The sequence below is a fragment of the Pinus tabuliformis genome, chromosome 3_2 (assembly GCF_031772625.1).
Source record: "Pinus tabuliformis cultivar Carrire ecotype Pingquan chromosome 3_2, CPIR1, whole genome shotgun sequence".
In the NCBI taxonomy this organism is placed as follows: Eukaryota; Viridiplantae; Streptophyta; class Pinopsida; order Pinales; family Pinaceae; genus Pinus; species Pinus tabuliformis.
In genome coordinates this window covers 347,639,845-347,711,933 of record NC_142302.1, presented here as the reverse complement: position 1 = coordinate 347,711,933, position 72,089 = coordinate 347,639,845, and the positions used below count along the sequence as shown (strand labels likewise).

The 72,089-nt window shown below is 37.2% G+C and overlaps 1 pseudogene; it reads right to left on the bottom strand.

Annotated features, from left to right (window-relative positions):
• Nucleotides 1-58,159: 58,159 nt before the first annotated feature.
• Nucleotides 58,160-63,559, bottom strand: LOC149180904 (derlin-1 pseudogene; annotated as a pseudogene).
• Between the last annotated feature and the right edge of the window lie 8,530 nt (nucleotides 63,560-72,089).

Genomic DNA, 72,089 nt, shown 5'->3' with positions numbered 1-72,089 from the left:
TGAGAAGGTCCACCTATCTCACGAAAACTCTCTGGAGGTACTTGAGGAGCCGTGAAGAATTCATGAGAAATGAAATCTTCCCATGTGATGCCCTGCAAACCAAGCTGATGCATGACCACAATTTTGATGAGAGCAAAATGATATATACTGTTAAACTGCTGCTGAGGAGTCTTCTGTTGTACTAAGGTGATCATCTTCTCAATATTTCGACACATGAAGTAGGGGAGATTCATCATTCTCACCCTGGTAAAGTGCATCAACAATCTGATATGATAAGCATATAGGCGAGAAAATTGACCTTCACAGCTGAAATACTTCATTATGAGTTTCATCAAGGGAGCATATGAGTCTTTCAAGTACCGAAAGGGAAAAACTCTGCTGAGTTGTCTCAAATAACCGGGCTTGATGTATGGTTCATAATGTTCCTTGTCAATTTGCTGCATTTTATTCCATTGCTCTCCAACATTAGGAATGCCAGTTGCTAGAGAAATAGACTCCGGTGTCAGGGTGAATGTCACACCAACTAGAGTGGTTTGGCCATTATGTAGATGAAGCACAAACAACCGGGCCAACTCATGATGATACTGGATTCTAGCAACCATCTCACAGAACTCATAACAGGATTGGTGTTGGAAGCATGTGATAGCAAGAGGGCAGGCCTGCAGCTCAGCAAGTGAAGTAGGCTCCTCTTGTATATGCTTGCCACACTTGTGAGGTCTCCTTGGTGCATGTATTTCTGTAGGAGAGTCACTATGTGTCTCTTCATCTCGGTCATATGGAGGATAAGATTCCATGTTTGATAGTAGGTGAGTTTTCTTGATGAGTATGAAGAGATTTATGGTGATTTTAGTTTTTTGCCACCAAGGGTAAGAATGTCTAAGGGACTGTGGAGGGAGAGGGTATGAGGGGTTTTGGGACTATTATGACAAGTTTTTTTTTTGGGAAATAGGAGATTAGCTAGTAATATGTAATCTTTAGGGACACCAATTAGGGTTTGGGGATTTTGTAGTTAGGATTTGGGAAAATGGGAATTGGGGATAGGGGTGAATGATTTTTTGTTTTAGGAATATGGAAGTTAGGGAATGAGTGGATGAAATTGGGAAACAAATGGAGGGATCAAAAGCGAGGGAGTGGTGGAGTGAACTTGGCAGCAAAATGACAAATGCAAACCTTGGGCAATGGTTTTTTGAGAAATTGCAAGGAAGTAGGGTTTGAGTTTTTTCACACAATCACCATAAATTTTTAAGAAAACCTCTTTGACTAGCAAGGAAAAGGGCTTGACTTACTTTCACACTAGAAGACTTGAGAAATTTTGGCAATTTGAGGGAGTTAATGATGAAATTGGGCTTGGTAGCTCTATGCGCCACGCCACAAACCCAACGCACCGCGCCACTTGTATGCGCCGCGCTAGTAGAAATTTAACACTGTGGAGGGCGGCCCAATGCGTCGCACCACTTGTATGCACCGCGCCTCTCACCCAATGCGCCGCGCCTCCAAAACCTGAACTCCTTGCTGTGTTTTCGCTTCCTTTCTCCAACACGACCATCACTTTGCTGAATCTTTCTTCCTTGAGTGCCAATGAGCTTTTTGAATTGTGAAGATGATTTATATACAAGAGATTTTTATTTTTATTTCATAAAACCCACTTTTATAATGTTTGCCATGTGACTTACTTTTTCAACTCTGTTTTTGGGCAGTTTACTTTATTTGTGCCTTTGATGAATTGAATGACTTGATTTTTTGTTTGCCTTATAGGGGATGGAGCTGCTGAAGCTTGGAAAGGTGACCAGGGTTGCCACTAAAGTGATTTACATATAAGAGAACTGAAAATACATGAATTTATAAAACAAAACCTAAAATACTCTGTTTTGAGGAAAAATACATTTCTGATCATGAGATTATGAATTTTATTGGTACTAGAGCTTTATTCAACCTCCTCATGTGCTTGCTGGCTATTACTGGACATTTTGAAGATCATTTTGATGAAACCCTAGACCTAATGAAAGTGAAACCCTAGAAATGACTCTTGCAAATTTAAAGACAAAAGTTGACTGCAAATGATCTTGATAAATGGAGATGGGCCAGCAGGTAAAGGACATGAGGGCAAATGTACAACAGGCCACTGCCGTCAGATGATCCATGCTCCTAATGGGATGCAGCTGACTGAGTGAGACACCTAATATGCAATGCAACAAGAGGATTTGAGCTCTAATGGAGGGATGAAGATACCGACACTAACATTGGCTCCAATTGGGATGGTAGCTCCTTGGAGGTGCCAAGAACTACAGATCTCTGGGAAAGCAGGCAGTGCCTTCGTCCATTGGGCTATGGAGTCAATAACTTCGACAAACCAAAATGAGACTCTTGACTTAATTTCAGGACTGAAATGTGACTCAAAACTGACCCAATTTCAAGACTGAAATCGACTGAAAGACCTGACTCAAAAAAACCAAACCAAAACTGAAATCAAACCTCAGTTTTATAGCCTTCACCTCAAGCCCCAAACTAAAAGAATGATACAGTACAAACATGCAATGGAATTTAAACAAACTGGTATGTACAATGATACATATGATAGCAAAAAATACTTCAAAAATAGTACCGTTTGAGTAGCCGACCGTTGGCCAGCCCACCAGGATAGTCTTCGCCATTCATTTCTTGCAAGAGGAAAGCATTTTGGCCTCGATATGTAGCAATCCTGTAAGGTCCTTTCCAAATATTTTCAAACTTTCCATGCTTACCTTTCTCTTCGTTCCTTGCATCCCATTTCAGCACTATGTCTTCTATTTGAAACTTGTCTTCATTTGCCTTTCGGTCATATATCTTCTTGATTCTCTCTTGCAGCTTGAAAGTGTTTTGAAAAACCTCCTCTCTAGTCTGCTGTAAATGGATCATTTGATTGATTCTCTGCTGCAAATAATCGTCTTCGTTGCCAGTTTCCTGTAGAAGTTTAACCACCGGAACTACAAGAGAGGTCGGGAATACTGTGTCCACACCATACACGAGCTCGAAAAGAGACATGCCTATAGATTTCTTTTGACTTACTCTATCTGCACAAAGTGCCAACTTTTCTTGTTCGTTTCCAGCAGCTTTTTGATAATGTTGACCAAAGATTTATTTGAGGATTCCGCCAATCCATTGCCTTGTGGGTAATAGGCAGTTGAGTGCCCCAAAGAGATTTGATATTTATGACAAAAGTAAATCATTATTTTAGATTTAAAGGCTACTGCATTGTCAGTGATCAGCTTATTTGGACAGCCAAAATAAGACAAAATGTTGTTTTCAAGAAATGAAATGATTACCGAATCAGTGGCCTGCCTTGTGGGAATCGCCTCAATCCATTTGGTGAAATAATCCGTCACTGTGAGGATCCATTTGTGTTGCGTTGAAGAAGAAGGATGGATCTCACCAATGAAATTCAAACCCCACTGCTAAAATGGAGCACTTAATTCAATGGGCTTGAGTGGTAAAGGCTGCGAATTCCTCCTACCTTGAAAAATCTGACATTCGTGGTAGCTTGCTACTATTTTGTACACATCAGCAAAAATAGTTGGCCAATAATATCCCGCTCTCAAAATTTTATTGGCTGTTGTCTTCCAGAAAAGATGGCCTCCGCAATCTCCCTTGTGAAAGTCTTCCATAACCTATTTTGCCTCTTCTTCAACCAAACAATTGAGCAAGACACCACCGGGATCTTTCCAATAGAGTGCATTATTCATGATACAAAACTTGGCAACCTTCAATTTCAATGTCCTACTTTTGTTCTTAGCCATTCCAGGTGGTGATGACAGATTTTGGAGTACATAAACAATGTCTGAATACCAAGGAGAAAGAAGAAAAATTTCTGATACCTGAGCGGGCGAACTCTCTTCATCTTCCTCGGACATAGCAGCAATGAGATTAATGTCCAAGGCATGCAAATTTGACTCAGCCATTAGTTTAGCCAACCCCTATCCTTTGATGAGCTTTGTCGGTTTGATCTCCACGTCATATTCCAACAAGGCAGCAATCCATTTGCCTCTTCTCCCCTCTGGATCTGTTTGCACTAAGACATCTTTAACAGCAGCGTTAGGGACATAAGCAAGGATGTGAGAATGCAGAATATAAACCCGAAAATCTTTCAATGCCTTTACCAAAGAAAGGCCCTATTTTTCAATAATATTGTACTTTATGCCGCATCCCTTATGGTCCTGCTGAAAAATGAAATTCGTTTCTCAAGTTGGTCTCTTTTCTACATCAAGACCACTGCCATAGTATGATCCGAGGCAAATGAAAACAAAATGAAATCCTGAGTATAGTCTGAGCTGATCAAAACCGGAGCTGAAGAAAGGACCAATTTCACCAAATTGAAAGACTTAATTGCTTCCTTGGTCCACTTCACTACACTATCTTTTTTGAGCATGTTTGTGATTTCCCTTAAATGTTCTGCAAGATTGGGCACAAAGCGACGCAAGAAATTCATCTTACCATTGAATGATTGGATTTCCTTCTTACTTCGTGGAAAATCAATTTTTTGAATGGCTTCCACCCAAGCTAGATCGATGCGGATGCCCTCGTTTGATATAATGTGACCGAGAAGCTTGCCTTCATCCATGGCAAACAGACTTTTCTTTGGATTTGGAGCTATACCATACTTCCTACAACGCTGAAATACAATCTTCAAATGATGAAGGTGCTCTTCATCTGAATTAGAGAAAACTGTCAAGTCATCGAGATAAACAACTAGAAAAACATCTTTTTCATTAGCAAATGCGATATCCATCGCCCGCTGATAGGTTGCACCAGTATTTTTCAATCCGAAACGCATATTTTCATAGTGAAAAGTTTCCCACAGAGTGGTGAACTTTGTTTTGTCTCTATCATCCTCATGGACCAGAATTTGGTTATACCCAGAATACCCATCAAGTAGCGACATGCAAGATGCTCCAACTACTCTTTGAAATATGTGATCCATCTTAAGCAATGGATAGTTATCCTTCAAAGATACTTTATTCAGATTTCTAAAATCAATACATAACCGAATCTCACCTGTTTTCTTGCGCACGGGCACCAAATTTGAAATCCAATCTGAAAATCTTATGGGGATGATGATATCGGCTTTGTATAACCGATTCACTTCCTTCTCAGTTGAGGGCACTAGCTTTGGATTTATTCTTCTTAGCTTCTGACGAAAAGGCTTTTGATTTGGCTTGATCGGGATGATATGCTGAATTATGCTTGTGTCATATGCCTTCAAATCTGAATAATACCAAGCAAATACATTAGTAAAAGAAGATAATAAACTGATATACTTTTCTTTTACCTATGGAGGCAACGCTTTTGATAACTTCACCATTTTAGGATTTTTAGCTGATCCAATGTTCACATCCTCAACTCCTTTCTCGGTTGGCAGCAAGCTCGGTTTTCGGGCCACATCATCCTAATCGAACAACTCCTCTAAAGGTATTAGACCTTTAGGAATGACGTTGTCCTTCAGCTGCAAAACTTCCATCTGATTAACTTCTATATCCGCCTCACCATCATCATACTGCACATCAATAGAAGTGTCTTTGAATTTACCTTCATTTTGCAAAAAATCATCAATCTCTTCATCATCTTGGAACACTTGCTAATACCTTTGATTGTCGGGGACAGCTGAGCGATGTTTCACATGAATCTCAAACTTGTTGTTTGAACTCATCAAAATTTTCAAATTACTTGCTGCTATTGCAAGTGAATCTGCAATGACATTCTAAACACGGGGGACACATGTCAAAGTGTAATATGAAAATACTCTCAATATATCTAATACTGCATTGCGGTAGGCCCGCATTCAAGGATGCTTAGCTTGGTATTCCCCTTTCACCTGTTTGATAACTAACTCGGAGTCGCCATACACTTAAATCCTTTTAGCATTCAACTTTCTAAGAATTTTCAAACCATCGATTAAAGCCTCATATTCAGCCTCATTATTTGAACAGTCAAAAGCTAGTTTATAAGAACAGACCCTTACATTGCTTGGCACTTTGTTTGGGGCAAAAATAGGGTTGCGTATCCAAATACCAATTCCAGCACCTTCCCTTCCTATGACACCATCAAAATCCATGCTCCACAAGCCTGCTTCGTCCTCTTCCAAATGCTGAAATTCTGTTTGCTCTGTTACTCTTCCTTGTTGTCCATCAATATGTTGCTGTTGTCGGAACGCTGATTGCTCAGCGGTACTGTCAAGTTTTTGTCTTTCTTGCTTTAAGACCTATCTGAAATTTTCAGTGATCTCAGGAATGTCTTCTACTTCAACTACTTGGCTATTTACATCATTAAAGCTATCTGAATACAAAACAAATGATTCTAAATCAGTCTGTACATAGTTGATTGGATGATTTACCAGTTTCTCCTTGTTGGTGATCATCTACTTCATCTTTTGCTCCCGGTATAATTTTCTCATTTGACCGAACACGGGAATGGTAGCATAGGAGAAATCAAGCTGCATTGTCCCTTTAATCTTTTCTCCGCAAGATCTGGAAAGAAGCATGCCAAATCTAGGAGGTATATCCGCCACAACCACATCCATCAAAACATTTTTAGCCAGAATTTGATCCACACTGACCACCAAATCTTTGATAAGACCAATGCACCTTACTCTACCAAAATCAAAAGAGTAAAGGTCATGATACTTTCTAGTGATATCCAATCCTAATTTTTCCATGATGGCCTTAGGCATGAGATTATGAGAGGCTCCAGAATCAAACATAGCATTGTGTAACACACAGTCATGCACCCTGAGACTGATGTAAAAACGAGCTACATCACTATCTTGAGACTGTCCTTCCAATGCTGGACCAAAAATCAACTTAGGTCTATCATCTTCCACGTTCACCATATCAGATGATGGATCTAAATTCAAATTATTAGACACCTGACCTTTGTAGTTGTTGTTCTTCATTAACTCAGTCAAAGGAATAGATACTTTTAACTTAGCAATTTCATTTTCTAAATTAAAAACTGAAATCCTTTCTACCTCTTTCAATGAAACATCTTTATTTTCAGTTTTCTCCTTTGATAAACTTGGTTGATTGGATTTTTCATTTGCTAATGGCGTTTTGTTGGTGGTAGGATCAATTGTCTCTTTTCCCTTTTTCTACACAATGGGAGGATAATTCTTTGGTGCTGCCATCTTCTTCCTTTTCTGAATTGGATTTATGGGCACATCTCTACTTCTGAGTGAATATTGTTGCTGCTGGGTTGAAAAAGCATTCATGTATCCTCTTTGATATTCATCGGGCTCCTCCTCAAGAACTGTTTCATTTGCCAAGATGAAATTTTCATCCCTTTGTACAGTTGAATTCTCGGAATACTCCTCATCTTCAGTGATAAAAATTGGCATATCAACGGGTGTAAAGAAATGATTCTTTTCTCCAATTACGTTCTCCTCATCATTTGATTCTGGACCATGTACAAAATTCTGTTGTAAGGGTGTCTTCACCTACTGTTGCGCTGCTTGGTCTTATGCTCGCTGCTCTCTTTGTTTGATTCTAAATTGTGGTTGCTGCTGACCACGGAAGTTGGGATTTCTGACTTGTGGTTCCAGTTTTTCAATTGTCAATCTGTCAAACATATTCTCCATCTTCTGAAGCACTTGATCTGAAGTGGAAACCTCTTCCTTTATTGTTACCTTCTTTTCAGCCTTTGTTCTAGCTCTCTTGGCAAGCATATTTGCTTCAACGCTGACTGCAATTTTCTGCATGTCTTCCAAAGTGGCCGGATCCCTTTCTCTCAATTGATAGGCCATATTAGGATTGAAACCATCCAGAAACTTAATCAAAGCCAGCTGATCAGGGATTGCATTGTAAACAGAATTGAATCTAATACAATAATCTTGAATAGACTCACCAACATTCCGCTTGATGTTCTCATATTCGAAAAGGATCTGAAGATGATTTTTATTCACTTCCCAACGATCCAAGAATTGTCTCTGAAGATTAGTCAATGTAGTGATACTTGCAGCCAGCAAAGCTCTAAACCATTTCCTCACTTCACCACCAATGGTTTGTACAAATAGTCTCATTGTCACATTTTCTGCATCAATCTCATGAAGGTCGAAGAAATCTGTCATCCTATCCACATGTTGCTGAGCTATAACACCTTGAGGAGTACCATCAAATAATGGAATTTTGCTTTGATAATCGGCGGGCATATCATCCAAATTTTGAGGCAACACAAGGGGTGCAAATCGAGTAGCCATTGCTCTTGGTGGATTTGCAATCGGTCTTGGGGATGTCGGGGGAGTGGGTGCAACTGATGTATGGGGTGTATGAGGTGGGGATGGTGGTGAAGAAATTTTGGATGTTTGAGGGGTAGAAGGAGTGGACGAAGGTGACACCACTGCAGATTTTTGATCAGAGATAGAAGGTTGCACGGGAAGGGTGGGAATGAGTGGAGGTTTGGTAGGAATTCTGGAGCTATATGCAATCGCAGAGGACCCAAGGGTTGCAGATGCAGACTCTAAGAAATCAACGATATTTGAAGCCACAATTGAAGTTTGGAGTTGTTTCAAGATATAATCGTCAATTGATTTATTGGCCTTTTCAGTTTCAAGATCTTTAACAAACTTTGGATTTAAGGCAGTAGAACCAACAACACTTTCGGATTTGGTCTCAAACAACGACAACTCAAACTATTCATCAAACTCAAGATCTTCAAGATACTCAAAAACCACAGGACATGAACGAGATTTGAACATGGGAATCATAGAACTTGTTTGACGAAGGATTCTTGGAATAAGATTGGAATTTTCGTACACATGAGGTGGATCGGGATCCGGATTTTCTCTGGTATATCTTCTGGAAGCCAGTGTGTTATTATTTCCAAGAAATCAACTTTTTCAGCCTATCAAACTCTAAACTTATCATCCAAAAGCTTAGAATTCTCAAATGTACTGGGGTAATTTGAAAGTTAGATATTTCGTTTATAAGACTAGACCGGAGATTGACCTTTTATCTACTTGTGCTAATGCAAAGCAAAAGCGTTTCGAAGGCTACCTGGCTAATCTTCAGACTTCGTCTGTAGTTTATAAAATGAAGAACACTAACAAACAAACAATTTCTCCCCAATATGGTCGCCACTATGTTAGTGCCTAAATCTACCTCAGGTTGAGAAAGGTAGGATCTAGGACAACATCAAACCACGCTTAACCTGGTAGCTAGCCCTACCAGGTCGAGAGAGGGCTCTCTCCTAGTCAATCTCAGCAAAATATGATCAAGGAGGCTTGAGATGACTGATGTGAATACTTATCGTAGGCTAGGTATATGTGCAAAAGAGTTTGATTGAATATAATGATGTTTTGTTGGCTCATATGGAAAGGCAGGTTTGGGTCTAGGAAATGAGGCTCAGTTTTGCAGAGATCTCTATGGGGCAAGGTAGGCAACTGATTAGGCACTTCAAATTGAATGAAATGGAGATATTTAGATGGGTGAGGAGTTGAAGAGGGCAAGAAAGCTTAGGGATCCTCTTCAAATAGCTGAAAACATCAATAACTAAGCAAACACTAGGTAGAGCACTGCAATTTCAATGGATTCTACCTATATCCTTGTTTGTTTTAGTTAAGAAGAAGCAAGATAGATTAATGACATACATAAACATAAGTGAACTCACAATTACAGAAGAAAGTACAATACCAAAACTACTGATATGAGTATACAGTGAAGCTCCAAGCTTTTTCAAAATTCCAACCATGCTAATGACTAAAAAATCACAAGATATAGGCAAACAACAACACATCCTAGCCTCTAGGGGTTGAGCTCATGTGTTTAGGAGCTTTTCCAACTAATTCTAAATTGAGAACTACAAATTAGGCAGTGGAACAACTTGCCTCTAGAAACTAGGGAACTGATTCATTCAGTTGCAAACTACTTTTTGATAGATGAATCTACCTCCATGACTGAAAATTTGACATAATTACATCAAGATCCATCAATTTACATTAAATTACATCATAAGTTTGACATTAAAAAAGAGAAAAGTCAAATTGTCAAGGAACTAGGCGAAAAACAAAGTATACTTGGTCAAACTGAGCAAAATTTCCCCAATGCGCCGCGTTGATTTCTCTATGCGTAGCTCCTATTTGAAGCCACTTTTGGAGGCCTTCCCGGTGTCCAAATTTTCTCTAAGTATGCTTGTTGGAAAGGTCTACCTGTCTAATTTCCAGAAAAAGTGGAAGTTTTGAATTTGGCCTCCATTTTTTCTCTAAAATGAGTTCTCCCAACACTGCTTCCTGTGTGTCAAAATAGGGGCAGTAAGGTCATTTTTTGGGTGTTTTTGACCTTTTTGACGGCTCAAAACCTGTCAAAATTTCTTGGCCATTGGAAGGCATGCACATTTTTCCTAGAAAAATCCAAATATGCTTAGTTTTTGTCATTTTGAGGCCTCCATCAAAAGCGAGTGCCAGGTGGCGCGGCGCATTGGGCAGAAAATTCTGTGTTTTAGCCCAAAAATTTCAAAAATGCAAAAAGTGCCCCAAATTTTTTGAAATTTGGGCTGAGTGTTCTCCATCAAGTGTTGTGTTGGGCCAAGGAAGCCTCAGCTAAGACCTGAAGTTTATCTTGCTCTTTTTGCCTCCTCGATCTCTTCTTCAATTTGGCCTTCAAGTTCTTGATTCTAGCTTGGCACACCATATTCCTTGACAAATAGTGATATACCATGTTTCTCAACATATTTTTCTCATTGATGGCCTTCTCCAGCATCCTCTCCAAGTGGATATTAGTCCTCTCCAACCAAGACTCACTATCAACATTGATTTCTTGCTCAAGTGTTGTGAACTTGACTTTCCTCCTTTTGGCAGCTTGTCGGTTTTCTCGTGTGTTTCTTAGCTCCATTATGGTTTGTTGATCCTCTAGTTTCTTGTTTCTTTGCTCCAGGTAATTTATTATGCACTTGGCTCTTTCCAAGTTGAGGGACAAAGCATTGATGTCCGCCTATTGCTCTTGGATGACCTCCTTGAGCTTTGAGCTTTGTGGGCCCAAATCAGTGTCATCACCCTCAATGAGAATGAAATCAGTCTCCTACTCACCTGAAGGCCCCTCATCATGTAATGGCCTCTTGCCATTGTCTTGAACCTGCTGTGCTGATGAAGGAAGTGAGACCCCTTGCACCCCGGGTGGAGATAATATTTGCTTTGCTGTTGCAAACAATCGTCTAGTGCCCTTTTGATAGGTGACAAACACCGACACACTAGCATTCTGTGTCTCATGACCCTCCTACTGATGAGAAGGTCCACCTGTCCCTCTAGAGGTACTTAAGGAGCTGTGAAGAACTCATGAGAAATGAAATCTTCCCATGTGATGCCCTGCAAATCAAGCTGATGCATGACCACAATTTTGATGAGAGAAAAATGATATATATTGTTAAAATGCTGTTGAGGAGTCTTCTGTTTTACTAAGGTGGTCATCTTCTCAATATTTCAGCACATGAAGTAGGGAGATTCATCATTCTCACCTTGGTAAAGTGCATCAACAATCTGATATGGTAAGCATATAGGCGAGAAAACCGGCCCTCACAGCTGAAATACTTCATTATGAGTTTCATCAAGGGAGCATATGAGTCTATCAAGTACTAAAAGGGAAAAACTCTGCTGAGTTGTCTCAAATAACCAAGCTTCATGTATGGTTCATAATGTTCCCTGTAAATTTGTTGCCTTTTATTCGATTGCTCTCCAACATTAGGAATGTCGGTTGCTAGAGAAATAGACTTCGGTGTCAGGGTGAATGTCACACCAACTAGAGTGGTTTGGCCATTATGTAGATGAAGCACAAACAACCGGGCCAACTCATGATGATACTGGATTCTAGCAACCATCTCACAGAACTCATAACAGGATTGGTGTTGGAAGCATGTGATAGTAAGAGGGCAGGCCTGCAGCTCGGCAAGTGAAGTAGGCTCCTCTCATATATGTTTGCCACCCTTGTGAGGTCTCCTTGGTGCATGTATTTCTATAGGAGAGTCACTGTGTGTCTCTTCATCTCGGTCATATGAAGGATCAAACTCCATGTTTGCTAGTAGGTGAGTTTTCTTGATGAGTATGAAGAGATTTATGGTGATTTTAGTTTTCTGCCACCAAGGGTAAGAATGTCTGAGGGACTATGGAGGGAGAGGGTATGAGGGGTTTTGGGACTATTATGGCAAGTTTTTTTTGGGGAAATAGGGGATTAGGGATAATATGTAAGCTTTAGGGACACCAATTAGGGTTTGGGGATTTTGTAGTTAGGATTTGGGAAAATTGGAATTGGGGATAGGGATGAATGATTTTTTGTTTTAGGAATATGGAAGTTAGGGAATGAGTGGATGAAATTGGGAAACAAATGGAGGGATCAAAAGTGAGGGAGTGGTGGAGTGAACTTGGTAGCAAAATGACAAATGCAAACCCTAGGCAATGGTTTTTTGAGAAATTGCAAGGAAGTAGGGTTTGAGTTTTTTCACACAACCACCATAAATTTTTAAGAAAACCTTTTTGACTAGCAAGGAAAAAGGCTTGACTTACTTGCACACTAGAAGACTTGAGCAATTTTGGCAATTTGAGGGAGTTAATGATGAAATCGGGCTTGGCAGCTCTATGTGCCGCGCCACAAACCCAACGCACCGCGCCACTTGTATGCGTTGCGCCAGTATAAATTTAACATTGTGAAGGGCGTCCCAATGCATCACGCCACTTGTATGCGCCGCGCCTCTCAACCAATCCGCCGTGCCTCCAAAACCTGAACTCTTTGCTGTGTTTTCGCTTCCTTTCTCCAACACGACCTTCACTTTGCTCAATCGTTCTTCTTTGAGTGCCAATGAGCTTTTTGAATTGTGGAGATGATTCATATAAAAGAGATTTTGATTTTTCTTTCTTAAAACCCACTTTTATAATGTTTTCCATGTGACTTACTTTTTCAACTCTGTTTTTGGGCAGTTTACTTTATTTGCGCCTTTGATGAACTGAATGACTTATTTTTTGTTTGCCTTGCAGGGGATGGAGCTGCTAAAGCTTGGAAAGGTGACCAAGGTTTCCACTTAAGTGATTTACATATAAGAGAACTGAAAATACATGAATTTATACAACAAAACCTAAAATACTATGTTTTTCCTCAAAACAGGGTTTTGAGGAAAAATACATTTCTGAGCATGAGATTATGAATTTTATTGGTACTGGAGCTTTATTCAACCTCCTTAGGTGCCTGCTGGCTATTACTAGACATTTTGAAGATCATTTTGATGAAACCCTAGACCTAATGAAAGTGAAACCCTAGAAATGACTCTTGCAAATTTAAAGACAAAAGTTGACTGCAAATGATCTTGATAAATGGAGATGGGCTAGCAGGTAAAGGACATGATGGAAAATGTACAATAAGCCACTACTATCAGATGATCCATGCTCCTAATGGGATGCATCTGACTGAGCAAGACACCTAATATGCAATGCAACAAGAGGATTTGATCTCTGACAGAGGGATGAAGATACCGACACTAACATGAGGCACTCAAATTCCTCACGGTGTAAGCGGAGAACTCCGGTGGCATCCACATTGATTGGTGTTATTTGATGTGTTCTATGAGTCCCACATTCATGCTTGGAATATGGCACGGGGGTGATTGGCTGAAGAGAGACTTGGCTTAACCAATCTATGGTTGGGTGGAATGTGGTAGTGCCATCACTGGTTGGTTCATTGCATTATATGAAAAAATAATTTCTTTGATTTTCATGTGCAAATGTACTAATGTATATATGGATTTTGATGGCTGACATGTTTATTGTATTTCTGTTTCTATTATGTTTTTTTATATGCAAATTTACCCTAGAGGGTGTTACACTACTAAATCAAATGCAAACAATCAAGCAATTGAAAACGAAATGATCTTTCACTACCTTACTTTTTGAAAAAATAAACTAATGAAAAATGCATTCCAATTCCTAATTTCCTGACAAGCACTTATCTATTAGTCCTTTCAAAAGAAAAAGAGTTATTTTCCTTTTCCAAATGCTAATGCAATTCTAGTATTTTAATGATGCAAGCTATCATAGCACAATGATGCAACAAACTAGAATTTCATACTTTTTCACGAGACAACGAAATAAACTTTTCGCATACAATTCTTCAATGAAAAAGTTTCGAGACAATAAGCTCTTCAAGCAGATGAAAACACGAAAAGAGGAACTCATTCAGACTAATGAAACACCAACTTTACCAATGACAAGACAAGAAACGTGATTCATGTTGGAAAAGAAACATTTAGACAAGCAAATGAAAACTTTCCAAACTTGTGTAATAGAGGTCAAAGTCATAAAAGGACTAAAAATGAAATGCAAGGAGTAAGTACACCTACAACTCAACTCACTAAGTTCAAAAATAGCTGAATGGACAACAAACTAGATGCCCTAGTGTCGCTAACCACTCAATGACTCAAGCAATCAAGTGGAAAGATGATAAGCCAACAAGAAAACAAAACCAAATGAAAAGTAGCTTTTTAGTCAGGGAGAAAAAGGTCCAAAAGGCTTATGGGGTCAAAATCACAAGAGCAGAACACACTGGCCAAGATTGGAGTCAAGCCCTAATCTTCACTTACAGGCATCAGTGTGACTTCCTAACTGACAACAAGCGCCATAGGCTGGTCAGCTGATTGTTTCTTAGCAACTCACGCTGATCGGCGCGACTGTCAGCAGATTAAGCACGCTGATCGAGGGAGCAAGAAAAAATAAAAAATAAAAAAATTGAAACAGGGACCAGATCTGCTACTATGAATTTTAGACTCAAACCAGTAAGCAGGAGAAAAGAAACAGAACCAAAAGGAAAAAGTGGAACTAGAAAAGTTCTCACGAAATCATGAAATCCAAGACAAACAAAAGGATTGGTTCCCCAGTGGAGTCGCCAATTTGTGGTGAAGTAAAATTATAAGTGCGGACACAAACAAATTCCTCTAGCCCGATAATGGGTCTAGCCACAACAGATACATTCTATGGAAGATTTCCTTAGGTTAGAACCAATTAAGAGGGCCTACCTCTTAGTACGCTTATCCCATTTGATGATGTCCTTGCTTGCTCGCTCCAGCTATCTCTCGCTTCCTTCTTCAAGCACCTAAAACAAGTAAACAACAACCGTGATAATAGACAAATTGTAATTCAACCTACTTAACAAGTCAAGAAACATTAAGCCATGAATATGTAAGATGAAAAATCATGTAGGAAATCAATCGATAGTTGCATATATATTGATATCAAAGAGAGATTACAACCATTGTCTTGACGTTGCAGTTCTCCTCTGACAAGACCAGGTTCCTACACACTTTTGCTAGCATTCCATGATGCCTCAATCCACAATATTTTTAAGACTCTTCCCTTTAGGCTTCACTACAAACCAAATCACACTTCTCCCTTGCACAACTAGATAGCTACAACTAGGAATAGCTTGTTGTTTACTCCAAACCAAAATAGCACTAGCACACCAACATTAACACTCTAACACTAGCTTGTGCTTGGGAAGAAGGGAGGTTTATAAAGGATGAATGGATGGGAGATGGATACTCTTCTCATGGGGGAAGGTCTTATCCCTTGAGGTAGTTCCATCATTATAGGGGAAAGGAGCCCAAACTGACATCCTCGACCCCATACGGCCAAACCATTTACTAGACTTCCATTACAAAGCTTCTAGCGCTGGAAGCTTCGGCTCCTAATTTAAAAAAATTTCAGTAACAGGATCAGTGTGACTGGAACACAGCTCAGTTGCTCTAGTCGGCGCTATGGATAATGCTAATCTCTGCACATTGGCACGGGGGAGGCAAAGGTCATTAGCGTCGGTCTTGTAAACTGGGCAAAACAGAAGTTTCAGAGGAAATGGTGCAAACAAGAATTGATCTGCTCATGAAGAGGGACACAATGGGAGTTTCTTCATGAAGGCAAAGCATGCGGGTTCACTGTAGAGGTCCTCTAGGGTCAAGGAACGGGGAGTACAGGGACAGTGACAAAATGTTGTGTAACACCCCCTCTATGGGATGGGTTCTTGGCTATCCTCAAACGTCTTCAGCTTTTTGATAGAGTATCTCTCCTCTATAATGTGTAAACCCAAAAAATGAAATGTTTGAGCTCAATATGAACTCAAAAGGAAGAAAAATGGTGGTGGACAATGAAAATAATCAGAGTTACATTAGTGAGTGTAACAATGAAAATAATTAAAAGTGAATAATGAATGGAAAACCCTTCTATTTATAGCAAAATATTGATTTATCCTCGAATAATGAGCAATAATAAAATATTATTAACCCCATTCTTGGAATAAACACTTGGAATATTTTATTATATTTGGTTAGGAGGGAAAAAGTATTTAAACTTTTATTTAGAAATAATAAATAAATAAATGATTTATTTATCATCTCAAGAAATTTCTTAAGGAATAATAAACAAATAATGATTTATTTAATTATTCTTCATGGGTTTAACTATAAATTACTTAACAAAGGTGGTTTATTAAGTAATTTCTCGCAGTGAAAGCAATTTTACTATGGTAAAATTGGCTTTACATGGTGTACTTCAATCCATGTAGTAAATTAATCTAGATGATCAATTTTTTGGTGATAACAATCCCAGATACCCTACCATTGTTGAGTCATGAACAACTGTATTCTCATGGAGTTTTGACTTAGGGACTAAGTAGATAATGTCTTTATAAATATAATATCATCCACTGCTTTTTACCTATCATCTTGAATGTACCCACCCATTAACTCACAAACAAATTTTTTGTTGGAATATTCCACTAATAAGAGTGCTTTCCAATCAACTGAAATATCCATGAGTAAGTATGATGCCAGTTTCCTGGAAAGGGCATCTACAACAAAGTTATTCTTGCACTTCATATACTGAATGTCGAAGTAATAGGATTATATATTGGTTACCAACTCTTTCTACCTCTTCTTCAAGTCTTTCTGCTCCATGAAATAATACAAATTATTGTGGTCGGTCCTAACCATGATTCTAGCACCCACCAAATATTGCTTGAATTTTTCTAAAGCATGCATGATGGTGAGCATCTCCTTGTCATAGATGGAGTAGATCCTCTCCAACTCCCTGAGTTTTTTACTCTCCAATTCTATGGATGTTTTTTTTTGCATCAAGAAAACCTTCATACTTTTTCACGAAGCATCACACTCAAGCACAAAGGGTTGAGTGAATTCAGGTAGTGCCAAAATTAGGCAAGAGATTATCATCATCTCCTTCATATTTTCAAATATATGTTGAACTTTCTCCATTCATTTAAATGCCCATTTCTTCATCAAATCTATTAAGGGTGTAGGCAACTATGAGAACCCCTTAATAAACTGCCTATAATAGCTACACAATCCCATGAATCCTCGTAGCTTTGTAAAGGTCACCGATGTTTCCCAATCTAATATGGCCTAGTTCTTCTCTTGATGTACATATAATACGTATGTGTTGATCACATGGCCCAAACACTAAATCCCTTTCATGCCAAATTCACATTTTGACTCCTTGGCATATAGCAGCTGATCCTCCAATATACTCAATACCTCAACCACATGTCTCAAGTGGTCCTCCCATGATTGATTGTATACAAGAATATCATTAAATAACACCAATATGAATCTTCACAATCGCCTATTAAAAATTTGATTCATGCAAGATTGGAAAGTGGCAGGTACATTGGTTAACCCAAATGGCATGACTAGGTACTCATAGTGCCCATAGTGACACTAAAAGAATTCTTGCATAAAACTTATTCTCTAAACTTGATATGATGATACATGGATTGAAGATTAATCTTTGAAACATAGACTACCCCATGAATCTCGTCCAACAACTCATCAATTCTAGATATAGGTACTTGTTTTTAAATTATCTTCTTGTTTCATGGCCTAATAGTCATTGCACATCCTCATGGTTCCATCATTATTTTTTACCAATACAATTGATGAAGTGAATGGGTTGGAACTAGGTCTAATTTGCACCATTTCTAATAGTTATTGATTTTTTTCTTATATCCTCCTTGAAATTATTTGGGTCCCTGTAAGGAGTGGTTATCATTGGCATTACCCCTTCTTCTAGCTTGAGGGTATGATCAAAAACCCTATTAGGAGGCCTCCTTGGTTGACTATTTGCAAAGGCCTTGTTATGTTTATCCAACAATGACTAAATATCTATGTGATAATGTTGATTGCTATTTGGAAGTATCTTTGATGTACCAGACACTATGCTACCCAAGATATGTAACCATGCCTAAATATATTCTCCATCCATTTTGCTACAACAACTTGAGGGGCGACATTGGTAATTCCCCTCATAATCACTTTCTTTCCATTTGTTGTAGTGAAATCCATCTCCATTTTTTGGTAGTCCTTCCAGTGCTACCCTATAAACATAAGCCAATGGAAACCCAATACAAGATTGGTGTTGTCTATCTATACCACATAGAAATCATCCATAAGTGAGTGATTCTCCATTTTTAGCTCCAACTATGGAACCCTTTTAGTGTAGGTCATACCATAATCATCAACCACCTCCACATCAAACCCCTCAAAATATTATGTAGGAATGCCTCTCTTGGATACCAAAGCCAAGTAAATAAAGTTTTGGGTTGACCCACAGTCAATCAAAATAGTGACTCACTGTCCCTATATGACTTCTCTAACCTTGAAGGTATTAATCTAGGAACACATGAGAGTTTTTCTATGTTTGCACCTTTAGCCTCCACTCATGGCAATTCCTCATATGTATTGATATGTTCATCATTTCGAGCCAATCCTACTTCTTCTTCATTACTATTTGAAAGTACCTCTATGTAATGTACCTTCCCTCTTCCCATGCATCTGTGACCCAATTTCCAAGGCTCCTTGAATTTAAAGAAAAGTTTCTTTCTTCCTAACTCCTACCATATCACATCATCCAACCTACCTTTTCTAGACCACTCCTTCTATAATGGATTTTTGTCCTTGTTTGTTTTAGGAAGGAATGGTTTGGATGTGATTTTAATATTAGGTATTTCTTCCTCCATATCCCTTGTTCTAATGTTACCATCTTATAAGGAACATAATTGGAAGGCCTTAACCTAACCATGTAGGGCCTTGGATAACTCTTCAATGAATATCATGACTTATCTATGCTTCAATACATCGGTTACTATGAATGCTAATCTATGAAACTAAAAAATATAAACATCTGGCATACCTATCTGCTTGAGCTATGCCAACTCTTTGAAATGAAACTAAGGGTTCTTCTTACAAACTAGCCAATCAATCTATGTATGAACTCTAGGTAATATATGATGCTAGAATGTCCCAATGTAACTAGCTCGTGGTACCACCACTCATGAGCTTCTCCCTACAAATGTAGTGTTGCAAACTTAACAACTTTAGTCTTTATCATAGGGTTGAGTCAGAGGTATGTGCCCAATTTTTGTACCCATGCCTTAGCATTGAAGCATCAAAAGAAGGAACTGATAACTTCCCCAATTTCCTTGGAAGTTTATAATTTTTGGGACCCCTATTGAAATATCTAGGCCTATTCTTATATATGATAGTGAAATTTTTTTGCAAGGGAATAGCCACAATAAAATTCCTCCCCTAGTGCCTGATACACCCTTTGATAGTTAGAAACCATTTTTCTCAACCCTTGTTATCCTTGGTTTTATTTTGATTGTTCTTATAATAATTTTGGTAATAAGGGACTAGGTGATACTCTGCTTGATGTCTAAGGTTTGTTTTGAGCTAGAATATGGGTGTGGATTTGCTTAGGTTGACTCCCATTATGACCATTCAACCCTCCTGCACCATGTAATTATGTTGGTTCCCGCGAATGTTTGTGATAAACTGAGTAATTACTTGCATCAACTCTTTCTACCCTCTTACCAAGACATTTAAAGCATTCATAATGCTTTGAAGCTATTGTTCATTTATGTCACCTATTTCTTATTCTCCTTTTGATTTTGAATGAGGGAAGTCTTTTCCATTTCTCTATATCCTATGAAGGTCATATGCTCTATCCTCTAGTTTCATTAAATTATTATAAACTCACAGGCTGGTGCAAAACTAGAGTCTGTACCAATGTAATATCCCCCCTACCAAAATATTGGTTTAAATTGCAAAATTTTCCAATTTTCCTTCAGGTGTTTAGATAAACACATTACAAGCAATTATTTATTCAAACACTTTTCATGTGAATAATGAGAGGCATTACATAATAAAATTAAGAAAAACATTGCCAATTAATTTTATATATTAAATTCACCAAATAGATACCAAATGCTCTAGTCAAATTTGATTAAACCAAATCAAGAGTTTACATGTAACATTATTAATTTATGGAACCTAGAATATGCTTCAACAACTAACAGAATTTGGCTATGATGAAAGTATGACCTCTAAAAATATAGTTGTGATCTCCTCAAACAATTTGATCCGCCAAGAGATAATTTGACCCTTGAAGGTCAACTTGAATCTCCCCAAGAATTCAGCCCTTAAAAGGAACTTGAACTCCTCAAAATCAATTCGTCCCTCCAAGGAAATTTTCCTCCTCCAAATGAATTTGGTCTCCATAAATAACTTCGGCCTTTTCAAGTAATTTTGGCCTCTCAAGAAATTGAACCTCCTCTAATCAATTTGGCCTTCCCAAATTTAGGTTAGCTATGATAATGAAATTCAACCCTAAGAGAATCTCAACCTCTTCAAATTAATTCAACCTATGAGGTAAAAATACAAAAATATGTAGATGGATTCATCCCCAAATTAAATTCAACCCCTAGTAATTTAATTTGGCCTCAACCAAATTATTCAGCTGCCATAGATCAAAATCGATCTTCCACAAATAAGTTTGGCTTCCACAAACTAGTTCTGTTGTTGCAAGGAGTTTGACCCCAAAGATAAATTCAACCTACCCAAAAACCCACAGAATTGTTGCATTAGATAAATTGGCTTTGTCTCTATGTTCCCGATTAGAATTCTTCTTCTTGTTAAATGCTTATGAAGAATCTAAGTGATTCTTCCTTTGGATAAATTTGGGTGGATAGTATCACCACCGAAACCAAGCTTAACCAGCTAGGGTAGCTTATTCTCACCATCGAAATTAATTCTCACGAGGGCTTCACCTATGCACATAAAGCTACAAGAGCTCTCCAAATCAGGTTCATAAATAACTAAATCATACGTTTAGTGATATCTAATTTGTTTTTTATTACTTTATCATTGGAATAACATGGCTCATAAAAGGAAGGGAATCACGGCAGAGCTCTGCTAGGGTTCGAGACAGTTTGGCGGCCTCGGCCCTCTGCGGCTGAACCGGCTTCCTCCCCGTGTCCGCTACTCTCTGTAGCGCTGCGTCTTCAGCTGGGTGCATATCTGAGCAGCGTAGATTGTTTTCTTGGAGTTGAAAGGGCGCTGGGGTATCTGAGATCCCAGGTTGCGCTCCTGTGTGGCAGTCATGGGTGATCCTGGGGGTGGGGAATCCTCTCCCACCCCTCCACTATCCTCTGAAGAAGCCTTCCGGCGATTATTAACGCAGAAAGGAAAGAAACGCCCTGCCCCAGATATCCCAAAATTCATTAAAAAACTCGAGGAAGTGCCTGAGATAGCCCTGCAAGAAGATCAGCCGATCAAAATTGCTCTTGCCCTTGCTGATAGAGGATTGGTCGGGCAATTCATGGGGCGTTGGCCCTCTACTAAAACCACGGACGATTGGATTCAACGCAACTGGAGGCCTCAGCTGAAGAACAGTGTGATCTGTTATCCGGTAGGGAGAGGTTTCTTCATTTTCGAGTTCACCACCAAAGAAGACCGGGATCTGGTTTTCAGGAATGGACCGTATTTCATGGGAAACCAGGGTCTGTACCTCGATAAATGGACCCCGGACTTTGATCCCTCAGTAGATGTTCCGAAGGAAGTTCCAGTCTGGTTTAGGCTCCCCAACCTTCCGATCCACTGCTGGAGCTATCAGTCATTGCAAAAGATTAGGAACGATCTGGGCAGATTCATTGACAAAGCAGACACTAAAGGCCAATACACTTGTGCAAGAATCTGTGTGGAGGTTGACTTAGAGGCTGGGCTTCCCGAAGCGATTAAAATCACAGTGGGAGAATGGCATCACTATCAAAAGCTGGACTGCGAACAACTTCCGTTCAAGTGCAGAACATGTCATGAACACGGACACTTCCAACGGAATTGCCCCAAATCCCAAGCCGGGACTAAGGAAGACGAGGAGGGATGGAAAGAAATCAAAAGAGGAAAGGCTATCCCAAGACCAACAGAAAAGAAAAATTATGGTTCAGGGGAGAAGCCGAAGTCCAATCTGAAGAACAATGAAGATCCAAAAGTGGGAACCTCCTCTGGAGGGAACGCAGAAACCATCGAGACTCAAGAAGCACCTGAAAACTCAATGAAGGAAGCAAAAGAAACGGGTACTGAAACAATCACCCCCCCAGCCTCAGGAGGCATTGAAGGAAATAAAGAAAATGAAGATCACATAAGCCTGGCCTCTGAATCGGATGAAGACTCAGAAGGAAGAACCGATGAATCAGACAGCTCTCAAGTCACTCCTATCAAGTCAACCAGGGGTCGAAAATCCAAGATGAAACTAAGAGAGGAGAAAACCTATAGGGATGTTCTCCAAGGATCCCAAAAAACTCTCAAGGGAATGATGAATACAAGGTCTGGGCGCAAGCATGGCTCGGCTCCAAAAGGAGCCACATTCCCCCAAGCCAATAAATAATGAAGTACGTCTCCTGGAATTGCAGAGGATTAGGAAGCAAGCTAAAAGAAGATGCCCTCAAAGATATAGTCAGAATGTACTCGCCTGAAATCCTACTAATCCAGGAGACAAAGATGGAGGAAAATTTCCTCCTTAATGCTAGCAAATCCTTCTGGCGAAAAGGTATTGGTTGTGCTGTCAGTGCAAGAGGCGCCTCCGGTGGAATCGCTACCTTCTGGGACAGCACTATCTATGACCTGATTCAAAAAGAGAACTCCACCCACTGGATATTCACGAAGCTCCTCCACAAAGACTCCGGTCATCAAGTAAGTTTGTTCAATATTTATGCTCCTGTTCTTCCTTCTGAGAAAAAACTAAGCTGGGACTCAATTTCGTCCTATCTCTCGCTGAGAAACCCTGAAAACATCATCATAGCTGGGGATATGAATGTTACTCTTGCTGCAAATGAGAAAAGGGGAGGGTCCCCAGTCAGGGACCCAGCAAGAGAATGGGTTGAAGATCTCATATTGGGATGGGATCTAGAGGATATCAAGCCCTCATCTGGGAAGTTCACATGGTCCAACAAAAGGGTGGGTCCAAATCATATCGCAGCTCGGTTAGACCGTTTTCTGGTTCAATCCTCTTTCCTGACCTGTGGTCTCATGGCTTCGTCCAAAATTCTACCAAACAGCACATCGGATCACAAACCCATTATTCTTGAGCTTTCCACGGAGGAAAATCTTGGGACCATTCCCTTCAGATTCAGCTCATTATGGCTTCAGCATGAGGGGTTCCAAGAGATGGTTTCAGAAGCCTGGAATAGACCGGTTCAAGGTTCCCCCTTCTATGTATGGGAAGAAAAGCTGAGGAGGCTCAAAAGAAGACTCAAGGACTGGGAAAGAACGCTGAAATCCCCCTCCTCCAACAGAAAGGCGGCCCTGGACAATCTAGCTATCCATCAAATGTCTTTGGAAAATACTGTAGTCACCCAAGACCTTCTTCAGAGAGAAATTGACCTGCAAAAAGATTTTCACAAAGCAAGCAGGGAAGAAGAAGAATTCTGGCGGCAGAAATCCAGAGCTCTCTGGTTACAAGCTGGAGACAAAAATACCAGCTTTTTCCACAAGCAAGCTGAAGCCCGCAAGCAATTCAAATCAGTTAAAGAAATTCACCAACAAGATGTGGTGGTCAAAGACTTCAAAGAAATAAAGCGGGCAGCTCACACTTACTTCAAAGATCTTTACTCAGCCCCGGATGAACCACCATTGGATCCTCAGGTCTATCCGATGATTTTGATCCCTCATTGTGTCCAAGATCCTACCAACGCTATGCTGACGGCTCCGATCAGCATGAATGAGCTCAAAAATGCCTTGGATAGTATGGAACCGGACAAAGCTCCGGGTCCGGATGGGTTCCCTGTTAGATTCTATCTTTCCTGTTGGGACATAATCAAATCTGACCTACTGAGAATGGTTAAGAAATCCCAATCTTGTGCAAAGATCGGAGGCGGCATCAATTCAGCGTTTCTGGCCTTGATACCAAAGGAGAAAGGAGCAGCTAATTTCAGCAGACTCAGGCGAATCTCGTTGTGTAACTCCAGCTACAAGCTTATAACCAAAATTATAGCCAACCGCCTCAAAAAAATCCTACCTGCCATTATTCCTGAAAATCAAGGTGGCTTCATCAAAGGGAGGAAAATTCTTGACAATATAGTGCTGGTGCAAGAAGCTGTTCATTCAAGCTATCATCGAAAGGAGAAAGGTATGGTGATTAAGCTTGACCTGGCAAATGCGTTTGACAGGGTAAAGCATGAATTCCTGTTTATGGTTATGGAAAAAATGGGCTTTTCTCCAGCTATCATTAACTGGATAAAAGCCTGCATTGCCTCTCCTTGGATTGCGCCTTTAGTAAATGGGCGACCTTCAGATTTCTTCCAAGCCTCTAGGGGCCTCAGACAAGGTTGCCCTTTGTCCCCGCTTCTTTACGCGATCCAAGCCTCAGTTCTCAGCTTTCAACTGGACCATAACCTCCAGACTCAAATCCTTCCTGGACTCCGAATGGTTCATCAGGTCAAAGACATAAATCATGCTCAATTTGCCGATGATACGCTTTTGTTGGGTGGGGCAAGCATAAACTCTGCAAAATCCTTCAAGAAGGAGCTGGACAGCTACAGAGAAGTCTCGGGCAGCAAGATCAATTATTCAAAAAGCACAGTCTATAGCTGGAACTGCTCGGTCAAGGAACTTTCTGATATTTCAAGGATTCTCCATATGGAAGGGTCCTGGGACTGGGACTCCTTCAAATACCTGGGGATCCCTATCTTCAGGACCATTTCCAAAGTTGCCCATTGGATGCCCTTGCTGGACAAGATCAAAAACAGAATTCATGCCTGGGGAGCTTCATGGCTGAATAACGCGGGGAAGATCATTTTGATGAAAGCGGTCCTCTCAAGTCTTCCGTTATATCAGCACTCTATCCTCCTGGCCCCTAAAACCTTCATCAACAAGATGGAAGTTCTTCTCAGGCGCTTCCTGTGGGAAGGGGGGAAAAACAACGAAAGAAGGTTGCACCTTGTTAAATGGGATACTATTAAAAAACCATTTATGGAAGGAGGATTACAAATCCGCGATCTGGCTGCTCAAAATCTGGCCTTGGGAACCAAGCTGCTCTGGGACATTGTCTCTGGGAAAATTAGTTGGAGCAAGAAGGTCCTGTGGAGAAAATATTTCCATGAGAAGCGCCTAAGATGTCTGGATCATCCGCCTCGCTCCACCAAAGGTTCTCCTGTTTTTTATCTCTGCGTCAAAGCTTGGGAACATTTTAGTCATAAACTGTATTGGATTCCAGGTAATGGGCGAAAAATAAGAATATGGGACGATCCTATTCTAGGTGACCAACCGTTGAATCAGGAGGAAGAAATCTCCAATATCAGAGACTGGCTTCAAGATCGCAACCTGAACACTCTTTGGGATATCTCCTCTTGGTCGGAGGATGGTCTCTGGGAAAGCTGGCATTTGGGGGAGGTCCCTCAGTGGCTGGAGGGTGAAGCCTCTGTTCTATTGGATAAGCTACAAGGGAAAGCCCCTGTAAAAGCTTCAGCAAAAGACAAACGAGGGTGGGGATCTGTCACAGGCTCGTATTCTGCTGCTGAAGGATACAAAAGCATCATGGCCATCCCGAATGTTCCCCCAAACCCGGCTCAATGGCATTTTATTTGGGACTCCCCCTCTCTTCCCAAAATTGATTTCTTCTGCTAGACATTAGCCCACAATAGTATTCTCACTCGAGATAATCTCCGTAGGCGTGGAATGGAAGGACCATCCTGGTGTAATCTGTGTAAGTCAGAGGAAGAAACAGCTGATCACTTGTTCTTAACATGCCCTTTTGCGTCAGAAGTCTGGAGGGGAGTCCTCATGCTAAATGCTGATAATTTCGAGCTCCCCAGGAACATCCAAAACCTTTTCCAGTCCTGGAGCAAATTGTCGCCGTATGGTCTCTCCAAAAATATCCTCCTCAAAAACTGCTGACTCTGGATCCCCAAGTTCGTTTGTTGGAAGCTGTGGCTGGAAAGGAATAACAGACTTTTCAGAAATGATAGCTGCAATCCGCTCAAAGTCATCACCAAAATTAAAGCTCTTTTAGGAGAAACTCTGGATGCCAACACTGCCAAAAAATCTGGGAAAGCCCTGAATAGAGAAGAGGAACTCTGGCTGAATGGTTTGGTCCCAAATCATAAAGATTGGGCTATCATCGCTATCAACGTTCCCTCCAATTGGGAAATCAGGCTGGAGGAGCAAGAGTTCATTAAATGGAGGTCGGCTCTGAATGAGCATTGCCTGTTTTTTGATGGGGCCTCCAAAGGCAACCCCGGTTTCGCAAGAGGAGGCGGAGTTCTATTGTGTCTGGATGGCTCTGAGAAGTTAAGGTTTGCTTGGGGATTAGGCAAGGATTCCAACAACAGAGCGGAGGCTCTGGCTTTGTGGCAGGGGCTCTCACAAGCGATCAAAGGCAACGTCCGTTCCATTTCAGTCTTCGGGGACTCCAGAATTATTATCCAGGCTCTGCATTCCAAAAAGAATCCTTCTCAGCTCCACTTATCAACCATCCTCAGGAGAATCAGATTTATTTTGCCCAAATTCCACAAGATCTCCTTCTATCACATCCTCAGGAATTTAAACTCCCAAGCAGATATGGAAGCCAACCAAGGCGTTTTGCGAAGCAAATGTTCGCTGTCAGTTAATCAGGTCGATTGTTTCTGCAACATCCCGTAAAAAGAGCTCTCTGGATTTTTGCTGCTGACTTATCGCCCTGCGCTTTTTCTCTGCTGTAAGGGCATCCAAAGGATTAATAAGAAGAACGATTATTGAGGAGTTCTGGGACCGATGAATCCGACTGCGGCTATGGAGAGAGCTATTGCCTCCGGGCCCATTCAGCAACCAGCGAACGGCTTCAAATCCGAAAGGGCAGCGCTATTGGATCCGTTGATTTCTAACAGTGTTGTGTAATAGCTGGAGAAACAGGTCCTCGGTTATTCTCCAGGAAAACGTTGTATACACCAATTGCCTTATTGCTGGCGCCTGATAATAAAATTAACCGTTTTTGTCTATAAAAAAAAAACATGGCTCATAAAAAATACCATGGGTCGATGCCACAGGTCATAAAATAACACCCACTTTTAATTTAATTACTTAATATATCCTTACAAAAAACATTAAATAATTAAATTAATTGATCCCCTTATTTTGTTTATAGCTTATGACAATTAGATAGGCCACTAAGTCAACCTCCTATAGCCATTACTTGAAAAGGGACATTACAACTTCTTATGAAATTCAAAGTCAGAGGGATACAATATTGGCTCAACAACTTTACAACTTCTTCCACTTTTATCATTATCTCCCACGGAGTGGTAAAGTTCATTAAAGAAGTGGCCAAGTGAGATAGTCATTCATTTATTCAGATTGGATGGGAAAGAAAAACAAGATGATCCACTTAACATAAAAATGGTATGTTATTTATTGGGAATTTTGTTCAAAGTCTAGCAGCTCAAGATATTGGACATCGCTACCATGAATTTTGAAGATCTTTTTATGAAATTCAATGTGGAAGGGATAGAATACTGGATTAAGGTATTTATAGCTCCTTCCACTAATATCATATCTCCCATAAAATGGTAAAGTTTGTTTAAGAAGTGGCCAAGTGAGATAGTTGCTCACATATTCCACATATGGAGGGAAATAAGGATATGATGACTCATTTGACATTAAAGTGGCATGTTATCTATTACATTGTCAATTCTTTTGCAACATTATGTGGGACTCCATCCATATCATAATCACGACTATTATAATGAGTTTATTCTTGGAGTGACCCTTGAAATATTCAACCATAGAAATCTTGATAATGTAATAAAGTGAGATTAATTACCATCTTCTATTAAAAAAAAAAATAGTCATAAGAGAACATAGGAGCTCATTTTCAACCTCTATCATTATGGTGATTAAGAAGGAAAAATCATGGAGGCTATGCATAGATTATAGAGAACGTAATAAAGTTTCCATCGGGGAGAAGTTCCCTATTCTAATCATTTGGTGAGATATTGGATGAAATGACATTACATTCTTTACTAGACTAGATCTTGGATTAGAATGTCATCATATATTTTTAAACCCCTCCTTAGTGTGAATCCAAACTATCATATACTTGGTCAATCTTTAAACTTGTCCTAAACTATTCACATTATAAATCATCAAGCATAACAATCAATTGTGAGCCTTCAAGCAATTTGTTGGTCAAAGTTGTCATTTATGTCAATATGTCTTTGTTGGAGATGGAAAATTTCCTAACCCTTGTGATGGAGGAATAACCCTTTTGTGATGTTTCCCTAACCTCATTGAAGACTCTCTTTATGCAAACCCTAGGAGAAATTCCTATGTGCATATATTCATGATACCCTAACCCTAGCTCTATCTAAACAATGGATAGCTCTAGATTATTGATGCCTAATGTTTATCATAAAGTCCTAGCCCTAAACTCTTGATGCAAGCCCTAAAACTAATGCTTGATATATGATGCCCTAGCATTTTTGAAGATGCGCTAATCCTTATAAATGAAGAACACGTGTGAAGGAACCCTCATCTTGCATAAAATTGAAGGCCTAAAGGATAAAATTTCGTAATCCTAGGAGGAGCCCTTGCATGGAAGTTTCCTTAACAATAAAATGGATAAAGAATTTATATGAAAACCCCTAACTCTAGTCCTTATTCCCTAATTTATTCCTATTCCTATTTTCCATTAAAATATTACCCTAAACATTTCACATAAATCCCTAAAGTTTGTTACGTAATTGAACATTATTTGAAATTATACATATCATCTTAAAGTGACTCTCTCAGTAGCTTGTAGAGGACATTTTACTCTTTCCAAAGAGTACAAACTCGTCTCCAAGCTCCTTGCCATTATAAATATATTAATTTTTGAAAATCACATATGATAAAATTAACTAAAGTCTAGTAGTCAAATTAAGCAGGCTCACATGAGTAGACGTGCCCCTTCAACAGTTGTGTTCCTTCAAACTATGGTCGAACTACTATAGATATAAAGTTGTGTTCATTATTCCAAGACACAAAAAAATCGTCAAGTATAGGGAAAAGCTAATTCGGATCTAAGGTACTAAAGAAGAAGGAGGATGAAAATTGAAGATAATTTTTGTTGGACAAATTTTGTTTTGGATCCCTCTGTGACATATTGTGTAACTCTGTAATTCGTACCTTTGGATTTCTCTGTAATTCAGACTTGTGATTTGGCACCTCAAACCTATGCATAAGACTGTGGATAGAGACTTCAATTCGACCTGTGTTGGGACTGAGGTTTGAGGAGACTGTGGTAGTCCTAATTATACCTTAAACAATCATTAAAAAACCGTGGAGTAGAAGAGAATGGACCTTGAACCATATCCTTGAACCTGGTTTTGTTACATTGTTTTGGAGCAACTTCTGCATCTTTTGTGAAGAAGATTTAGAACATCTTTCTAATAGAACTTGAGGCCATCATCTTGAGCCTCCTTGTGACATTAAAAGATCAAATTTTTGGCATCATTTGAAGCTTTTAAGGATAATATTTTAGCATCATTTGAAGACACTTTTGGAATAGAGTATAACATAATTTTAAAGAGCACTATTGAAGCAATGATTTTGCATTGGAATTGGCTTCTTAGAACTGAGTTAAGATCATCTGAAAGATGAGTTTCAAGCTAAGTTGAGGACTCCTGGAGAAACCTTTCATGAGAAGACTTAAATAAATCCATGGATCATCATTGAAGCATTGTTGAACATTATTGGAGTAATATTGAAGTAGGATAGATCAACATTTTTGGATCAACCTTCTATGGGATATCTTGGGCAGTCTTGATCAACACTTTGAAAGCAATCTTTGAGGCAGTTTTGGATCTGACCTTGAGTAAACCTGAAGAAACTTTAGAGTAGATTTGTTGAAGAAAAATTGAAAGGCAACCTTGATAGACTTGATCTCAGTTTTGGAGCTACTCCCTTGTGAACACTCTTTGCATCTTTTGGAGCATTATTTAGACCATTGAAAATTTGTTGAAGTAACTTGACCTTGGAGAGTATCTTGGGCTACTTATTTAAGCATTGTTTAAGACATGTAGAAGTTAATCTTGGAGGCATCCTTGGAGAGCATGATGCGTTGTTGAAGTCTATCATGAAGTGTCATTGAAGGAACTTATTTTGGGTATCATGAACAGCTTTGAAGAATCCTTTAGTGGGTAAAGATGTCATTGATGAGCTAAATTCTTTGGAGATTGATTGAGGGCATTGTTGAAGGTGAATATATTATCAGGGATTGTTGCAGAAGATATTGGGAGCCTTGAATAATCATTAAACGTATCTTGAAGAATTGAAGCATAGGGTTAGTGCCCTAGAGGATAGGATTCATCAAGAAGATCAGGTTGGAGCCTGTACTAGTGAGAGGTGTGGAGCCCTAGAGTTTGGTGCCTCATAGAGACAAGGTTTGAGCCTTGGGGAAGATAGGATTAGATCCCTAGAGGTTGGAGCCTCGCGAAGTCGAAGTTGGTGCTTGGCAAAGTACATGTTGGAGCCTGGTGGATATGAGGTTGGTGTCTTCATCTAGGGTTGGAGCCCTAAACATTACTATACTTAATTTATTGTAAAAAGAGGATTGGAGTCCTCGACATATCTGATTAATAAAATTATTATTCTATTATTATTCATTTTGTGTTCTATCTAAGTGGTCTAAACTGGTAAAGTAATAATTGTAAAAGAAATATTGATTCACCCCCCTCTCAGTATTTCCAACAATTGGTTTCAAGGCCAGTTCCTTCACTCAAATCCTAACAACTTGAAGGTAGGTCCTTAAAACACAAATGGAAAAGTCAAGTAAGAAGACTTGCAAACCCTTCGAAGATGTCACCTCCTCAGTGGATAATAAAATTGGGAAAGCTCCATTGTTCAATGGAAACTTTGATATATTGAAGGCAAGAATGAAGAATTTTTTGATGGCTCAGGGTTTTGAAGTTTGGGAATTAGTGATTACTGAAAGCACGATGGAAGAAGGATCTGAGGAATATAATGCAAGAGCAATAAAGGCAATCTTGAGTGGGCTACCAGATCCTATAAAGACCAAAGTGGAAAAATGTTCATCAACAAAAGGTATGTGGGACAAACTTCAAGATCTTAACTCAAAATGGGCATTGACCATGATCTCTAATCAAGAAGATGATGGAAAGAAAGAAAGAAATCTAGAACCTATAAAGGAAGATGAAAACAAGCGTGAAGACATCAAGACCAAGAATGACCTAGAAGATGAAGATAATGAAGAAGATCTCAAAGAATATTTCAAGGCAAAGTTTGAAGTTGCGCTAGAAGAAATAAGAAAATTGAATAGGGAAAATGAGAATCTCAATAAGGAAGCACAATATTGTGACCATGACCTTGACAAGACAAGGAAGGAAGTTGACATTTTCAAGCTTCAAGTACAAGAAAGATATGAGGAGCTCACCAAGATAAAGGAGTAATTACATCAAAACAATAAAAGGCATCATGAAGAAGTCATATCCATGAAAAATCAGTTAGGTAAACCAAAGAAAAGGGAAGAAACTTTGTCAAGCCATATTGAACAAAGACATGAAGACTTGAACAAACTTGAAACAAAATTTGGTTAATACAAGGAAGATGTCTCCTCCCTTAAATCCCAACTAGAAGAAGCAAATAAATAGGCACAAGGAGATGAAAAGGTGATGGAAGTTTTGGCCCTCCTAGAAGGACAAGTCGGTGAAGCAGAAAAGGAAAGGAATGATATGAAATGCCAACTAGAAGAAAAGGATGAAGACATCACCAAATTGAACTCAAAAATAACCTCACTTAAGGTCCAATCATGTGAAGCAATGAGAATGAAGGAATAAATGGAGAACCATCTAGAAAATAAGAATGAAGAATGCAAGATGATGAAAGAAGAAATTAATATCCTAATAAAAGAGGTTGATCATCTAAACAAGAGTCTAAAGAGCTCCCAAACCCTAGATGACATCCTAAGTCATCAAAGGTCTCCTCTTGATAAATCATGTCTTGGTTATGCAGGTGAACCCTCAAATAGAAATGATGCAAACCCTAATGCTTCAAACAACAAGGATGTGGAGAAAATTGGAAGACATGTTGATGCCCCTAGTTCCATCAAAAGCAAGGAGAAGAGTCAATATGACATTGGAAGAAACCCTACTCCAAGAATATATGCAAATGGTGTCAAAGATGCAAGAGCCAATGGATATCATCGAAAGATCCCAAGGCAGAATGACTTTAGAAGTACATCAAGAAAATATCCATCTCCGAGGTATCAAAGTATATTTTTTGGCTATTTCTATTCTCGTACAAATTTTGGGCATATGGAAAAGTATTGTAGGCCATACCACAAGGACAAACATAACAATCCCCATCAGTCTCCTAGAAGCAACTTTTCAAGAATAATTCATCCTCCCTCATTAATTAACAAAATGGAATGCTTCAAATTCCATAACATTGGACATATGAATCGTGATTGTAACTTAACTTGGGTCCCTAAACAAGCTAAAAACATGAATACCAAGCAAGAAAAGAAAGTCACACAAGTTTGGAGAAGAAAGCAAATTGGATCAAAAATCTCTCGAACACTCAAGAAATCAACTCATGTTGTTGATATAATGAGTACATCTTTGGTCGATATGATATTCCAAGTTTTGATAATGAAATTTTGCCAAAAAGGAGACCATGCATATTGTTAGGGGGAGATTGTGATTCTTTACTATTCTTGCAAGAGCTATCCATGAAAAGCCCTATGAAACCCTTGATGATTCACAAATGGAAAATCATCTCTTGATAGATAATCTCTTGGGAGTAATTCCATTGAAGAAAAATCATGATATTGTGTCTTCACTACAAATCCATTGTTGAAGATGTCTTCCACTTGATCACAAGGCAACAATCTTTCTTGTCTTGAGAGAAACGAAGAGCTAGAGGAGTTTATGCAGACAAGGGGAGTTGGTTAATCATCTCCTCATCCATCTCTATGAAATCATGCAAAGGCTTAGGGGGAGCAAGTCCATTGAAGAAAACCATAATGGCAGAGGGATTTTTAAAGAGAAAGATAAGAAGAAGGAGCATTATGATAGGGGGAGCAACAATGGAGAACTGTCATTGATGAAGAAAGGAAGAAAGTACAATGGAGAAACATGTCAAGAAAAAACTTGATAGGGGGAGCACTTTGACACCCCATTTTCCATTGATGTCAAAGGGGGCGAGAAAGTTGAAAGGCAAAGATTATTTCCATCAATGAAAAAGGGTGATATTGTTTGTTAAAGTTGTCGTTGATGTCAATATGGATTTGTTGGAGATGGAAAATGTCCTAACCCTTGTGATGGATGAATAACCCTTTTGTGATGTTACCCTAACCTCACTAAAGACTATCTTTATGCAAACCCTAGGAGAAAATCCTATGTGCATAATTTCATGATACCCTAACCCTAGCTCTATCTAAACAATCGATAGCTCTAGATTATTGATGCCTAATGTTCATCATAAAGCCCTAGCCCTAAATTCTTGATGCAAGCCCTAGAACTAATTCTTGATATATGATGCCCTAATCCTTATAAATGAATAACACATGTGCAAGAACCCTCATCTTGCATAAACTTGGAGACCTAAAGGATAAAATGTCTTGATCCTAGAAGGAGCCCTAGCATGGAAATTTCCTTAACAAGACAATGGATATAGAATTTATATGAAAACCCCTAACTATAGTCCTTATTCCATAGTTTATTCCTATTCCTATTTTCCATTAAAATCTTACCCTAAAAATTTCACATAAATCCCTAAAGTTTGTTACATAATTAGACATTCTTTGAAATTATACATATAATCTTAAAGTAACTCCCTCACTAGCTTGTAGAGGACATTTTCCTCTTTCCAACGAGCACAAACTTGTCTCCTAAATCCCTGCCATTATAAAGATATTAATTTTTGAAAATCACATATGTTAAAATTAACCAAGTTCTGGCAGCCGACTTAAGTAGGCTCACATGAGCAGACATGCCCCTTCAACGGTTGTGTCCCTTCAAACTATGGTAGAACTACTATAAATATAAAGTTGTGTTCATTATTCCAAGACACAAAAAAATTCGGTCAAGTACAAAGAAAAGCTAATTCAGATCTGAGGTACTGAAGAAGAAGGAGGACGAAAATTGAAGATAATTTTTGTTGGACAAATTCTGTTTTGGATCTCTCTGTGACATATTGTGTAACTCTGTAATTCGGACCTGTGGCTTTCTCTGTAATTTAAACATGTGATTTGGCACCTCAAACCTGTGCATAGGACTGTGGATAGAGACTTCAATTCGACCTGTGTTGGGACTGAGGTTTGAGGAGACTATGGTAGTTCTGAGTAGACCTTAAATAGTCATAAACAAACTATGGAGCAACAGAGAATGGACCTTGAACCATAGCTTCAGACCTGGTTTTGTTACACTATTTTGGAGAAACTTTTGTATCTTTTGTGAAGCAGATTTAGAACATCTTTCTAGCAGAACTTGAGGCCATCATCTTGAGCCTCCTTGTGGCATTAAAAGATCATTTTTTTAGCATCATTTGAAGCTTTTAAGGATAGTATTTTAGCATCATTTCAATTCACTTTTGGAACAGAATATAACAGGCTTTTAAAGAGCACTATTGAAGTCCAAGTCGATGCTTGGCAAAGTATAGGTTGGAGCCTAGTGGATTGGAGATTGGTGTCTTCATCTAGGGTTGGAGCCCTAAACTTTATTGTACTCAATTTATTGTGAAAAGAAGATTGGAATCCTTCATATATCTGATTAATAAAATTATTATTCTATTATTTTTCATTTTGTTTTTCATCTAAGTGATCTAAAGTAATAATTGTAAAATAAATATTGATTCACCCCCCTCTCAGTATTTCCAACACAATTGTTCTCAAAATACCCCATAGGCACCTCCAGTTTCTTTACAAATATAGTGCAAATTTATTATGGTTAATATGAATGGAAATTATAAATAGAATCAAGAAATTTACAACTTGAAAATATAGAAATAATAATTTTTTAGATAAAAACAATAGAAAAGTTTCCAAGAGATAAAAAAATTCTTAGCCCATTGATTTGTGTGATTGAAAGGGTGCTTCCAGGAACTTAATCAAGAGAATCATATACAAAATTTCAATGATTCAATGAAAAATAAACATAAACAATAAGAAAAAGTATTGAAAATGTTGTAAGACAATTGAGAGAAATTGTGAAGAAATATAGTGTTGGAAAAATGAAGAAAAATATGCTTGATGAGAGTTAGAGGACCAATGAATTGTTAGAGTAAGGAGAATGGTAAAACAGTTACCAACTTAATGAGAACTTTATATACGTTTTCATTTTTTAGAGGCTGCGTTAATGGCTATTTTTACCTCTATTTCAAAAAATGGTGTTACTAGTAGCACTCTTATTTTTTTTCAAATTGAAAATTACAAAGTTTTACAACTGCAAAATGTAAATTTGCAAAAAAAAACTTTAAAATAGGATCCCAAACCAAAAAGTAGTGCTCATAGCATCACCCCCATTTTTGAGGTTAAAATTATGACTCTTTTGAAATCATGGCCTCAACTACTGATACCATTTAAAAAAAAAAACTTAAAATTGATCGTCAAGACTAAAAGTGGTGCTAGTTGTAACAACCCTAGTCAAAATTCCATGTAATAAAGTTAATAAAGGAAAAATAATAGCCAAGGTCACACGACATGTATTCCAAGCTGAATGTTGGGCAAAACATCCTTGTGGGGGTGTTCATTTGGTTTATTATGGCCAAGGAAATGGCAAAGGCTTTGGAAAGGAATGTGGCATTAATTGGCATTTTATTTATGAAAAGAATGGATATTATGAGAAAAGGAAGGTGAAAGGTCACAAGTTGCATGTGAGGAGGGAAATGAAGGAAAATAATGTAAAATTGAAGAAAATAAAGGCCTCATTAATAAAAAGGCTTATGAGGATCAGTTAGTACCTTTTGTCAGTTTAGTTTTGGAGCTCTCCCTATTCTATCTCTCTTTCTCACTCTTGGAAACTTAGAGCATTCTTGGAGCACTCTAGCACTAGATCAAGGAAAGAAAAGGAAGGAACAAGAAGGAAAAGGAAAGAAAGGATCAAACAAGTAAGAGCAACATCTAGCAGCTACAGCAAGATTATTTGCAGGTATCGATTTTCATGTGTGTTTTCCTTACTAGATTTGGCATGCATGTGTGTATTTGGTTCTCATACTTTCATTGGTATGGGTTTTTCCAAGTGTGACAATGTTCTTCAACCTTTCCTTGCCATTTCCAGATAGCCATGGTGTGATGGGTTCTATTTTATTTGGTTAAGTTGGATTTCCAGATGGTTTCGAAACTGAGTGAGGTGGTCTCTTAAAGAAAGAACACAAGGCCTAGGAATCCCTAGACCGGATTGGGATTGTGGTAAAGTCAAATTTTGTGTGCCTTGCTGGGCCTAGGAATCCTCAATTGGTGAATGGCAGAATATATGGTAAAGCCTAGAGGTGTGTGCCCTCGATCAGGCCTAGGAATCCTTGACCGATGAATGGCGGGAAATACGGTAAATATGGAAGGTGGAATCTTTATTAGTCATAAGAATCCTCGATGGTTGTATGGCAGGATATACAGTAAAGCCTAGAGAATAGGAGATAGACAAATTCCTCATGGCGTAGGTGGAGAAATCCGATGGCATCCATGCTTTTTTAGGGCATAGCGATCCAGTGGTGATTGCAGTAAAGCCTAAGGAAACCCGGTTTGGTTTGGTGTTGAGTTCCACATTCATGCTTGGAATATGGCAAGAGGGTCATTGGCTAAAAGAAATATTTGGTTCAGTAAATCTATGGTTGGGTGGTTCATGGAATTCCTAAACTAGGTTGGATTTTTCATTCATTAATAAAATCTCTTATCCTTGGTATTTCATGTGTAAATGTACTAGCTTATATGTGATTCTTATGGCTCTTATATCCTTGTTATTTCTATTGGTTATATGCTAGTTATGAGTATGTTTTATGACAGACTTGATGTATGGCTATCATCATGTTTTTATTTTTAAATGAATGTACAATGAATATATGACCTAATAGATGATAACGCAGCTAATGTGATACAACAACAATGCTTATTTACAAATCTCAGATAAGTATGAGACCCCTATGCGCAAATCTGATGTAATGACCTGTAGATTGCATATTTATGACATGTTTGACAAAATGCTTGTCATGGATAGTAGGGGTCCAGTCAATTCATTGATTAAGTGTTTGCATTAGTACCTTTTTCAATTGTCATTTATCATTTATGGAATTTGCATGAAGTTTTGGGTAGTGGCCCGAGTTGTCGCCCTGAAAAAGTGGCACAAAATCTGAGGTCGTTGGCTCAAAACTAGCTGAAAACGTCCATAATCATTGGCATGCCCTTGCTATAGGAGAGAATGGAAGGCCTCAAGTGCATGCATGACCTTTCATTGGAGTGAATAGCGGTCTAGATCAATGAATGTCAAGTTGCCTCAGGGGTTGGTCACCTAGAAGGGTTAGTTGGCTCCTGAAGGTTCTGTAACATGTGTGGAAGATCATATCGGTTTGGCTTTTTTAGTTCCACTTCCTTAACTGTACATGGGGAGTTGAACCACATCATAGTAGCCTCTCATCACATGTTTACCCTAGCATACCGATTAACTTGGGTAAATGTGGGAGGAGGGTGTTACACTAGCAGTAGTACTTCCTTTTATTGAATTTAGGCTTCTGTGATCCATATCAATTTTATTGAGAAGGTTTGAAACTATAGCATTAAAAAATGGCATTGTTGTGAACCAAAACCACAAAATCAACCTCTAAATCGAAAAGTAATACTATGAGTAGCACATTTTTTTTCTTGGACTCAAAATTAAACATTTTTGATATTGTCGCCTAAAAGTGTGATGTTATTGAAAATAAAATCAAAATAAAAAATTTATGTGTGTGTGTGTGAGAGAGAGAGAGAGTTTTAAGTAAAAAACTATAACAGTTAGAAAAGGGGGAAAATAACTTTAAAACACATAATTTAAGAAAATTATAATAACACACAATTTTAAAACAAATTAAAAAATTAAGGATGTCAAAAGTAGGGGGAGACAGGAGGATCATGTACAATCTTGGAGGAAATTTCATATTCATGGAACTTGAGCATCACTTTCAACAATGAAGCTAAGGCTTATACTCTTCTTTTGAGCATTGGTCTAGCCTCATCCCACAATGTGCAAAATCTGAAAATCGTGGGTGACACCTAAACACTAATCTTACTTCTTCTTTTTTTAGTGTGGTTCACGAACACCCTGGTCAGTGAGTGGTCACTATGTCCACGTAAAAATCTGGGCTAATCGCCCCTCAGCCTACTGGCAATACCTAACCCCAAGGGCCTTGGGCAGAATCGACCTTATGACCTCCTGATGGCGAGGCACGGTTTTTGACCAACTGAGCTAACCCTTGGGGCTAAACACTAATCTTAATTTTTTAGCTCTAAACACTATTTTCATTTGCATTCGACCACTCTTCCCTAATTTAGATTTCCTCTACACTCTAAGGATCAAAAACTCTCTAGTGGATCTTTAAGAAAATAGGCCATTGTTAGAAAACATCGGTGTCCAAGTTATCAATGGACAACAATCCTTTATCCCAATCCCATGGAAAGACTTCAAATTAATTCACCTCACCCTCCCATGAAACATGTGTCACTTAAGAAACATTTCAAAGCCATGCATAGGAGGTTTCCTTTGTCACCCCTCATGCCCTCATTATTTCAAGTTCATTATAATAAAATCCTCCCACACTGCTCCCCAAATCGCAGTGGGATCTTATATGTTATGATGGATTAGCTATTTCCCTAATTAATCGCGCCCTTAAGTATTCCTTATTTGGCATGGTACAAGTAGTTATGAACCCTAAGATATCTTTCTCGAGGCCTTTGTATTTCTAAAATTCTCATATGCCACCACATTGCATTCCCACCTTCTTATGCCCTCTAAATTTCATGTTTTTGTCTCTTAGTGGAATTGAACCCTTCTAGTTTCTAGCATTAGGATGGCTCTGCGAAGCTAATCCTATAGTTAAGTCTACTCTTGCTCAGGTGGAGGATGAAATTGTGGACATCCATTCCTCCTCTCAATCCATGCATGTTCACTTTGTCTACTTGGAAGCTTGATTGGGTACAATGATGGAAATTTTGATTTAGCACAGGAAGTCTATTTTGATATATTAGTGTTGGGTAACAACAAGTCTTTGTGAGATGTCATTGTTTTGGCAATTCAAGCTCTTCTTATCTTAAAGTGAATGGTTTCCTCCCTAAGCCCAATGTCATTGCTCCAAAAGTTCCCTCTACTTACCATGAACTCATTGGTTCTCCTTCTTCCATAGGTTTTCAATGAATGCTTTTATGTGTTAAGAGTGTTTATTCAACTCTATACAACAATATTTTTTGTTGAATTTCACTATTTATCACTCCCAAAAATGTTAGATTGAACCTTGGAGCCTACTTTTCTCAATATGGCCACTTTCAAGACAACTCTTAACTCTTATACTTATGCAACATCCATGTAAATTCAATCTTGCCAATTAATACAAATCTACCTGTTCCTATAAAAAAGGAAGTTAAAAAAACACACACATCTTTAATAAAATATAGACGCAAACAAATTTAAACATAATAAAAAATAATAATTGAAAATTTTGAAAAATGTAATTAATAAAATTAAACATAAAATTTTTAAAACAAAACAAAAATATAGTAAATGGATGTAAAGCGAAAATATTTCCTACCACATTTCACTTAAAAATTAAGAAAAATTAAAATTAAAATTAAAGATAAACAAAATTGAAAAAATAAATAGGAAGAGTGATTCTCAAAATTGGCCCCCGCCAACTTCCATTTCACTTTAATTTTAGGTGAAATGGGGGATGCCAATTTTAAGAATTGCCTTTCCCTGCTCTTGAAGCATATTGGGCCATCGATACCCAAAGAGTGATCGACTGCATCACAGCAATGGCATTAAACACTGTCACTACCTTGGAGTCGGCTTTCTTGCAGACGACAATAGCATGACAAGCATGGAAACAATTTGCTTATTTATTTATTTTTCCTTCTCATTTGTTTATATATATATATATATATATAGAGAGAGAGAGAGAGAGAGAGAGAGAGAGAGAGATAAGTTATTTTTTTCTCTAAATTTAATATTTTAATTTATAAAATCATTTAATTTAGTTATTTGTATTTGAATAATATATAGATATGGTGGGTTTGGGGTATGTCCAAAAACTGCTTTTGCTTGGTTAAGAGCTCATTTTCTTGTGATGTAAAGAAACAGGTTAACGACCCAAGACTTAGGGGCATGACAAGAGTGAAAAATTTCCCCCATTCCAGGTGGCATGGTTTTACTTGAATGGTAGCAATGAGTTAGCCTGCATTCACGAATAACAACTAGTGGCGACTTTCCTCGCTGCTAATTTGACATGATAGGTTTTCCCACTATATAAAAAAAATATATAGATTATCTTTTTAAATTTTTTTTTTTAAGGTTACAATTACTCGTTTTATTTTTATTTTTTAGATTAACTTTTTGTTTTGAGTTATAAATATTTTTTTCCTTTTTTATCATTTATATTCTTTATTTCTTATATATATAATCAAAATAATATTTAACCTCTTTTTAAAAATTTAATTATGCTTGCACTTTTTTTAAATATCATTTTTTAGTTTTTTAAGGTTACCATTATTTTTTTTTTATTTTTTTTTTTTAAATTTAATTTTTAATAGATCAATTTTATTTTATTTTTTATATCAAAAAAATTATTAACTATTTTTTTTCAAATTATATATATATATATATATATATATATACCAATCATAACTTAACCATGATATTCCTTAGGTGGTTTCAATTTGCCTCGAGGTAAACCAAATATTTTTAACCACCTACGACATAAGTAAATAGTCCAAAAACTGATATGTTCAACATAGCAAACCTAACTACTACAATATTATAAAATAAAAAAATGCCATTAAACATTCCAGCCATTCAAGAGTCAGAAGAGGTAACAGGTGCCAGGTATTTGGCATTGGATCCTAGAGGAGCATGGGGGTCAAATGCACAATGAAGATGCCTTTCTAAATGTGCTAGCATTGCATCATGTCTTTCTAGGTAAAATCATTGACTTCTCTAAGCATGTTTAATGTCTTCAAGACCAGTAAAGATGTTGTACCTTTCCTTTTATTTTTGTTCGAGGACCCTGCTTATCAAAGTCTTCATCTGCCAATGAAGAGATATGGAATTGAGATATTGTTTCCTTCTTCCCCTGGCATGACCAGGGTCAAGAACCTAGTGAGAAACCTTCTCCAAAATCTCTGAATTTGAAAAATTTTGGCAGTCCGTAACAACAAGTGACTTAAGGTTGTGAACCTTGTTGCAGGTTTTAAGAGGGATAACATGTTAAGCAAATAAATGTTATTAATGTCAAAGGATTTCTAGTTGAAGAGGAGAATAAGACAGTCTTAATGTTCACTTTAAGCCCTTTCCAACGAGGTATAACATTACCCCTAACTCCTCTCCATTGAAGAGAAATAATTTTTCTAAGTCATAAAACCAATAATTTTACCTCCTATCAAGTTGTCCCTGCTTGAAGGAAAGTCAATCTTATTTGGGTGACTTGATCTATATATATATAAGAGAGTCTTCCACTCCATTTGACCACCAACTAGACCAAGGAAGAAGAAGTAGAATTCAAACCTGAGGAAGAAAGTGAAAGGGTTCATATCTCATGAACCTAAGAGCAAATTGAAGAAAATGTTTCATGGTTTCTATTTTTTTGTTCTGGATTAATGGGTTATTGGAGGGATTTTAGATCATATTTTGGAGAAAAAAATAACCTCTTTAAGGGACAAAACTCGACCTATTTGAAGGTGCAGAAGTCAACCTCCCTATGACATAATTTAGCTTTGTGGTTAAGTGCAAAACTTAATCCCCTGTGACACAATTTGACCCCGTGGTTAGGTGCAGAACTCAACCCACTATGACACAATTCGACCTCGTGGTTAGGTGCAGTTATCAGCCTCCATGTGACCACTGACTTTAACCTCCCATTGACTCAGATTTATTCCTTGTGGGTGACTATTATTGAGGTTTGATCTGATCAATATTGAATCAGAGCTTGAGACCTGGTTTGAAGTAGTTTTTTGGAGCAGACCTTGGAGACATTTTGGAGTAGCCCTTGGAGACATTTTGGAGTATCCTTTGGAAACATTTTAGACATTTTGGATTAGACTTTGGACCATACTTTGAAGTGATTTTTGAAGAGTCCTTGAAGCATTATTTGAATAATTTTTGGATTAGACCTTGAAGAATCCTTGATCATCCTTTTGAATTGAATTTGAAACAATTTTGTAGCAATCTTTGGAAGTCATCCTTTGAAAAACCTTTGGAGACACCTTGAAGGAAGTATATTGGAACTATTTTGGTAAATTTTTGAAGTGTATTTGAAGTATTTATAGACTCACGTTGGAGCCTAAGAGGATTGGTGTCCTCATATAGATCTGGTTGGTGCCTAAATTTGCTTAAGAGGATTGGTGTCCTCATTCAAGGTTGGAGACTTGTAGAATTAAAGTATTTGTAAAGGTTAGAGCCAAAATTAAAGGATTGGTGTCCTCATCATTTGAACAATATTTATCTAATTTATTTTTTATTTTATTTCTTGTGTTTTGGCATAACTTGAGCTTCAAAATAAGAAAAACCTTAACTGGATAATGAATAATTGAAAGAAATATTGATTCACCCACCATCTCAGTATTTCCAACAATTACAATCAGAGCCAAATTCTTTAAGATCTTCCTATTACCCAAAAGAAGGATTATTTTAACTACAATGGCCAATAAGAAAGCACTTAAGGATCCCCATTTTGATGGAACAAGTTTTACATTCTGGAAAATCAAGATGAAGTATTATCTGAAGTCTCTTGTTGTTGAAGTGTGGAAATCAATCACAAATGGATATAAAATTCCATCTCCTCTACCAACAGACCATGATAAAAAGAAGGAATATGTAGCAAATTCCAAGTCTTTGAATTCTATTACTAGTGTTCTGTACGACTCAAAATTAACCAAGGTTATGAATTGTGAATCAACAAATGAAATTTGGGACAAGCATATCAATATCTATGAAGGAGATGACAAGGTCAAAAAGGCAAAGCTTCAAACTTTTAGAAATAATTTTGAATGTCTCAATATGAATGATGAATAAGATATTGTTGCTTACTTCCTCTGAGTAAATGAAGCAATTAACTCTCTCACAGGGCTCAGTGAAGATGTTGAGGAAAATATGATTGTCCAAAAAGTTTTAAGATTTCTTCCATACCATTTTGATGCTAAAGTTTGTGTCAAAGAATAACTAAAAGATTTGGATAACTTATCAATGGATGAGCTTCATGGAATCCTCACAACATATGAGACGAGATAAAGAAATCCAACTCACATGGAAGCTACATCAAAGACATCGAGAAAGGGGAATAATTGTGATTGAACCAGCTATGATTTTGATACTGAAATAACACAATTTGTCAGGAAGCTGAAGAAATAATCCAAACTCAAAGGTATATTACCTCCATATGTTTTAGATGTGGTAAAATAGGACATTATGCAGCCAAGTGACCTTTCAAAGATGACATTGATGATGAAGACGAACCTAAGAAAAAAACATTCAAGAAGTGAGGCTCAGGAAAAATGAATTTCTTCTCTAAGCAAGACAGTGATGACTTTGATGAAGAAGAATATGATGGAATCAAAGAAATATTTTTCATTGCCTTCTCAAATGAAATAGGTAATCTAGAATAAGAAGAAGGAAGTATGGATGAACTATTAATAAATGCTTTAAAGGAAAATGATAGACTCAGGAAAAATAATGGAAAGCTATCTCGGGAAATCATCTCTCCCAAAATCGAGAAAGAGGAATCCTTGAGCAATAAACTAAAGGAAAAGGGAGAAATTTGTGAAAAATTGGAAGCGAAAATAGTATCTCTAAAAAGGGAGTTGGAAAAATCCAAAAAGAATTTGAAGAGCTCCCAAACCTTGGATTTTATTCTTAGCTCCCAAAGGCCACCACGTGACAAAATTGGACTTGGCTATATAGGCTAATCCTCTAATTCAAAAGGAAGACGACATTGTTAATCATGAAGAAAAAACTAGAAGTTTTGTTGATGTTCTTAAAGGATCTCATCATAATAATGCTGCAAAAAACAAAGTTCAACCAAGGAATGAGAATTTTTCCCTCCCTGAAAGGAATATCTCATTAAGGAAAAATTATACTGATAGGTATTAAACTATTTTTCTTGGTCACAATTTCTTTTATAATAATTTTGGTAATCAAGCAAAACACTTCAATATGTATAGGGCTAATTACCAAAATAAAATTTTTGACATTAAAAAGAAAGACCAAATCAGAACTTATAATTCATTTACTCCTCTTTCAAAGTATAGTCTAGAATGTTACAAATGTGATAATCTAGGCCATGAAGCACAAAATTTCCCATTAAAACCTAGAGAAAGAATCTAGAAAATAAAGACTGAAGAATCTACTCCTAAGAAATGTGGTCTAGTTATGTATGCTCATAATAAGGAAATTCAATGGTTTGTAGGGAGTGGATGTTATAGACATATGAAAGGTGACCAGAAGAAGTTCATCTCATTGAGCAAAGAAAAAGATGGAAATGTGGCCTTCAGAGATAATGAATCTACTAAAATTGTTGGAACAAGCATAGTAAGTCTCAACAATGGCAAGGCCAAAGCACAAATGTTCTATATGTTGAAGGCGTCAAGCATAAACTTTTGAGTATCAACCAAACATGTGATGAAAGAAACAATCTCATTTTTTGTGCCAAAGACTGTGAAATAAGGAGATCATTTTCAGGAAAAATAGTAGGAAAAGGAACCAAAACAATGAATAATATATACATTCTCAGTGAAATTCAAGAAGACAGGTGTTACATGAGTCAATCAAATGAAATTTGGCTATAGCACAAATGTATGGGACATCTAAGCTTTGATAACTTGGTGAATATCATAAAAAATAAAGCAGTAAGAGATATCCCCAAAATCTCAAAACCAACAAATGTTATTTGTGTACCATGTCAACATGGAAAGAAAACTAGGACCAGTTTCAATTCAAAGGAATATTCAACATCCATGCCTCTGGAAATTGTACATACATATTTTGTGTGGTCCAACTAAAACTCTAGCTCTGCAAGGAGAAAGGAACTTTATGTTATTTATAGATGATTATACTAGAATTCTTTGGGTATATTTCCTTAGATAAAAGTCAAAAGCACTAGATTCATTTGAAAATTTCAAAGCAACAGTTGAAAATGAAATCGAGTGGAAGATCAAATGCTTAAGATCAGTGTTAGGATATTCCGACACATAGGAAATAGTTAAGTACAACTTGGTCTAGTGTAGAGTTAGGTATAGAGTTAGGTAAAGTGTGTTTCTTTACCGTTGTACATTTTGTAACTTACAATCCGACGGTTACGATATGTAGTGATCCGACGGTTCATTCTCTCCTCGGTATTACCGACACTTGATCCGTGGCTTGACACCCGATTGGTCCATGAATTCTATTTAAAGCGCATGGAGGGTCATTTGTAGGGTAATCCGTGCATGAGAGAAACATATGTAAATTTTCATTCTTTTATTAATAAATTGCCTGAAGTGGCCGCGTTGGCTCAGGCCGTGGACTGTTTCCCTCTTTGAGGGTTTTAACCACGTCAAAATACTGGTGTATTGATCTGCGATCTGGTTGTGAGCGGTGTCCTTTTGGTGTTCTGTCTGAGGAACTTACCCTATAAATTCCTACATGGTATCAGAGCTATTTGAGGGCCGCGTCCGTTGGTGATCCAAATCTGAAGCCGGTAGAACTGCATCCGACTGCCGTTTCCTAGATCTGCTATTTCTGACTGCTTTCGGGCCGAGAGGACTGCTCTGTTGTGTTCGGAGCATTTGTTCCAGTGAGGAACCCCTTTCGTTTCACGCGAAAAGGTTTCTGGTAGCCCTAGCTACGTCATTTTTAAGATCTGGAGGTATACAGTGTTCATTTGCAGTTTACTGTTATTTTCTCTCTGTTTATTTCGGTTTCGGTTTATTTAGCCTTTTTATTACCGGATCTATACCTTTCATTTCTGCGTATGCTCTTTGCCCTGCGACTCTCTGCGATCTGGGCAAATCAGAAACAGAAAGGAAGGAATTTTCTCATGCGTATGCTCTTTTCCCTGCGCCTTAGGGTGATCTCAGAAAATCAGAAACATTGAGAAAAATATTTAGTTTCCGGCCAAAGCTAATTTTGAGCCGCAAGGTTCATCTTTGAAAATATTTAGTTTTTCGGCTAAAGCTAACTTCGAGCCATAAGGTTCGTTTTCTATGCATGTCCGTGTTGGGTTTTGTGTTTTGTGTTTTGTAGGGAAAAAGAGCTTTCTCAAGGCAAGCTCCTCGGGCTTGGTATGCCAAAATGGATAGCTTTCTTTTAGAATCTGGCTTTTCTAGGTGTCATTCTGACAATATTGTCTACACCAAGAAAGTGGGCAACTCTCTTATCATCCTTGTTCTTTATGTTGATGATCTTATCCTTACTGGTAGTGATCCCAACCTTATAAACCATGTGAAGTCTAGCCTTAAAAGGAAATTTGAAATGACAGACTTAGGACACTTACACTATTTTCTTGGCCTTCAAGTCTTGCAATCTAAGGAGGGTATTTCCCTTTCCCAGTCCAAGTATGCTTGTGATATTCTACGTCATTTTCACATGGAAGACTGTAAGCCAGCCCCTTCTCCCTTTCAGTCTGGAGTCAAACTTTCAGTCACTTGTACTTCTCCTGAAGTTGATGCTACATTATACTGTCAACTTGTAGGAAAACTCTTGTATCTAACTCATACTCGTCCTGACCTTTCCTTTGCTGTTGGCCTTGTTGCTCGGTTCATGCAAAACCCCCGTGAAAGTCATTGGAAAGCAGCTAAAAGAATACTTCGTTATGTTCGAGGTACAGTTCAGTTTGGGATTCATTATAGTGCCGAAGCATCTCCTCTATTGGTTGGTTTCACTGATTCTGATTGGGCTGGTGACCCTGATGATCGGAAGTCTACTGCCGGTTATGTGTTCACTCTTGGTTCAGGACCTATTACATGGGCTTGTAAGAAACAAGTTGCCATTTCTCTTTCATCAGCAGAAGTAGAGTATCGTGGTGCCGTAGAAGCTAGTAAGGAAGCCTTGTGGCTTCGTCAGATCCTGTCAGAGTTTGGCTTTCCGCAGCAGCATCCGACTACACTTTGGTGTGATAATCAAAGTGCCATTCAGCTATGCAAATATCTAGTCCAACATCAGCGCAGCAAACACATTGAGCTGCACATGCACTTCATCAGAAAGCTCATTCACGACCATGTTCTTGAAGTGAAATATTGTTCAACAGATGATCAAGTTGCAGACATCTTCACAAAGGCTCTCACAGAGGCGAAGTTCACTAAACTTCGATTTATGGTTGGAGTTCAGGAAGTTGTCACTAAGGGGGGATAGGTTCTAGTGCCTCCTTCCTTCTCCTATTGTGTCATATTTGTAAATCCTTCAATCCTATCCCAAGTTGTTCTTAAGGGGGGATGTTAGGATATTCCGACACATAGGAAATAGTTAAGTACAACTTGGTCTAGTGTAGAGTTAGGTATAGAGTTAGGTAAAGTGTGTTTCTTTACCGTTGTACATTTTGTAACTTACAATCCAACGGTCACGATATGTAGTGATCTGACGGTTCATTCTCTCGTCGGTATTACCGACACTTGATCCGTGGCTTGACACCCGATTGGTTCATGAATTCTATTTAAATCACATGGAGGGTCATTTGTAGGGTAATCCGTGCATGAGAGAAACATATGTAAATTTTCATTCTTTTATTAATAAATTGCCTAAAGTGGCCGCGTTGGCTCATGCCGTGGACTGTTTCCCTCTTTGAGGGTTTTAACCACGTCAAAATACTGGTGTATTGATCTGCGATCTGGTTGTGAGCGGTGTCCTTTTGGTGTTCTGTCTGAGGAACTTACCCTGTAAATTCCTACAATCAGATAAAGTTGGAGAATTTACCTCATGAGAATTCAATGAGTTATATGAAAAACATGGAATGAAGAGGCAACTCTTTGTTTCTAGGACTCCACAACAAAATGGGCTGGTAGAAAGAGAGAAAAAATTAGTATAGGAGACTGCAAGAACAATGTTATTGGAAGATAACTTACCTGTTAAATTCTAGAAGGAGACAGTTGGGGAAAAAATATACATCCTAAATAGGTCATAACTCCAAGTAAACAATGATAAAATTCCATACAAACTATGGAAAGGAAGACCTACTTTTATGAAACACTTTAGAATATTTGGAAGCAAATGTTGTATGAAGATAATTGACAATTCACTAGGAAAGTTTGATTCTTGCGTCGACATAGGAATTTTTCTTGGATACTCATTAAGAAGAAAGGCCAACAAATGCTACAAAAATCATCTTCGAAAGGTGGTAGAAATCATTGATGTAAAGATAGATGAGACTCTTCTCAAAAAATAAGCAGATCTAACAAATGAAGAAGACCTTATTCTTACAAATCAGGAAGAAGGTGTAGCAAAAGAAGAGCATGAGCCGAAAGATACAAAAGAGGAACGAACTCAAACACCATCCAAGACAACATTCAAATGTGTATAGAAGCACCATCCAAAGGACCATATTATAGGAGATATGGACACAAGAATACAAACAAACAAAAAAATGACGAACACACCAAAAAGAAGTGATATCGTCTTGTTGTCCTAAATAGAACCAAGGGATTTCATGCAATAAAGGATCCACATTGGATATAATATATGGAAGAGGAGATGAACCAAATTGAAAAGAATGGAACATGGGAATTTGTACCTCGTCCAAAGGATAATAATGTCATAGGAACTAAGTGTGTGTTCAAGAAAAAAATGAATGAAGATGTACACATCATCGTAAACATGACAAGATTGGTATGGAAGGGGTATACTCGGGTATACTCAAATTGAAGGAATTGAGTTTGAAGAGAACTTCAATCTAGTTTCTAGACTAGAGGCCATAAGGAATTTTTTAGCATTTTCATATTCAAAAGGCTTTAAATTCTATTAGATGGATGTAAAGTCAACCTTTCTAAATGGTGACTTAAAAGAAGAAGTATACATGGAACAAACATAAGGGTTTGACTTGTCAGATTATAAAGACTTCATATGAAAATTGAAGAAGTTCTTGTATGGATTAAGACAAGCTCCAAGAGCCTAGTATGCTAGACTTGATCATTATCTTCAACAACAAGAGGTCAAGAGAGGAGTTGCAGGAAACAACCTTTACATGAACACAGAAAAATACAATCTTCTAATCACACTAGTATACGTGGATGATCTGATTTTTGGTAGAAATAATGATGAATTGAGTCATAAATTTTCCCAATATATGTCAAAAGAATTTGAAATGTCAATGATTGGATATTTGTATTTCTTTCTTGGACTTTAAGTAAATCAAACTAATATTGGAATGTTCATATCACAAACAAAATACCTCAAGGAATGCTTAAGCGATTTGGGATAGAAGAATGTACTGTTGTAAGCACACCTATGATCATATGTTGCAAACTGAGCAAGGCCAATGAATCTCCTATAGTAGATGCAACTCTTTATAAATCAATTATTTAAGGTCATTTATATTTGACAACTTCAAGACTAAACATCATGCAGGTAGTAGGTATGGTGGAAAGGTTTCAGTCAGCCCCTAAGGAATCTCACATGCAAGCGTAAAAAGGATATTCAGATATCTAAAAGGCACCCCTGATTTTGAACTATGGTATCCTAAGAGCGCAAATATTATCTTCAAAACATACACCAATGCAGACTGGGTAGGAAGCATTGATGACAGAAAGAGCACTAGTGGAAATGAAATTTTATTAGGAGATTGGTTTGTATCTTGATTGAGCAAGAAACAATCATCCATATCTCTTTCCATAGTTGAAGCCAAATATATTGCAGAAACTAACTGTTGTACACAAATACTTTGGATGAAGGAAGCCTTAAAAGATGTCAAAATAAAACTAAATCAACCCATTAGTATCTTCTGTGACAATACTAATGCAATAAGTCTCTCAAGAAACCTAGTCATGCACTAAAAAACAAAACATATTCTAATCAAGTACCACATTCTTCGAGAATGGGTTGTTGATCAAAACATGAAAATGGAATATGTTAGCATGAAGGAACATGTTACAGACATATTCACTAAACCTCTACCTCGAGAAGCATTTGAATACCTTCATCAAAAGATGGGTCTCATCTCTCTTCCATCCCCGTAAAACATCCCTTTGATATTGATGTTAAAGGGGAAATAACATAAAAAATGGAACTTGAGGAATGTTGCCATCAATAACAAAGTGGGATACTTTTGAGAAAATAATTGTTATTAATGTCAAAGGATGTCCAGATGAAGAGGATAATAGCATAGGATTAAATATCACTTTAATCCCTTTCCAACAAGGTATAACATGCGTCATAACTCCTCTCCATTGAAGAGAGAGATATATTTTCCATGTAAAAAAAACATTAATTTTATCCCCTATCAAGTTGACCCTACTTGAAGACAAGTTTGCTCTATTTGGGTGACTTGTTTTGTATATATAAGAGAGTCTTCTCCTCCATTTGAGCACCAACTAGAACAAGGAAGAAGAAGTAGAATTCAAACCCGAGGAAGAAAGTGAAGAGGTTCATATCTCATGAACCTAGGAGTAGATTGAAGAAAGGGTTTCATGGTTTCTATTTTTGTTATGGATTAAGGGTTTTGGGAGGGTTTTTGGATCATATTGTGGAGTAGAATTTGACATCTTTATAACTCATATTTTGGCCTCCTTGTAACATAGAATTCATCCTCTTTAGGGGACAAAAATTGGCCTATTTGAAGGTGTAGAACTTGTCCCCATGTGACATAATTCAGCTATGTGATTAGGTGCAAAACTCAACCCGTTGTGATAGAATTTGACCCTGTGATTAGATGCAGTTATCGACCCCACTGTGACCATTGGATTCAGCCTCACATTAACTCAGATTTCTGCCTTGTGGATGACTATTATTAAGGTTCGATTTGATTAGTCTTGAATTCAAGTTGAGACTACGTTTGGAATAAATTTTTGGAGTAGATCTTGGAGACCTTTGGAGTAGCCCTTGGAGACATTTTCGAGCATCCCTTGGAGACATTTTAGACATTTTTTAGTAGACTTTCAACCAAACTTTGATGTGATTTTTGAAGAGTCTTTGAAGTAATATTTGAAGAGTTTTTGGAGCAAGACCTAAAGAAAAGAATCCTTGATCAACCTTTTGAATGGAATTTGAAGCAATCTTAAAGCAATCTTGAAGGCATCCTTAGAACAACCTTTGGAGACACCTTGAAGGAAGTATTTTGGAACTATTTTCATAAAATTTTGAAGTGTATTTGAAGTATTTATAAAGATTTGAGCCTAAGAGGATTGATTTCCCCATATAGATCAGGTTTGCGCCTAAATTTGCTTAAGAGGAATGGTGTCCTCATTCAAGGTTGGGGCCTTGTAGAATTAAATTATTTGTAAAGGTTGGATCCATAATTTGAGGAATTGTGTCCTCATAAGTTGAGCAATATTTATATAAATTATTTTTTATTTTATTTGTTTTTTTTTCATAACTTGAGCTTCTAATTAAGAAAAATCTTAACTAGCTATTAATCAATTGAAAGAAATAGTGATTCACTCCCCCTCTCAGTATTTCCAACACATCATAATAAAAAGTGTTAGTAGCTTCCTACACTTATTTCTAGGCACAATTCTGAACTTTGGGGCCACAACCACCCCCTCCACTACAGTTGCACATTCGTTGCCAATAGAGGAAATGTAGTAGACAATTGTCATAACACAATCAAGAGACAAGATAATTAACAAACAAAGGAATGGAGAATTCACTACATACTACGGGTAGGGATAAATTGTTGTTTATAAACCATCCCCCTTGATACCAAAGCCACACCAAAATAGTAATATCTAAACAAAAAATATTGATCAACTTAATACATATAAATTGACAATGTAGATGAAGGGAAACATAATTACCCTTGTCAAGCTGACCGTTGGTGAACCAAAGCTTAATTGCTAAAGAACTAGAGGAGGCATCAACCACCCACCAACCCGAGAACCTCTCCCTTGCCAATGACCTGCTTTTTCAAAACCACCAACTCTCCACTCCCACCCTAGACCCCTTGTTTTCCACTGCCTTGAAGGCACTTGTACCCCAAAACAGACTGAGAATCCTGCACAACTAAAGGCCTACTCACCCACACTCCCACCAGAAGGGAAAAAAGTGAAATTCACTGTTGTGAATAACGAGTGTTCCAAGTTTGCCTTTGCCACATTAGAAATTTTCCTATGTGTTCCCTCCTATGGTGGGGACTGATGATTTTCCCCCCTACTTTGGCTCTGAGACCTAGTAGCAATGCTCAAACATAAACACAAAATTGAATTGTCACATACCATGTTTAATTACCTACAAGTGGATCACATACTTGTGCATGCAGGGGCTCGCCATGCCACCCCGTCATTAATGTTTGTCTCATCAATGTGGTGGTGGCCTTGCCCACCAAGCCTTCACCTTACCATGTTATCCACTACCAATGGGGATAAATTATATGATATATTATTTTAATTTAATTTATTTATTTAATTTTAAATTCATATTTTTATATTTTTTCTTAGAAAATTATTGTATTATTTGATTTAAATTATTTATTATTATTTTAATAAATGTTTTTTTTACTAACTTATTTTATAATTTTGTTTGTTACGATGCTTTTTTATAGTCATGATTTTAAAAGAATTGCAATTTTAAGCTTGAAAAAAAATGAATGTGTTATTTGTAACCATCTGTTTTAATATGAGAATGATTTTGAAGTTTCATTAGCAACATTAGTAATTCTCAAGCTACATTTTCAAACAAGTATTTTTAATTGTGGGAAAAAGAGAGAGTTATTGATAGGACTATGTTCACTTGGGAGATTGATTTTAAGGTTTTTGTTTAGAATGATATTAGCTAACGAGATTACGATTTCAAACAAAATATGATTTTAACTCTAGGAAAATAGAGGTAATGTTGATTCTAGGGCCAATTTTAAAATTTTTGTTTGCAAATTTAAAATAATTTAAATTTATGGTTGAAAAATGTTATAATTCGAGCATCAAAAAGAAGGATGCTACTAGTAGCACTACTTTTCAAATTCATGGGTTGATTTTGGTAGAAAATTATGGGTTTTGAAAGCTTGAGTTCTTGTTTTGAGGTCACAGTTCTTATTAAGTTGGTAACTATGTTTGATGAAATAATTGATACTACAAAGTGAAATAGATTCAAAAAGTTCATTCTTTTTCACTTTAAATATATTTGCATATATATATTGAAGTTAAATGTTTGACAACATGTCATCTATACATACATCTATATCACTCTTTCTATATTTGAGTGATATTTTCATCAAAACACAATGTTATCTTTCTCAATATAATTTATAAAAACTACCATTCAAAATCCCAAATTTCAAATAGATTTATAAGATTATCTCTCAATCTCCTCAAACCCATGTTTTCTTTTTCTTGTAAATGATCTTCAAGATTCTAAAAGAAAAAGACATATTGTGTGACTAAACACAAAATTTTGTCATAAGTAATAATTTGAGTCAAATTCTAATACTTAAATTCATTAAGTTGTAATGGAATATCAAGCCCTTAAGTTGTAATGGAATATCAAGCCCTTAGCAAATATTCATAATATTATTATATAAAATAGTTTATTTTAAGCAATACCTAAAATATAAAATTAAAGTGGTTATAAACACAAATAATTACGCATTATGATGTATCTTAACCACAAGGTAAGACTTCTCATTTCCTTATATAAATAGGGGTTTACCATCACTCTATATTCAATTATATTTAGTAACTACACTCTTTTTTGTCTCTTAATAGATATGACTTCGGAGAAGTCTTTTTCGAACAATCTAGAATTATAGGCGTAATCTATCATTTGATTTGCATATGTGACCATTTTACTTTTGTGATCCATATATATTTTAGGCTTCTAACAGTTATATTTTTTTCAAATTATTTATATAGAGAAATATATTGATAAGAATAACATGGCAATTCATACTCTATATTAAGTTAAGCACATTCATACTTAATATAATAATGAAACTAATGTTCAGGTTGGGTTTTAAAGATAAAGTTAACTTTGGGGACATGTAAATATGAAGATTTTTAGGTGGATAGAAAGTAAGACATTTCTACTTTTTTGGGCTTGCCAAATTTTTGTAGAGTTTTTAAACACACACATGGGCAGCAACAGAATATGAAAGATAAATCGTAAGAGTTTATTTTTTATTAACAAATGGTATACATTTATAGTACATTATGTGACCCTTGGGTTCCACATCCCAAGGTCTCTTGGACTTCCTTAGTCTATTTTGCTTCCACACTAACCCATAGAGGATTAGGTGTCCAACATTCCCCCCCTTAATCCGAAGGGTTATGTATGAGTCCAAGAAGAGAGTTGTAATACAAAATGTGCAAAAATGCATGGCAACACTAGGCTGAATGTGTTCTCTGAAATGTTGGTATAAAGGGTGGTGGTTTAAAGATGACCACCAACACTGGAACGCTTAGTGCAGTTCCCGGAACTCTTCCAAGTCTGGCTTGAAGCTCAAGTATTCTTCTAGTGGAAGTGCTCCTAGTGTTTTGAAGAGGGAAACCTTCAACCAATAAAGGGAGGTCTCACCCTACATAAAAGGGAGAACTTCAACCTGAAAAGGGAAGTCTCAACCTGTGATGGTATAAGGATGACCAACAACTCTGTAATGCTTAATGCAATTCCTGGAACTCTTCCAAAACTGGCAAGAAGCAGAAGCCTTATGCTAGAGGAAGTGTCCCCAATTCTATTCCTGGAATTCTTCTGAAACTGGCAAGAAGTTGAAGTCTTCTACTAGAGGAAGTGTCCCAGATTACCAACTGAAGGCATGCTCACAGGCATCTTTGTCTCTGGCTACAACTCTAAATCTGGTATGGCAAGTTGTGGCTCAGGCTCGCTTGATGTGGTTTTGAAGCTTGTAGATGACCATCATTTCCCCCCCCTATCAGATACAAGTCGAGATGATGGAGAAAACTCAACTGCAAGACTGTTCAATATTCTTGAACAAGTTCTAACATGTGACTGAAATATCTTCTTGGTTGTTGATGCCCATTGCCAAGAAGCGATCCATCCAAGATGAATCTCTATTCTTGCAAGAGACTTGTTTCTGAAGCATTTGTTTGAAGAATTACTGGTTTTATGACAGTGCTTACATGGATGAAGATCAAAATAGTTATCTTTCATATGGCCAACTCAGTCACAGTGTTGGCATTTCACAATCTGTTGTGGCTGCCGCGGAAGAGAATGAGAATCTGAAATAGTTGAAGGTGAACTGTCATGAGGAGCAGGTGAAGATGAACCGTCCTGAAGAAATCTAGCACTTTGAAATTGGATTGGTTTGGAGTAGTCTGGAATATGAAAGGACACGTCCTTGTCATATCCAAGACCAATTCTGTGTTTGTTGTGGACAAGCTCTTCCCAAGGTCTGATGATGGGCTTGGGAAGTGCAAGCTGAACTTCTGCATCTGCATGTAACCTTGCTGCTTTATGGGAGTTTGTTTCAATCTTCTGAACAGAAACAAGTTTAGAATGACTTCTCTGTTTTAATTCTTCTTGTTGTAGCCGAGATTCGAGCTGCAAAAAATCAATTTTCTCTTGTGCATTTTGTAGACAAACCTGAATGTCTGTGAGAGAAACTTTGCTGACTTTTAATGTATCATGAGTAGTAGACAATATCAAAGTTTTGAGGAACTCTAATACTTCATTGATTCTGGCCATTTTTTTTCAATGTTAGAATTACACCTTAAAAAACTGATCACAACTACTACTCAATGCAGAAAAGTAATACCCACTCACATTACACAACAATATCCTTTATAAATGTGCAACAAATGATCAGTGTGCAACTAGCAAGAACCAATTACAATCCATTACATAAAAATAAGAGTTTACTCATGACCAGCACTATGTTCTGACAATACAACCGACTAAACTTTTCTCCACAAAAGACTACTTTTATTTGTCAAAACAATCATTGCCTTTATACAACCCACCAAACTCTTATGCAGCAGTCGAAGTAAAAAGGAATTAATGCATATATATGTAGACAAAAACTATAATGAGTTTTAAATACAATGCCACAACTGGGGCAGCAGCAACTGCAAACTTGCTTGGATCCTTCAAATATTCCTTCACTTTCTCGACTAATGGAAAAGAATAGTCAAGTTCAATAGCAACAGCTAATACATTCTTGTAACCATTGATGATAGCATGTGACATAGTTGCAATTGTAGGATAACAATATTTTCTCCACGAAGTGAAACAATTGATCTTCAGTTCATCAGCGAGCAATGAAACAATACTCATATATACACCACGGCCTCGTGGGTTTCACATAACCAACACATCCTCTTCTGAAATAGTGACCACGTTCAGAAAAGTCATGCAATTGTTGGGGAGCTCCAGTTCCAGTTCCAGCCCAATGCTTGTAGAGAAGCCACAGCAGTCTATTGGAGAGAAAGAGATGTCACACTTACCTGAGCCAATAAGCACTGGAGGTAGCTTAAAACGATCCTCCTCAAGCAAGGAATCTGTTGTTGTTCATGGTCATATTGTTGCTGCTTTACCCATGATCAAGTCCAGTGAAACTGCAGAAAGCTCCGAAAGGGAATCATCATCTAGTATTAGAGATCGAATTGAAACCTCAAAGCAAAATAAATCCCTGCCCAAATGGACCATGAAGGTAGATGCAATTAGTACTGAAGCAGGGCATGATGTACCGCTAGACAATGGCCATACATGGCAAAAATATGGGCAAAAAGATATTCTAGGCTCTCAACATCCTCGAAGCTATTACAGATGCATGCATAAGTATGATATGGGTTGCCAGGCTAAGAAGTGAGTACAATGATATGATGATTCTCCATGCTTTGAAATCACATATATAGGCTTTCACATCTGCCAAATCAAGCCTCGTCTTCTAGAGCTTCAGAATTCTTATCGAAACCCTGAGATCAACCCTATTGCGCACAATATTCCTGACAATTCTTTCGTCTTTGGTTCTGCCAGCAATACTCAACCTTAACCATTCAACGCATTCAATTTTTGCATTGGAATTTTACACAGTTGAACACGACAACATCACTATCCAGCACTCAGGTATCGACTTCTCCAAAATTAAGCTACTATAGGAAAAAATGGTTCCAAGAGGAACTTCATATTTGTATCACAAACAACCAATGACTCCTTTGAATTTGGTCTCCTCTTGGTCAATAAACAAATACTATTCGACTCTGTTCAATGATACAATCCTTTTCTTATAGACAAAGATAGGAGATGGATAAATACTTTGATGAGTTTGCTACAGCCTATTACAATAATATGACTCACTGATATTTTAATTCTAGAATAAATTATCCAATTCGACATCGTTCCATGGGAGAGCGCAAGGAATTATAGGTTGAATCAAGGGTTAACGCAGAACCACAAATATGACCATAATATATATACCCATATCACTATCGCAGCAAACACAAAGGTCCCCTACCTCATGCGGCTTCACCTATGTGAGCCTGATTTACTGGACCGGTAACGCAAACGCCACATCTGATGTTGACTGTAGGACTTGGAGCAACAACTCGACCCAGTTGTGCTATGACTGCAACTCATGCAAGGTCGGGGTTCTTGCAAACCTGAAGCACGACTGGTGAAAGGTGGCGGCTGTGAATATAGTAATGCTTATCTTCCTCATCATCGTCTACAGTGTCAGGTTGCTGCACCTTCAGGAACAATAGGAGCGATAACAGTTATGGGAAACTAAATCAATATGGGCAGCGTACCAGCAGCGTATTATATGTCATAGCAGATACCAACAGTGTATTATATGTCAGAGCAGAGTAGAGGAGCAACGCTTTTATATGTAAGTGAATAATAGATAGGGAGCAGTGTTTTGGCAGAACATAGGCAGAATAGGGAGTTACAAAGCAGGAGAAAGCCAAAAATGGCACTGGATAAATGACAAAGGTTGCAACTAGAATTTAGTTGAGAAAATATTCATGAAATGCAGAACTGATGGCAGAAATGGCCTGCACAAAAAGGCCATAAAACAAATGGCTCAAAGTAATTATGAAGGGCAGGAATACACCTGCTCTGATACCATGTTAAACACACACATGGGTAGCAACAGAATATGAAAGATAAATCATGAGAGTTTATTTTTTATTAACAAATGATATACATTTATAGTACATTATGTGACCCTTGGGTTCCACATCCCAAGGTCTCTTGGACTTCCTTAGTCTATTCTGCTTCCACACTAAACCATAGAGGATTAGGTGTCCAACAAGAGTCATGTGAGGTTATCTCATATTGTTAGATTTTACTTTGAGTGACAAATGATAGAGTAGAGGCTTGTCCTCTCAATCAAACATATCGTATTTCTATTGACATTACTAGAATTAGGCTTAAAGTACCTCAAAATAAATTAACTCATGAACTTATAATTTTTAATCAACACATCAATAAATTATATGAAAATGAGATTTATATGTTTTACCCAATATTCATCCCCACCCTTTCAATATTTTGATATAATAGGTACACAACAATCTTAATGTTTTTGGATCATAATTTATTGCATCTAAGAAAGTGCATCTCACAACAAACAAAGCCAACTTATAAAGAATTTCTCTAAAGGTTGTGTGAGTATAAACGATACTTACCTAAAGATAATGCATTATCATAAAAATAAATTTATTCTATACCTATGAATTATCGTTGAAACATGTACAATCACTTTCCCCATAGTTGCACCTTATTGGCCAATATTCTTCATATTCCAAGTCAAGCTTCATAATCTTTATGATTTTAAAATTTTAAACTAGTAATTCCATGATCATCAATCGAGATGGGTTTCGTTGAATTTTTCTACAATGATGAACAAAAAAAACCAATTTTTTGATATGTTAGTTACTTCCTAATGATATTTAACAAAATTATCTTATGTCACTTATATCATTGATAAATTTTATACACATAAAATCTCAACAATAATGCAACGAAAATAGTAAGATTATAAAGAGAAAACCAAGCACAATAGAGAGAACAAATTTTCCCTAGGAAACCCAAACTTGGGAGAAAACCTAGCAAATATTCTTCTAGGAGAATATATTTATCCCCTCTGGTCAAAGTCCTTTATGACCTAGCCAAGTCCTCTTGACTTCTTAGGAGAGAATATGCCCTTAGACGATTCACCCATCCAACAAGTAAGAATGAGACTTCAGCAATCAAGCGATGAAAACAATTAGTAGACAAAGGATATACTGGACAAAGAAATTGAGTTGATAAGAAGGTTAATGATGAAAGTGTCTCAAATAAAGACAACATCAATAAAGAAGAGGAGTGACAACAAGAGAAAGACAGTAGCAGACTACGAAAGCAGAACAAGTGGAGCATTACATCATAAGGTATGGATACCTGGTGAACAGCAACAGACAACAGCAGAAATAGAACAATTGACAAGCAAGGACAAATTACAAAATAAAGTTTGGGATCCAGGAGGAAACAATTATGCATACTTATGACCAGGTGGTCATGAATTTTCTTACATTGCGAGTCTAATGCAAGAGCATCCAGCTCAATATTATCATTGTATTTTAGTAGAAATAAGGGGTCTTGTGTTTCAAGGAAGTTGTTTTCCTAAGTTGAATTTATGTAATTATTTAATATTTTGGGTGATTTTAATGAGAGTAGGAATTAATTGAATATTGTGAGGCTTTATTGTAAATGTTCTTGAATGTAGGAGAACATGAGAGATTTAGGATAGTTGAGGGATGAGAGGATTGAGAATTGATTGTAAAATCCTAGATTAGGAGTCAGTTCATGATTTTGTGGATTTGAGAGAATCCTTAGAGATGAGAAAGGGATTTTAGGATTTTGTTGAGGGATTTAGGGATCTAAACAAGAAAGTGGTTTTAGAACCCCATTGTATAAATGTAACCCTAAAAGACATGAACAGAGGTTGGAGAGGTTGAATAGGAAAATAGAGAGCAGATTGGTGTTGTAAGCCTACAGGAAGAATAGGAAATAGAGGCCACTGATATTGGAAATCATGCCAGAAAGATAGCAATCTCAGTTGTAATTCATTGTTGTAATTATAAAGATACAGAGATTAATTAAAATCCTGGTAAGTGCGTGATTAAGTATTGAATGACAAATTGAATATAATAGAGTAGTGCATATATAAACTTATGCAGGTGAAGTGTAGTGAATGCAAGAGGTAGGGTCGAAGCAAGACATAGAGAGGTGGAGTTTAGCGAATACACAGAGAAGAGGAGCGAATTAGAGATTCGTAATGGATCCTTGAATCCATTGAAGGAAGGAGAAATCATTTGTGACGACATAAATCAAAGGAGTATGAGAGATTAAGCAGAAAGGAGTCACAGTGGAACTACAAAGGTGGAAGACCAGAACCTTTGAAATAAACCGGAAACACAGAAACCTTAAGAAATGGAGTAAAATTCAAGTGAAGCTGAAGAGCGAAGAAATTAAGTATTAATGCTCAGCAGTTGTTGGATCTGGAAGATTAACAGTTGAGATGAGGTCGCATTGGCAGAGGACTGGCAGAGTTATTGAACCGAGCCTTGGGGGATTGTGATGAGCGAGCGTCAATTGATCGTGGACCGTTGGATTTTGACCAAATCAACGGTCACGATTTAAATCGCAATCAGAAATCAGAGAGATCAAGGGGCTGGCAATAATGGAATGCAATATCACCGATAGCAATAAATCAGCGATCAGAATTTGGAATGATCGGGACCGAAGAGGAATGTGACATGCGATCAGCGGACCCAAAAGATATTTGGAAAAGATGTGCATGAAGGCAAGGGAGATCAGATTCTAATCTGACAGTCAAGCAACCAAAGTACATCTCGGAGAATGGAGAAGAACAGTTAAGTTCTTAGAGGCAGGTAAGGCAGAAGTAAGCAGAGATTGTAGAAATAGAAATAATCCGCAACGAAGTTTTGGAGAATGGAGATTCACTGGGATGTGAAGGGTGAATAGAGAAATCAGGCAGGTATTGTTTTATTTAATTCTAATTTGAGTTTGCTGACAAAGGAATAGGTTAAATATTGATGGTTGCAGCTAATCAAGTATCTCAACAAAAGGAGATTAAGAAGAAGTAATGAAAGAAAATGTTAATGATTATGAGTGGAAGAAAAATCAGCAAGAAGGAATTGTTACTGATAGCTAAGCTTTCTATACATGCCTTGGCTCAACTATAAATTGGTTCAGGGTGCTCACTGTAAAACAAATTGATGGCTTGTTTTTAACCAGGTTCATCAAGGATCTAATCAAATGCATATACATTTTTGGATCCACAAAATCAAAATCTGAGGTAGAATCAAACAGTTTCATCATATTGGTCACCATCGGTGTAACCATTGACTTGCAGTCCATCATATCAAATTTCCTTAAAAAAACTGGATAATGTTCTTCCTCTGACCTAGGAAGATTTCATCTAGTTTTTGATACACCTTCAATCCCAAGAAATAGTGTAATTGGATAAGATCCTTCATATCAAACTTCTAAAGCTAACTCTTTTTGACACTGAAGTATATCCATCTGAGTTAATCCAGGTTTCTTCCTCTATCTCACAGGAAAGTTCTTCTACAACTTTTTCTCCCTCTATTACGTAAGCAAATCCTTCTGCTATTGTTGCTTCCTATATCATGTAAGTGAGTCCTTATGTTATTGTTCCTCCCTCAAGACTAGAATCTCTAATAATCATATGGTATGATCCTGGATGTCTTAACAATCTGTCAATATTTCTCCTCAAACATCAAACATTCTTGCTGAGTCTATGCTTGAGTCGAAGAATTTTTCCATTTAGTGACTGGAGAAAAAACCTTCTCATAGTCCACTTCCTCTTATTGATAGAAACATCTTGTCACAAGCCTTATTTTATTCTTCCTAATGTTTTGATCTGCTATGAGAATCATTACCTTGGCAGCCTTCACGATGTACATGCAAACCTCATTCAAGAGGCCATGGAAGAAACAATCATGACCAAGAAAAAAATACAAAGATAAGAGGATGACCAAAGGAATAATAATAATAATAATAATAATAATAATAATCATGGGATAAAGATATGAAGTACTTATCTTTTGATTAAGAAAGAAACTGTTGAGGGTTGTAGGAAATTGTCAACTCCCTCTTGATCCATACCTCCTTGCAGAAATAAATGAATTCAATTTGCAATCTCATCAAGTTTGGATTTCTTTGTCTTCTTCTTAGGTGGATGCTCATCCTTGTCCTTAACATAAATTATTGATGCATACTTCCTTTTATTGCATGAACTATAAGGGATAGGGTTTTTACATCATGCAGATTCATCGAGCTATCTAGCCATACCCAAGGCTCAACAACAAGATAGCATCAATACCAAGTCATTACCCAAAGCAACGTATTTATTATATTTCTTCCACTGGCATGAGGATGGAGCTCTATCATAAAATAATAAAGATGCCCAACAATGATGCCCATAAGATCCATAAGTAGTCGAGAACCAAAAATCACTTTCAAGGCTAACATTACCCAAGGAAAATAGAAACCATTGAGTGCAAATATGCCAAATATGTTGACATGTGCATTTGGATACTCCCTTGAAAACTGTATACAAGCATGAAAACCAAGGATATTCCCAGAAATGGTGAACTCAAAGTTAGAATAGAGGAAAATACAACAAGAGACAATGTTGCAAACATCATCATCCACCAAAAAAATCGTTTGTTTATCGAATTATCCTTTTTCGAACTGTACACCATACCTTGCTATTAATAATAGGTGAATGATAAAATTGATAGAAAGAAAAGGACCCAAAAAAAAGAATTTGTTAACAAGCCTCCATATCTATAATTTCTTAACCGATAGATTGTAATCCAGATAAAAATAATATGGATTAATCAATCCCAACTAAAAGTTGTGGTAGTTAGAAGGTAAAGGGTTCCATATGCCTTTCTTACTAGAGAAAGTGAATTTTAGTAGTTTGTAGGGGAAGACATTTTGTAGTCGTCTATGTATGACACTTCTCGCAAAGTTGGATCCCAATCAAATAATCACCCATTGTAAACTTATGTCCATAATATTCTAGTAGATGTGAATGTTTTTTTAAAATATGAACAACGAATACCCTCATGGAAAATAATAAGTCACCTCTTACCTTTGTCTCACATTTAAAAATTAGTTTAGGTCGTAATATTCACAAAACTTTTTTCTGATTTAAACATGAAAGATTGCAATGAGCCATCACACAATCCCTAGGGCAACACCCTTGCTAGATGCTACAACAACCCTAATCCATTGTCTCCTTAACTTGGCCTGCTACAACACTTCTGTTCTAGTCTTTTATACCCTCGACCTAACCTCATCTCATCTTTTTCAACATCAACCAACCTATTTCTTGATCCTTGAGGCCCTAACATGGCCTTATAGATCCCTGTTCTGACTTTGGTTCACTTCTAATAACCTCGGCCTCACTTAAATAAACCTCAACCAAGCCTATTTATCACCATCGAGCTGCTACAGCATGTGGCCCTCAGCCCTGTGGTCTTAACCAACATTCAGAAATACCTAGAATGATCCTCCACAAACTTGGCTCTCTAACTGTTGAACAAATTCTTGACTCAACCTTCTTGAAAAATTGCAACTTCTCTCTAGGATATGTGGCCTTCTTGGACATAACTTGGCCTCCTCTATGGCTCTTTTACTCCAAACATGAAATCATTCTCATTGACTTTAGGGGCTGCTATCTCAACAAAGATTAGTTACCATGTTGAATTTCTCTACAATGATGAACAATAGAAACCAATTTTTTATTCTGATAATCACTTCCTAATGGTCTTTAACCAAATTATCTTATGTCACTTATATCATTGATCAATTATGCACAAAAAATATCAATAGTAATGCAACAAAAATATTAATATCATAGAGAGGCAACCAAGCACAATAAAGACAACAAATTTTCCCTAGGAAACCCAAACTTGGGAGAAAACCCAACAACTCTTCTTCTAGGAGAAATTTTCTTTACCAAGGTTTACAAATCCAAATTGTCTATAAATTTGTACCAAAAATCCAAGTCCAAACTTTAGCCAAAATTGTCCTCTATCTGTTGACCCCACATGTGGCTTTTATAGAAGAGAGATGATGATGATGACTGATCAAATTAAGTTCGCATCATCTATATATATATACAAGTCGAATGGGCACATTTACCCCAAGGGACACACCCTTTCAGGGTGGGTTTGACATGTACCTTTTGAGCCTACATGAAACCCAAAAATAAATTTATTTTAATTTAATTTCCATAATTCTGCTAGGCCAACTTAGGAGACCTCTTATCATGAAGGAATACCTCTCAATGCTACACAAAAATCAATAGGTTCAAGAATAACGGATGTGTTCTAATGTAGTCTCATACTGATGGAATGTAATGATTTTTAAAACCAAGTAGTTTTCTAGATTGAATAATTATCTTGAAATTATGTTGCAGGGTACCTATAATTTGTTTAGCCATGAGTAGTTTTTTTCCAAACATCCTCTTCTAATTGTCACCTGGAAAATAAGTGTCAGGGAGGCAAGTTAGAATTTCATCTGTGGACTAGATAAATCTGCCAAGAAATCATGTACTAACACTCTCCACATTAAAATCATGACTACAATTATACTATTTTTGGTCTCCATTGGACATGATTGATGAAGATTGTAAGAAGCTGAGATGAATTGATGTAAAGATCAAAAGGAGGCATTTATTCATAATATAAATATTGAAAAAACCACCTATGACTATGCAAATTGACATCTTTTCAAATAATTAGCATTCTCCAAATGTTTACAAATACCAACAAATGCGTTGCATTTGATCTTGGTCAGGTGTATTCCCTGTGGTTGTAATCATCATGGAAAAGGTCATTTCTCCATTGATACCATCAACACTAGTATTTTCACTCATTCAACTATTGAGATCCACAAGAGGATTGGATGAAATGGAACAAATCGATAAAGAAACATAATGCATGTTAAATGAACAAACTAGTAAAACTTTATTGTTCTTGAAATTTAATGCACATTGAATAAACGAACCTTTGACCAACAAGCCTAATGTTCAAACATTAATCATGTGACCAATATTGTGAGAAGATGGACTATATTTTATAGATGTAGGTTTTATTATAAAGGGATAACTTATTTGGGTATGTTGGTTTAGGTCATGTAAGTTTATAAGAGTGTTCTTTACCACCACAAAACATTATCACCAATGAAGATCACATATAAGAGTTTAATTTGGTTGGTTATTTCATTCAACAAAAGAATATTCTATCTTTATGCCCATAATTCATAGATAGGAAAAAATTTACCCTCCAACTCAAGTTGTAAATTGCCTCTTCCCTTTGCAAAATTATTTTTATTTTTACCCAATATGGCTAATTCTAATTTATATATGTCTTCTATAAACTCCACAAACCAAACATATATGTTAATTATGTGCTTCGATGCTCCCCAATCAAAATACCAAGTTGAAAATTTGACTTTGAGAAGCACTAAAGGCATTTAAAAAAAATTAATCATCCTATTTTTTTAGTAATATTGTTTGTTTTCCAATCAACATACCATCCTCCAACTCCTAAGGAAATTATAAAATAATAGTGGAAATAATAAAATAAGATTAGATTACATCATCAAATTTTAGAGGGAAAAAAGAAAAAACTACTTTGCTATTGGGTTCTTTGTATGGTCTTTTGGGTCTTCAATTGGGGCTTACTTCGTTGGGCTGATGTTATTCCCATAATTTTCCAAGGGGTGGTGGTTTCTCTGCAATTTCATAAGTTTATTTTGTGGGCATTCTTGGCTTCAAGTGCTTTGGATGCCTTCACTGGTATTCCTAGGTTATTATGCTTTTGTTGGTTCCTTTCATATTTTAGAGTTGTGTTCTTTATTGTGGGGGAAATAATTGTTCTTGGCGGGAATTTTCATGTCGATCTATTTGTTAACTGAGTTTTCCCATGAGAGTTTAGTTGCCTGATGTCCTTCTGTTGTCCAGAATTGGGGTATCTTCTAGAATTTGGCCTTGTTCAGTGGTGTTGGCAAGACAATTTGTCGACATTGAGGTCAGGTTTGTAAGGGTTAGTGTGTGCTCCATCCTCCTCCTTTGTTGGTCGTGGGTCTTTTTGATGCTTAATGTGCTTTATGGATTCTTCAATCATGCCCCCTCATCAACGAATGGTGATTCAAAGGAGTGGTCTAGGAAACCTTAGCCCCAATTGAACTTGAACCTTTGCTTTTGATTTTGTGGACGGATTCTTCGATCATGCCCCCTCATCAACGAATGGTGATTCAGAGGAGTGGTCTAGGAAAACTTAGCCCCAACTGAACTTGAACCTTTGCTTTTGATTTTGTGGGTTCTTTTTTTGATGTTGTTCCTTTGGAGGTTCAACGAGAAAATCTTCTCACCGAAGGAGGAAGGTTTCATTGTTTCAAATTCGGCCTCTGGGGACCTTACTAATCCCCCTTGTGATCCTAGTGAATATATCGATCCCCTTGTGGATAGTGTTCTAGATCTCACAATTATCCCCTCGGAACAGGAGTAACTACAATTGTCTAATGTTTTTTGTTCCTCTTTTGTGTAATATTCATGTGGAATTGGGTGGATTTTTGGTAGCCTTTAATTAGTCTTTGGTACCAACTTATCTAATGGGAAGCCAAGAAATGGAAATTGGGATTATGTTCAAGAGACCACTCTAAGGTGTGGGGGTTGTTGTAATTCGAGTTTCTCAAAGACTCCTTTTTGGCCACCTACTTCTGAAGTTTATGTTGAATTGGTGGATGTGTGGTGTGGTGCAAAATTGTGATGTTTGTGATTGATTTTTGCATGTTTGTAAGGTGTTTCTGGATGACGGTTCACTCCCTCAATGGCTTGCTCAAGAAAGTAAATCATGTTTTTTTGTGGCGAATTGAGTTGGTTTGGGGTGACCCAGAAGAGGGACGCCTCAATTTTTCTTTTCCATGCATGTATCTGGACAATGTAAATCTCTTTCTTGGTCATGGAGGTGGATGATTTTCTGGTGTATTGCAGTTTGGAAGTTTGTGTGGTTGATGAAAGTGCTCTTCTACACCACCTAGAGTTGGTTTTAGGCTGATTGTGAAATTTTTGCCTTCCTCTTTGTATGGGTACTTTCCAGGTCTTTGTGTTGGCTCTTTAACTATTTTTGTATTGGTTTCGTCTTAGTCTTTGGGTTGTCTAGAATCGTGGACTATGGTGCCATGTTGGTTTTTAGGTTTCTATGGTGGATCTGTGCATATGAGACACAATCTTTTGTTAAAATCTCTCTAATTTTTGTTAGATATCTAGATATAAATATGATGTACATTTCACTTTATTAATATAAAATCTCTTGACGCTACTTAGAAAAAACCTAAAATTATTTAAATTAAAATACTTCAAGTTTCACTTAAAATTATTTCTAACTTATAATATAATAAATGTAAGAGACCTCCCTAAGGTCTGTTAATAGATCTAATTTCTTCTAAATTAAATACGATAAGAGGCTTTAACTTACCTACTTACATGGCTTTTAAACAAATAAAATTTTAACATTTACATTATAATCAACATAAATTAAGGTGAATATTTCATTCTAATTAACTTTACAAGAGTAGTCTATGGAGGAATACCTGTACCGGTGGCTGAAGGAGATACCTTTGTCCTGCTGCTCCTGCTAAACGCTCTTTTTTACGGACCCAACCGGGTTTACCTCCCAGCCAACTAAGAAATAATCCCTAGCCTAGGAAACCTCCACAGGTTCCCTAGCCCTCTAAGCCCAAGTCCAACCAGATATAGTGTGTGTGTCCAAATGAAAGATCCAAACCAAGATAACAATACTTCCCTCCTCTCAACAACCCAAGAAACCTCCACAGGTTCCTAAGGTCTCCAAAAAACACAACAAGCCCAAACAATCACAACCAACCCCCATAATCATAAGTAAGACCCCAACCCCCCTTTTCTTCCTTCCCCCTTCCCTTTTATACCCTCCTTCCCTTCTCCATCTCAACCACCTCTCATTAATGTCATTAACTTCTCATCCATCCTTACAGTTGACTTCTCTTCTCCCAAGTAAGCTGGGAGTACATTTGGAAATGTGACATGAATATAAAATTGGGAATTTAATGGGAAAGGACCATGTCTTCTCCCAAGTAAATCTGAAAAGTACATTTGGGAATGTGAGGTGAATATATATATTGATAGTTAAATGGAGAGGACTATGTCTTCTCCTAAGTAAATGTGAGGGTACATTGGGGAATGTGAGATGTAATTACATGGAGAGGACCATGTCTTCTCCTTAGTAAATGTGAGGGTACATTGGGTAATGTGAAATGAATATATATATTGACAATGAGATGGAGAGGACTATGCCTTCTCCCAAGTAAATGTAAGGGAACATTGGGTAATGTGAAATGAATATATATATATATATATATATATATATATATATAATGAGATGGAGAGGACTATGTCTTCTCCCAAGTAAATGTGAGGGTACATTGGGTAATGTGAAATGAATATATATATTGATAGTGAGATGGAGAGGACTATGTCTTCTCCCAAGTAAATGTGAGGGTACATTGGGGAATGTGAGATGAATACATATATTTTGAAATATTGGAAGGATACCATATCCTACCTAATATTCAATTTGAGAAGGTAAGTGGGGAATTTTGAATAATGGAAATCATGAATTTTATATTATACCAATATTTCTCAATATTTTCAGATAATGTACACATTAACAAAATTTGTAGGATAAGATTTAAGTGGGGCATTACATACACCCCTCCTTCAGAAAACTTCGTCCCGAAGTTAGAATGAAAAGATGCAAGGAGTTTGAATGCATAGCAACCAGAGAGAGTTATAGCAATAAAATTTGATAAGTCCAACAATCACATTTCTTCCAATCAAGAGTCTCCAACTGATATATATCCTCCTATCCTCCTTGGCCTACTTCCGTCCCCACCATATCCGTCCTCTGCTACTTTATCAGTGGCAACGACCATACTAACCACTGATAAAACTGACATGGTGGAAGCGTCGAATACATCAACCTAACTTTCCCAGCAGGAAACTGGAAATCGTCATCACACGTCTAGGGGAGCGTGTCCACCACTGCCCTCCCACGATTCCAGGTTTCGGAGGATACACGGTGGGAAATGCCTCCACCCCTCCTTCAGAACTAGGGTCAATACCCTAATACAGACCACACTACAGAGCTGGTTGGACTTGTCATCGAATAATCCAGTCAGGTTGTCTTGCCACCTGTCATTTGCATTTTACTCATGTCATAAGAGTGCATACCAAGTAGATACCAAATGTAATAGAACAATGTGCATTATACCTTCCCCATGAGATGTCTTGACCTTCCCTCAATGGAAGAGTAGCTCCCGGCTATCATATAGTTCTTTCCCCCTGCGGGTTAGCTCTCATTCATGCATTTATATAACAACAATACATATAATCATCACATTATTAAGTCTAGTGTCCACGTGTCAATTTTGTAGTTCATACTGGAAACAATCATAAGTTCACTGCATCATTCATTAGATAAATCATATCCACTTAACATAGGTAGTTGTCTAAGTCAAAACGGGCATTATAAACGCTCATGTTACATCCTTATGGAACTCCTCAATAATGATTAGAGTTGAAACAGACTCAACTGTCTGTCATGGAAAATAGCATTTGGACCTGGATATGCTATAAGGTGGTACCAAAACCAAAATAATGGCAAGCAACGGATTAGTGCACTATCAATTCCACTAGAAGGTGCTAGTATAATTTTCATGCATATAGTTTCTTTAAAACCTTAGTGAATATAAAATTCTCACTCTTCCAATTTGATGGTTTTTCATCTTCCAAACCAATTAGTTAACCTTGAAAATAAAAGACTCAAAACTTTAGAACTGTTTCCAGCATGATTTTCATTATTATTTTTTTGTAAATTGAGAGAAATGTCCTCCAAATGTCAAAGGTTCAAATTTATTATATATTTATTCATTGTTTACTAGTACTAAACAATTTCATGATATATAATGCAGCTCGCAATATGACCAGACAAATGAGAAATAATTAAACGAATGGAATAATTGCCTATATTAAAGATGTTTTTTAAAGTAGAGTTGATTTTGAAATTTTTGTGTTTATATTTATATAATAATAAGCCATGTTTCCAAACAACTAAGAGGTTGCATGATTATTTTAATGCAAGAACTAAGAAGACATTAGCATAAACTGAACATAATGGTTTTTTGGAATAATATCAATATGATTCCACAATATTCACCATCCAATCAAATCTATACATTTTATGCATATTAATGTTTGTGGAGAAGAGAAGATGAATTTATAGAATCTTCACCATAATATGATGCATGGCCACAACACATAACTTATACAATATCACTAAGATATCGCAGTACATAAATGCCACTGACGAGAGATGACACTTAATTTCATAAGGTTAAAATTTGATTCGATCAAACTAAGGTCCAAGAATCAATGTTGTTTTGTTCAAACTATAAATGACACCCTTGTAACACATACCACATGAAAAATAAATGAATATTGCATAAATTATTATTAAAAAGAAACAGACTAGTTAATTGGTTAGGCATTTTGATTAGGAGAACTAGCAGAGGCATTCAAATCCCACAAAAAAATAAAAAAAACAGTCAGTTTTCATTATATTTTGGACACTGCCCTCTTTCAATCCTCTCTTTATTTATGTTCATGTGACTAAGTCCTCAAGTTAAAATAAAGGAGCTAAGAATTGTACATCAAGCAACAATTTGTGTCCAAGTACAAACAAAAACTGCATCATCTTGATGCCCTCGGATACTCTTTCTTGTGTGAGCCTTCAATTCAAGGGCTTTTCTTAAAAGCTTTCCCAAAGCATCATATTCTTGTCATATCTTCTATAGTCAACTTTGTCTCTTTGCATAATTCTCAAAAATGTTGTACAAGGGAAAACGGCTATAGGCTGGCATGTGACAAGAGCACCCCTCTCCAGTGTGGTAGGTACCTTTATAATATTGGATAAGGGCATGGGTTGTTTGGAATTATTCTCATCATTCTGTTCATACTTCCTATGCTGCATAACAATGTTTTGCTTCCATTAGTACTTAGCTGAACATCCAGTGAGTGGGATGATTTTCATTTCGTACTTGAAAATAAGCCAATCAATTTGAACTCAACCAGGGTAAACTGGTCGTTGGAAGTGACACTCACCCAAAACAATGAGATCCCTTAGAAAGGAAAAACATTTAATTTTATCTTTTCACATTACATCAAGGAATTATTCCAATTCAAACAACCAGCTTTGGAGATTAGTATTCCATGATAAATACAAACACTATAATATTGTTGGACATAATTTCCTCATCATAATCCAGATCTTTCCTGGTTAATGAAAGTCAGGGTTTTCCTGGTATTCAGATGTTCAAGGATACCTAGGTGAATATCTAATGTACATGATTGCAAATGGA